At 39.5% G+C, this 72,089-nt stretch overlaps 2 protein-coding genes and 1 pseudogene across 2 annotated transcripts; 1 reads left to right on the plus strand and 2 right to left on the minus strand.

Annotated features, from left to right (window-relative positions):
• Nucleotides 1-17,210: 17,210 nt before the first annotated feature.
• LOC112180321 lies at nucleotides 17,211-21,153 on the minus strand. Its single transcript, XM_040511380.1, has 6 exons — nucleotides 21,063-21,153; nucleotides 19,900-20,224; nucleotides 19,514-19,776; nucleotides 19,158-19,385; nucleotides 18,969-19,067; nucleotides 17,211-17,720 (listed from the first exon to the last, which is right to left on the minus strand). Exons 2-6 carry the CDS (start codon nucleotides 20,222-20,224, stop codon nucleotides 17,340-17,342), a joined length of 1,296 nt encoding a protein of 431 aa, XP_040367314.1. The 5' UTR covers nucleotides 21,063-21,153; the 3' UTR covers nucleotides 17,211-17,339.
• Nucleotides 21,154-28,124: 6,971 nt separating this feature from the next.
• LOC112177631 lies at nucleotides 28,125-36,906 on the minus strand (annotated as a pseudogene).
• Nucleotides 36,907-54,283: 17,377 nt separating this feature from the next.
• Nucleotides 54,284-55,460, plus strand: LOC112177632 (protein ALP1-like). The gene is made up of 4 exons (XM_040511381.1): nucleotides 54,284-54,367; nucleotides 54,414-54,494; nucleotides 54,606-54,831; nucleotides 54,933-55,460. Exons 1-4 carry the CDS (start codon nucleotides 54,284-54,286, stop codon nucleotides 55,439-55,441), a joined length of 900 nt encoding a protein of 299 aa, XP_040367315.1. The 3' UTR covers nucleotides 55,442-55,460.
• The last annotated feature ends 16,629 nt before the right edge of the window (nucleotides 55,461-72,089 follow it).

Here is a 72,089-nt window from a genome sequence, read left to right on the forward strand (position 1 = left end):
GCGAAGAGATCACAACCAAAGCCCTTACCCGTAAGGCAAGAAGTCATTTTCCGGAAGGCAAAGAAAAGAACCTTGTGACGAGGTTGGTACTCTCCTTGTCCACATCGTTTGATCAAGAAGTCAGGTCAAGGGATTCTCCAACGACTGAACCCCACGGTGCTGGCACGCCTGCGCACACGCTCAAAAGAGACGGTTTGCACCCATACTGGTTTTGGAGCCAAACATTTTGGCATGCCCAGTGGGACCTATAACGTTTCTTTGTGATCATAACCATTGGGAAATCAAGCTCAAACCCTTACCAAAAGGTTTACGTTAACTGCCCAAACCACAGGACCTCCAGTTACAGGTCGCACTCTCGTGCCGACTATCGTGGTCTTTCCGACGAATAGGTAACACAAAAGTTCTCACTTAGCCCACCATCACCAGACATGTCAACAAAACAGGGTGGAACTCCACAGCCCGCTACTGAGGGCAACAAAAATCCTCATGTCCAGCCTAACGAGGCTGGCGACACGGCCAACACTACCCAAGTGGCCGTGAGTAAGGGGACAACTGATTCCACTGTGCCCATTATCGCCCCAGCGAATGCGAGCATTGAGGAGCGGCTTGCTATCTTTCAACAGAATAATGCTGCATATAATGAAAGGATGGAGATAGCCCTCGCGGAAGAGTGCCGAAGGCTTTATGAGGTTTCGATCTCACTCCAAATTCTTGAAGTGAGTTCGCGACAAACGTAGGGACATTGGCAAGATAAGTACAAGAAAAGCAAAGAAAACCATAAGGAGCTTGTGGATATGATGACCGGTAAGGTCGCTCAGAGCAAGCGCATCTCTGCTGACATCGCGAACCAAGCCAAGCATACTGCGTCAGAATTGGCAGTGATTCGCAACGAGGGATCCAATCTTGCGACCCAAGTCGCCATGCAGAGAGCTGAGTTGGACCAAGCTAAATAAGTTCTGAATAAAGCTTTAGGGGATCCTAATGCTATTCTTAGCACACTTGGACAACCTTCAGGTACTGGTAAGTACATACCTCTTAATGCTTGAGAGAAGACTAGTGGCAACACCGTTACACCATCGGCAACCGCCTCTGCCTCAGCAACAAAAAGCAAGGACAAAGCTCTGGTGATTGGTGGTAATAAGGCTACTCCAACTCCCTCGCAAAAGAGTAGGACTCTGAAAACCGGTGAAGGCACTCCTGCTGAACCTGTTGCGTTTACTCAATACGACAATGACGGGGCGGAGAATGTCTATGAAGAGCTTCCAGGGAATTATTATGGTATTGACCAGGCTGGCACTCCGATCAAGATAACGGCTTTGGTCAAAGATGTGACCACACCAGCTATGACACTGCAGCCATCCACTATTCCCTGAACAATTCGCCTTCGGGAAGGTACAGTAGATACTGGCCAGGCTATACCTCTGCAGAATGCTCGCCAGAAAGTGGCGACACCTCCTTCTCCTGGTCCGGGCTACATGAGATGCGAAGAGGTTGAGGAGATGATCAGGCTAGTGAACCCTAGGGCCCACCTAGATGGGGTTTATGAGATACGTTTCCCACCTCATATAATGCTCGCGCCTTTTCCCAGAGGCTACAAAAATATCATATTCTCTACTTTTTCAGGAGAAGATACTGAGGACGCGGCAACCCATCTGGCCAGTTTTAAAGTGCAGTGCGGCCAATACCAGAATGATGACATCCTCAAGAGCAGGATCTTTGGCACTTCTATATCTGGCGCAGCTTTTAGATGGTTTTCTAAACTGGGGCCAAGGTCAGTGGTGGATTGGCCAGCAATGGAAAAGTTTTTTCGAGAGACTTTTGGAGCTATTGAGCCTGAGGTTGACTTGGCCTCTCTCACCCAGATGGCCCAACAGCCCACCGAGTCTGCTGTTGCTTATCTTCAACGCTTCTAGATCTAGAAGGCTAAATTAAGCATGATATTGCCTGAGAGAGAGTTGGTTAAATTGGCAATCAAAGGATTGGAGCCACACTAGCGAAAGAAGCAACATGGCAGCATTATCCAGTCAATGGGAGAGCTTATCACAGAGGTAGGAAGCTTTGAGCATCTCCTCAGAGAGACTGATGCTAGAAAAAATGTGTCCAAGGAGACATATGTACCAGGAAAACATCGTAAAGTGGCCGCGTTGCACTTCCAGCCGACTTCCTATGATCCTTACTATCATCATCAAGGGGAAGAAGTTTTCCGAGAAGAAGATGATGAAGAAGAGAATGATGTCTCTGCGTTTGAGCTAACAGGGAGGAAGATCTCAGCCCTCAAGCAATTGAAGATATCTAAGGAACCTGTCAAACTCAAGTCTGTAGCCTTCACCAAACCTGAGTTCGCAACATATACATATGATGCTAATAAGGCACATGAAATTTTAGATGAAATGATCGCCGCGAAGATGGTGAAGATAGACTTCAGACCTTTCCCTCGACCAGATCAGCTGAAAGGAAAGAAGTACTGCAAATTCCACAACTTGTGGAACCATAACACGGCTGACTATGTGAAACTAAAGGAAAGGACCAAATTCAAGTATGGCTCAATAATGGTAGTTTGCAGGTGGAAGCTCTGACGGCTGCAATAGCACTAGTAGACCTGAACCCTTTCCCGGACACCGAGGTCGATATGGTTAATGTGAACTGGACCAAGAAGAACCAGAGAAAACCAACCTTAGATTTGACTACAAGGGGCCGGGAAGAGAGGACAGAAGGGGACGAGACCCCTTCAAAGGAGAGAGCTAAGCCAGTCAGCGAGGCCTCACCAGTAGTCCTTTGCTCGGGAATGAAAAAGTCGAGCAAACATTTCGGCTCCTTCCCGCCAATCAAGTGGCCTCATCGTCGCGAAACTATCAACCGTCGAGCCCAAGAGCAGGAGATAAGATAGGATCACCGTCATCCCCAACGAACTCCAACTTGTTCAAGAAACTGAAAGCGGCTGTAGCCGAACAGAAACAAGATGGAAAGGCTAGGAATGAGCACAAAGATATCCTGACCTAGCTGTACATTCCACCTTCTTCAACGTCCTCCATCAAGGAAGGAAAATGGTATACCAGAGAGAAAGATAAAGCGGTGAAGATTAGCCCTTCCAAGAAAAGGAAGCTATAGCTAAGATTCAGAGAGGCCGAGCGAACACTAGAGGCTCTAGATCAGGGCTTGATTAAGCCTTCGCAATTGGTCAAATCACCTAAGCAATATCAGAAGGAGATGGAGACGCTAGCCGCTAAGCCATTGGTGGCCCCTAGCAATTTTCAGAAACAAGCACGCTTGGAGTCAAGGGCTTCTAAGCCTAGTGTTTTCTGCCGGATCACGAAAGAAAGAACACCTCTGCCAGCCAGGAAGGAAAGCTAGCCTACTAGGCGGCCCTATATTAGGTGCAGGTTGTTTCGCGAGGAGACAAAGACCAAACCCTCAGTTTTTGGGAGACTGGGGGGCAAGGGCAACACCAGAGAGGCTTTACAATAGAGACCTAAAAAAGTTCAAAGTCTCATAGTCGCACCCTCAAAGGAGAACCTAACAGAGGAACAAAGGTCAGATTCACGCAGGTTGCCGCTACACAGGAGCACAAGAAGTGCTAGGTAAAAGGCCTCATAGAAGAGTCGTTAGTAGCTTCGTTGGCTAAAAAATTCAACACTGACATACCAGTTGATAAGCCCAAGCTTGACCTAGACAAGGAGATGGACGAGACAGAAGTGGTAGACACTTCCTGCAACATGGTTTATGCACTTCCCGCGAGGTATGTGCTACCAGTCACCGTGCAGGAGTGTGTGGAAGCTGAAGGAGGCAGCGAACAGCCTTTGCAGATTACCTCAGCAGCCACGGCACTTGTGGAAGAAGCTGTGTTCTTGGAAACAGAGGATGCCAACACTAGAGAGTCCTTCATGAGCTTTACAAAACCAACACCTGCTATGGTCCAACACATGAGACCTCTATATATCACAGCGGAAATTGGCGGCACCAAAGTCAGCAAGATCATGGTCGACACTGGAGTGGCAGTTAATGTCATTACTACAAGGACTATGCACTTGCTTGGAATTAAAAAAGAAAGGATTCAATCTACATCTCTCACGCTTAAGAACTTCGCGGGGACTGTAACAAAGACATTGGGCTTATTATTCCTGCGTATCAAGGTCAGCCCTGCAGAGGGGGTATATGCTTTCTTTGTGACAGACTGCTATGCGACGTATAGCGCCATTCTAGGTAGAGACTGGATCCACCGGAGTTATTGTGTTCCGTCAACTCTTCATCAGGAATTGATTATGTGGAACAAGGCTGAAGTGATTAAGGCTGATCCTCGCCCGTTCTCTGTTTCTGTGAATTATGTAGATGCCAGGTACTACTTGGAGCCAATCACTCCATTACAGATTAGTGGCATCGATGACAAAGGCAGCCCCACAGGGGTGACGGCCTCTAAATTGGCACAGTGGGGGCTCACGCTCGCAAAGGAAGGCCTAGTCACGCTATGCCCAAACCTTTAAATAATTAATGGATTACGACCTTCCAGAGGAAGGGATAAAGGCCTTCCACTCTTTGTACGAGAGATTATCCTCGTATCTGTTAGAAAAAGAGGCCTACGATCGAGTCGCGACCTTGGAAATAGTTAACGTGGAGCTCTCTGACCATGAAGAGGAAGAGGAAGACATTCAGCTCGCCCCAACAGCATTGGATGACACACCTCCTAAGATCAGGGACCCTATTTAAAAGGTCAATCTTGGAACCAATGACGAGCCCATGGAAGTGGCTATCAGTGCGTATTTAGAGCCTAGCGAGAAGGAGAGGCTCATTGACTTATTGCTGGAGTTCAAGGAATGCTTCGAGGAAAAATACGAAGACATGCCAGGCCTGTCACCGGATTTGGTATGCCATCAGTTGCCAACACTCCCTGACAAGAGGCCTGTGAAGCAAGAGCCGCGAAGAATGAATTTGGAGACCCAGGTTCTAGTTAAAGAAGAAGTCGAGAAAATGCATAATTCGGGCATCATCAGGGTGGCCAAGTACAATAAGTGGCTATCTAACATAGTGCTTGTTTGCAAGAAGAATGGCAAGATGCGAGTCAGTGTGGATTACAGAGACCTTAATGTGGCTACACCTAAAGATGTTTACCCCATGCCGGTAGTGGATATGTTGGGTAGATTTTCCACATATCAGAGAACCATGAACCTGATCTTCCACGACATACTTGGGAAGATTTTAGAGGTTTACATTGATGACATGGTCCTGAAGTCTAAGAAGCGAGGGGACCATATCGTAGATCTCATAAAAGTTTTCGAGCGCATGCGACTACACAAGCTCAAGATGAATCCCGCCAAATATATGTTCGGAGTTCAGGCATGTGACTTTCTAGGGTTCATAGTCCATCAGAGAGGAATCAAGGTCCCTGAAGATAAGGCAAATGCGGTCATCAACACATCTCCCCCGCGAACGAAGAAGGAGCTATAGTGACTGTTGGGTAAGATCAACTTTTTGTGACAATTCATCTCTAATTCTGTAGGTAAAATCCAGCCTTTTTTCCCGCTGCGTAAGTTACAGGGGCAGAACGAGTTTGTGTGGGAACTTCAACATCAAGAGGCTTTTGACAAGATCAAGGCCTACCTGGAAAGTCTGCCAGTGATAGTTCCCCCCAAGGCTGGTTTTCCATTAAAATTATATATTTTAGCAGCGGAGGCTTCCATTGGCAGCCTCCTCGCTCAGGATGACGAAGCTAGCGTCGAACATGCTATCTTTTACCTCAGTAGGACGCTCACAGATTGCGAAACAAGGTATACTGCAATGGAAAAGCTGTGCCTTACTCTATACTTCTCCGCATGCAAGTTGTGACATTACATGTTATCCTTTACTACTTGCATCATCGCTCAGACCGATCTGGTTAAATATATGCTGTCGCGACCTATCCTAAGGGGTCGCATCGGCAAATGGGTGCTTGCCTTGTCAGAATTTTCGCTACAATATGTGCCTTAGAAAGCAGTGAAAGGACAAGCCATCGCCGACTTTCTTACACATCACCCCATGCTGGACGTTCCCGCGGTAAGAGACTTAGAAGTCGCTGCTGAAACTGTAGATCGCCCGGATTTGGCATGCTTGCCAGAATACGCCATGCTATATCAAGCTACAGTTTTACTCCAACCATGGGTGTTATATTTTGATGGCTCGAGAACAGAGACATTGGCAGGAGCCAGAGTCATCTTGGAAAATCCAACTGGCGATCGTTTCTACTATTCCTTCCAATTAGAGTTCTGGTGCACCAACAATCAGGCCAAATATGAGGCCCTCATTATTGGCTTAAAGGTGTTGCTAAAACTGGGAGTCAGAGACATCCAGGTACTCGGTGATTCTTTACTCGTGATCAATCAGCTTCGCGAGAAGTACAGATGCTCCAGCTACTTGCTTGCACCGTATTTGAGTCGCGCTCTTGAACTTCTGGCCCAATTTGAAGACATGGACTTGGAGTATATTCCTCGCGAGCCCAACTTCGCGGCTAATGAACTCGCTCAATTAGCTATAGGCGTTACATTGAAATATGGTGTTCGCGAGCGAATTCTAAAGGTTGAGCGACACACTCTGCCTTCGTGGCTTGCACGCCCTGACCCGCCAGAACAGTCCACAATGGCGGCTCTTGATCCCATTGATGTGGATTGGCGTATCCTATTAATCGCCTACCTCACGCAGCCAAATCCTACTATAGACATGAAAATCCATTTTCTGGCACTAAATTACTTCCTCAGAGGGGACGAGCTATGTCAATGTGGAGAAGATGGCATCAACTTCAGGTGTGTCTATGGCCGCGAAGAAAAACGATTAATGCGAGAAGAGCATGAAGGCGTGTGTGGGGCCCATCAAGCAGGTCCGAAGATGCGCTGGCTCATCAGGAGACATGGGTACTATTGGCCTAGCATTTTGAAGGACTGTATCGCATTTGCGAAAGGATGTCAAGATTGCTAGGCTTATGGACCAGTCCAGCACATTCCTAATATTCCCATGCAACCCATCATTAAACCTTGGCCTGCGCGAGGCTAGGCTTTAGACTTGATCAGATTGATTCACCCACATTCTTCATTCCAGCACAAGTTCATCATCGTCGCTACTGATTTCTTCACTAAATGGGTGGAAGCTGAGCCCTTGAAGGAGGCCTCCGGTGCCACCATTCGCCAATTCATCTTTCGCAATATTATATGCAAGTTTGGCATCCCAGAGGTTTTGGTCTCTGACAGGGGGGGCAGAATTCATGGATGGTGATGTAGAGAAGCTCGTCAATGACTATGGTATCCAGTTTATCCATAGCACACTTTATTATGCTCAATCCAATGGTCAAACAGAGGCCAGTAACAAGATCATCATTACTCTGTTGAAAAAGATGCTTGTTGAGAACCCTCGCCAGTGGCATGAAACATTATATGAGACACTATGGGCTTATCGCACTTCCAAGCGGAACCCCCTACTGCCACTACCCCTTATCCGATGATATTTGGCCATGATGCAGTTCTCCCTTTGGAAGTGAATGTTCAATCCCTGCGCGTGCAAGATCAGCACCACTTGATCAGTGAAGATTACGTCCAGGCTATGTGGCAGAAACATGAAGACCTTAGCGATAAGCACTTACAAGCTTTGGACAACTTAGTAATGGAAGAACAACGCATCGCTTGTGCCTACGATAAGCAGACGCACGGTAGCAGTTACAAAGAAGGGGAGCTGGTTTGGAAGGCGATTTTGCCATTAGGCGAGAAGTTGACTCACCGCGGTAAGTGGACTCCGCGTTGGGAAGGACCTTTGTCGTTCACAGAATTTTGGAGGGTGGGGCATTTCACCTGAAAGATTTGGACGGCGACCTCCACCGCAACCCCATTAACGGCAGGTTCTTGAAGAAATATTACCCCCGTGTTTGGGAATTCGAAGATCCACCAATTCCGCCTGTTTCTGGGGGGCAAGGGGGCAACCATAGTCTTCCTTGGTTTGCGTCCTCCCTTCCATTTTGGCCTTTTCTGTGGCCTCATTCTCCTGTTTTCGCTTCACCTACTAAGACTAGGGGGCAATACTCTACGCATTAAGGCTTGTTTTAGCGGCCTTACATATCCCTATGTATCCCTTTTGTTTGTGGTAATTTTTTACAATGATTTCATTTTTACAAGTATTTCTTTTGACAATAAGTGTCAGAAGCATGTAACAGGGCCTATACCAGAGGCCATATTATATAGACAGATTGAAAATATAGGAAGAAATATGCTTGGATTCATAAAGTGGCTTTGCGGCCAAAAGCAATACAAACACGTGTGCAAATTACAAAGCCATCAGTGGCTGAAAATCATAAAAAATTTTGGATTCTAAGTCTTTGTCTCCAGAGGGGTCAGTGAAATGATCGCTCTTCCTCTTTCTCTCTTCACCCTCCTCTGATCAGAGTCGCCGCTACTACCATGGGTACTGGAAGAGGAGGGAAGGAAATAATCCATCGCAACCCTTCCAGTTAGTTATCCTCCGGGATGGATATGGTCATCAGAGCAGAGTGTGGCCCAGCTGCCTCAACTCCCTCAAGGGGAAAAACAGAAGTCTGTCCTTCAAACCCTTGAGGTAGGGCGCCGAAGAAGAGCGCGGGGCCTCAATTGGCCTTCCACCCTTCTTTTGTTTGCTCCACATGAGGGAACCTAAAGAGAGAGACTCCCTAGGATGTGGTACCCCGCGTGTTCTTCAGCCTAACTGGAACCGGTGAGTCCCGTCTAGACTTTCTGAGGCCAAAAACATGCGGCTGGACCTGAGATTAGGCCATAAGGCCTACCCAGGAAGTGAGATTAAGCCATAAAGCCTAGGATATAGAGGCTAAAAGCAGGAAGTGGAGATGATTTCAAGAATAGGAGGAAGAGAAGTAGGGATTGCAAGACATTTTCTGGTTCCAACATGGTTGCATGTATTTGCACTCCTACGATATAGGTATTTATAGGGGCCAACTTAAGTGGCCTCAGCCCTTTGGTCTTGGCAGTTGAAGTAGATTCAACGCCATCAATGGGGTCATTAAGGGAATTCAATGTTATGATCTCAGAAATGAACAAAATTGAATACGCGTGGACAACAGAGCAGTCTCCAAGGAGGTAACTGCCCCATTTCGAGTTTATCCCTTTGAAAATAGCTTTAAACAGTTAAGGCGAAATTGATATCACTTTGTTATCTACGAAGATAAAACAAAAATTTGGGCCAGCAAAGTGGGCTAAATAGATAATATTAATATTGTTCATACAAAATAATGGGCCTAATACTAGAGGCCCAAAGTTTCCACTTGCATAAGTTAGGCAGAGAAAATGTTCGTCCAGGCAAAAACTCTCATCAGCAGCAGCTTGGGCGGCCTGTTGGGCTGCCACACGGGCTATGGGTTGTTCCAGTTGAGATTCCTCAAGGGCAAGCCTGGCCATCACAGTAGTTAATTGGGTCTGAAGATCCTGAATCTGGAACCGGAGGTGGTTTCTCGCAAGCGTCAATTCCCTGACGAGATTGGCCCGGTCACCCAAAGAGTCGCGTGAATTGTCCATCTGATAAGCAAGGGCCTGATAGTGTGCCTGGGTCTGCCTGGCTTGCGTGGTCACAGCCGCCTTCTTATTGAGCCATTGGGGGCGATCCTGCAGCAGCTGGTCAATATCAATGAACTGAGCTTCAGTGATGGCTCCCTCGCAGAGAAGTACCCTCAGGTACTCCAATACTCTCATGGGCGCGCCGGGGGTCAGAATGTTAGGGCCTAAGAGGTGACAGAGGCCTTCTCTAGCATCGTCTACAACCCCAGGTGGGACCACCTCAAGCACGCGAGCCAGCATCTCTAGTCTTGAAGGAGGCACAGGCGGTAGGTTGGGATCCACAGCGACAGGAGCCTCAAGAGGCTCCGCGACAAGAACTACCTCTGGCACTGGTTCATGAAGTACCTCTTTCTCTGCTTCAAACACTTGGAGGGCATATGGGGCAGGTTCCTGGTCAGCCGGGTTTCCACCATCCGGCTCAGCGGGGTTCTCAATAACAATTTCCTCGACAGCCACTGCCACTTCCTCATTAGGAGCGACATTCTGATCCTGGAAGGAAGTGTTAGAATGTGAAAAAGAGTAAGGCGGGAACCAGGGTGGAAATATTTACAAGGAAACATACCTCTTCAACAGGTGACTCGTGGGGAGCATCGGTTATCATTTGTTCTTGGGCAATCTCGAGAGGGTTGGCCAAAACAGGCATTATCTGCTCTAGGATGAGCTTTGCAGGTGGCTGCTTGCGAGAGGATTCTGTTGGTGGCGCTCTTTCTTCAGCCTCAGGCGAGCTGTCATCCAGAATCTGCACTGGCACCAGGGGCAGCTGCGAGTCACTCGCGGTATTAATTGGAGGTGGAGGATTGGTCGAATTAGGCCGTGCTTGGGTTTGAGATGAGGGAGCTCCGTCGCCAGCGGTAGATGATCCTTCACCAGTTGGTCTTAAGGGCCTACGACGGACCTGTAAGCAAGGAGCGTTATAGGCTCAGACATAACGATGGAATGAAAATTTCGGTGCTCGCGTTAAGTATGAATTACCAGTCGAGATGCGAGTGGTTCATCTTCTGCCTACTGGTCGGTCCGGGGGTCAGCGTGATTGCGTTTGTGGGCCAAAGTGGCGGCAAGTTGTCGGGGTCAAAAGAGAATTAAGTTAGACTGTCGAGAAAATGTCAGAATATTAGATTCTAAGAGGAAGTCCTTACAGTTTGTGGGTCGTCGTCGTCGGAAGAAGAAGAGTCTTCAACTTCAGGCTCTATGGCGACAGCTTTTTGTTTAGCAACTTGACCAGTGGCCGGAGGAGCATCCACTACGCGGCTGCCGGAAGGTGGAACACGTCCCTGCTGCATTAAAATTTAAACATTTTAGGGCAGGTTAAAAGCGTGGAGTTAAAAGCGAAAGAAGAAAATGGAGACATTCTAGGGCAGGTTACCTCTTGTAAGGGCTCGCAGATAACAATGCCGACTTGAGCAGGACATGGGGCTCATGCGGGTCTCCGAGCCGGCTCGGGTAGTGGAGATCGCACCTCATCTTCAGGGAAGCGACCAAGCAGTTCGGTATCAACATCATAGGAATACCGTAGATCTTGGAAGATGGTCGCAAAGAGTTCATCATCCCTTTCTCTCCAACAGTTGACGGAGACTTCTTTCCACCATTGATCATAATCTTCGAAGGTCCCATCAACAGGAGGGAGTTCGTTGGCCCAGTTGGGGAGATCGACCAATGCAAGCATGCATTGGGCTAGTAGAGGCCCAGTTGACCAATTCTGCTCCAGGAGGTGTTATAGTTCCAGGCATCGAAGAGGGGGAATGGTACTAACTGAATCAGCCCGATTTAGCGAGCAAAGTGGTTGGGCGCGTAAAGCTCATAACTGAGTTCTTATGCGGTGAGTCTAATGTCTGAGCAGGAGATCGCGTGGCGAAAAGCCAAGCGCGTGCGATCACTATAATTAACATCCCCAGGAAGGAACCCATGTTCAAGTAGAGGCGGGAATCTCCTATTGATCACTAAGTCGAGGTGCGACATTTCGTGCAGGAGGTACAAATATGAAAAACACTCGGAATAGGGCGGGGATGTGTACCTTACCTCGCTGCAGAGCCATCGTCCAAGAAGAGTGTCAGCTGGTGGTAGCGGCGGAATGTCGTCGCGGTTGAAGAATGGAAAGTAAATTTGAATCCAGAAGGGGCTTGAGATGTTAGTTTTGAAAGGATGCATGGTGGCCTGATATAAAGTGTGGTAGAGGGCGCCTAGAACCGGTTGTCCGAGCCCTACGCGGTGGCCGTTATAGAGGACCTTCACGAGAGAAGTCCAAGGACTAGTGAGTTTGTTGGCGGAGATGCAGAAGATGAACTTGCACAGCCAGTACTCTAGGAAGCCAATTCCTCCGGTCGTGTTGTGTTCTCTGTGGTAATGGGACAACCACCGCGGGTAGGAACCGTTATGAGAGCTGCGGCCGGTTTGAGCCATTGTCAAAGTGAAAGTGACAGAGTCAATTAAATTGGCCATGTACATAGGCCTCGCCGTCAATGGGTAACCTAGTAATAGTGAGGATGTCTAGTAGAGTGATGCTCATTTGGCTGAATCGAAAGTCAAAAGTGTTGGTAGCGGTGTTCCAAAAACAAAGAAAGGCAGCCAGGGGTGAACGATTGCCACTGTGCGGAAGGCAAAAGCAGAGATCAATAGTCTGAGTAATACCTGCCGTGTCCTAGCGAGTTAGATCTCGCGTTCGAACTTCGTGATACCATGAGAGCTTCACCGTGTTGATGGTGGTGGGCCAATGCCCTATTTTGGCTTTGTGCAGATGTGCACCCTAGCTAGTGAAATCTCCAGGTGTTCTTTTGAGGACCGGAATGGGTCGTCGGATGGGCAGACCGTAAAGGACGAGCACGTCGTCCGGGATGGAATCTCGCGGTGAAGGGCCCAATCTGGCATGTTACTTTGGGAGTCTGAGAAGCAGAGGTCTTTGGACGATGGTATGGATGAAACAACGGGCACCTACGCTGGTTCCCCAAGTGTGGACTGCTTTCTCGTTAAGTTCCTCTTCCTGATCGATGATCATTTTCTTTGGGGGAGCCATTTCTAGGTTTCTGTAGGGAGGTGTATGGAGCAAGGAGTTTTCTGGGTTCAGGAGACTGGAAGGGTTTCTGATGTGACAGGTCTGAAGTGGCTGCGAGATTTAAATAAGAGATTTTGTGAGGGAAACGATACGGCGAAAAGACAGTTTGCAAAGCGAATGGACGCAACCCTCATTAATGGCCTCGTTTCGATCGTCAGGTGTGTCGTTTAAGTCCCCTTCAATCAATTACTTCTCACGAGCCTGATTTCAGGGCCTGGGGGGCAATGTTTGAGCCCAAAAGTATTTTTGGCGAGACCCCTTAGGGGATTTAGCACAGCAGGCCGATACCTGCAGCCCAAAAATAAGCCTAGTTGGGTTTGGGTTATAACTTCACCCATTCCGTGATCCATAAGGAAAACGAGTCCTTATTGGAGTTAGGTAGCGGAGATTGAATAGGAAACTTCAATCAATAATCCTTCTATTGCAAGGAACAGTCGAAACTCTAGGTATAAATACCAGGTTTCAAGGAGGAATTAACAACAACTCTTCAATCAACTAATCATACAGATTATCAAAGCCTCTCCGGAGTAAACCTACTTGCAACCTAGGCGCAACCCATCGAAGCAAGGGTAACGCCCTCGCAACCCAGCGAAGCTAAAGATACGCTTTAGCAAACCCGTGCTTTCTCCAAACTTCTCAGTGATTGCTCTGCTCAACCTACAACATTAAGTATCGATTCGGTGACGCGAAGAGATCACAACCAAAGCCCTTACCCGTAAGGCAAGAAGTCCTTTTCCGGAAGGCAGAGAAAAGAACCTTGTGACGAGGTTGGTGCTCTCCTCGTCCACATCGTTTGATCAAGAAGTCAGGTCAAGGGATTCTCTGACGATTGCACCCCATTGTGCTGGCACGCCTGCGCACACGTTCAAAAGAGACTGTTTACACCCATACTGGTTTTGGAGCCAAACAAACCCTAGATTCTTTTGTTGGCCTAGGAAAACAAACTCTAGTACTTCTTCTCAATGGGAGAATGGATTGGTGGTTGAGATTCCCTCAATCCACTCAGACGTACTTAACCCCATTCTATGTGCATTTACCTATAATGGATTTTCCTTTCCTTGCCTTTATCTTATTAGTCATTTAGAATTGTTGTTCTTTGTTATTATTATTAGTTGTGTAATTATATATTTGCCAACTTCTTTTCATTTCGTCATGTTATATCTTTATCTTGTCCTATTGGGTGATTTGTGTATTGACATGTCGAGACTCGTGTAAGTGCACCATATATATAAGGATTAAAGTTGGGAACTCTTTGACACTCAAATGTTATAAAAAAGAAGTGTGTATTTTTTTAAAACATTGTAATATAAATGATACTTTTATTGTCACACCATCATTGAGATGTTAACAGAACTCACAAAAGAGGTAGTTCAGTACCTTTTGGTCTAGCGACATAATCTCTCATTCGTAAGTGGGAGGTTGTGAGTTGACTCATGAAAAACTAATTGTAGCATTTGAGTTGTTTATTTGATAAAAAAAAACTCCAAAAGTGTTTGAAAAAAATGTTATTGCCAAACTTGTGCAAGATAGTTTAGTATTTTACTTGCTAATTGTGTAATCTTTGTTGTAATGTTGAAGAAATAATGCATATTTGATCATAACTTAGGTTGGTGTTATAGTTTTTTGGGCTTTCTAGTAAGAATTTTTAAAATAAGGACTTGGTAAGGATTCACAAATTAAAAGAGACATTTATCCAACGTCATATTGTAAAATATCCTGACCTAGCAGGACGTTCTGCTAGGGTTTGTGGAGCGATGTCCCTTTTGGTTCGTCGTGACCTATACCTGCTCCATTCATGGAGAAAATTTCAGGCTTTTGCCTCTTCATCTTCATCTTCGTTGTCTTTGAAGGCAGTGCGTCTGTTGAGCGGAGTTTGGGCGCTGCTGGGGCTGTGTCGGTGGGCCAATTTATTGTTGGTACACCATCGAAGGTAGGCGGTGATTACTGGGACGAGTGGGATCAGGGAAGCAGACCTAATGATCTCAGGGGTTTGGGGCTAGGTCTCGCTGCAAATGCAGTGGTGATTAGTGCTTGGCCGGATCAATGATTGAAGGATAAGGCTGGTGGGAACCCGATTTCTTCTTCTGCCAGTGGGATTGGCTCTTCATCTACTTTGGAGGGGATCGGTGGTATCTCTCTACAATTCTGGGACTACGACGCTATCGAGACGGGGTTGAAGAATGTCGCATCCTGGTGCGAGGTAAGGGGATTAGGTTCTTATGGCGATGGCCAAGAGGTGATGTCGCTTGTTGGGACTTCGAGGGCGGTGATTTGTTGGTCGGCGATGGCTATCTCAGTTTGGCAGTCTCCTCTATTACAGGTCATAGCTAGGGATGCGTCCGACGGCGCTGCTGTCCAGATCGTTGGCGTCAGGATCTGGATCTGGGATCCAGGTGGGCTTGGCAAATGGAGCCGGATTTGGGATCCGGGTGGGATTTGGTTTTGGCCTGCTGCCCACAATCTTTGTTGGGCTTTTTATGATTCGCTAGAATGGATTGGGGCTCCTGTGATTTACTGGTATTGGATCCAGGACTCAATTTTATGGTCTTTGTTAGTGAAAGATCGTCTACCAACATGGCCATGTTCTGACACCCTGAAGCCTGCTTCGATATTTAGGTGTGAGAGTGCCTTTATTTCGACGCCAAGTTGATTTTTGTCAATTTGTGTGTTGGAGTTCGATGGATAGTCAAACCACCGACTACTCATTCACTACACGGCTGCAATCCGTAGTGTAAAATCAGCGTTGCGTCTCGACGTTGCTGCTCTTGCGTTATTAAGTTATTATATTTCATATGTACTTTTCTTTCTGTACTGTTTATTCCCTTCTTGATATCTTTTGGCATCGTATCATTATAATATTTCAATTTCAATAAATGGTTGACCTCTTTTGATTAAAAAAAAAAAAAAGGATTTGCAAATTAACAGTTGGATGACTTATATGTTAAAAAGAAAATATTTCAATTAAAATTTAAAACACTCATTCAACCTTGTAATTCAAAAGTTATCCTAAAGTTCTTATTTTAAAAGTCCTCTCTCATTAGAGACTCTCTCATAGTTTTTGGTATTCACTTAAAAAAAAGGATTAAATTCAGTTTACCCCCCTGAACTTTGGGCCTAAAATCAGACTGGTCCCTAAACTTTTTTTTTAATTAGACTGGTCCTTGTACTCTCAAACAACATCATCTGAGTCCAAATTCTCCAAATGTGACGTCATAGGCTAAGTTGGACCCGACAAGGGGGCCCACACTTCAGCTTTTTAAGCCCTGAAGGAGGGCAAAATGGACATTTCCGTTTTAATATAATTTCTAATTTTTATTTTTATTTTTTCTTTACTCTTTCTCTCCCCCCCTCTTCTTCTTCTCCTATATATCGACGACCGCCGCCGTAACACCAAACTGAAATTTCTCACCAACCGTCAGATCATCACACCAAAATCCTTCAAATCATCACAAACCTCATATCCTCACACTCGCGAGATCTTCCACACCCCAATCCAAGCAACTCCGAAAACTCGAACCGGAACCTGCACAGATATCAGATTGGAGCAATTCGGGTTACGCCGGCGATGGAGGAGCCCAGATCCTCATTCTAGCCTAGCCTCTGCTCGCACATCCCACCACCGCCTATCCCTTGCTGCTGTGCTGCCAACCCATACTGGCCTTTTCCCCTACGCACAACCGGCCTGCGCATCGTCCTCCCCTGCAACAGCCCACACCGCCATGATCTCGTCCGGCAATTGAAAATGGTGTCGGAGGTTTTCGGCGTGGAGGTGGATCAGGGAGATCAAGTGGTGGTGGAGGTGGAGGAAGAAGATGAGGGAAAGACTGAGAAAGAGGTTTTCGGTAATATAGATTAGACACTACAAGAAAAATGGCCTTTTGCAAGGAATTTTTTCCTTGTAAAAAACCGAAAATTCGTTGCATTAACCCAAATGCAAGGAATATTCCTTGCATTTGAGTCCTTGCAAAGAGGCCCTTGCATTTGAGCAAATACAACAACTTGAAAATTCCTTGCATTTGGAAAATCATTTGCAAGGAATTTGTCCTTGCATTTTACAATTTAAGGTCCACATTACTGACCATATGTAAGGATAATTCCTTGCATATCAGTCCTTGCATTAAACTATATACAAGGAATTTTCACTATTTTCCCAAATGCAAGGACTAATATACAAGAGGAAATTTCCTTACATTTTTGTAAAAGTATGAGTGTGCAAATATCAAATGCAAGGAAATTTCTTTGCATGTTGGTCTTTGCATTTGCTTTTGCGTAAGCTATTGCAAGGAATTTGAGAACTTCCATTCCTTGAATAATTATTGTTTTTTTTTCTAATTAAATATAAATTGATTTTCCAGCAAATAAAAAAAAACAAAATAAACTGAATATAAAAGAAATTTTCATATTTCACATTAAATAACTGCTACATATATAATGAACTTGTTCATTTGTACATCAAAAGTTAGAAGCTACTCAGCCTACATTAGTTGCACTAATCTAATTAGATGTCCTATATGTGTTGAGACTTTGAGCTGAGTGAGGCACAAGGTCAAAACTCAAGTAAATCCACCACCAAAGTTCTAATATACTAGTTATGTGTCAGCTTACATTACTCAAAAGGGACACATTGGATTTGCTTGAGTATTGCTAGACAGTACCATAATCAAGGTAAAAAGCTATAACTGCACAAAAAGGGACATCAGACCAAAACCCTAGCAAATGCTCACCCAAACTACTCAAGCAAAGTCTTAGAAGTCGGTGCTAGGATGGGGGAAGTCATCCTCACTCATTTGCCCAGGAGATTGCCTCAATAAACATTCCACTTGAGCCTTCAATAGTCCATTTTGTTCCTTCATACTGAGCATGTTAAAGGTAAGTTGGTCAATAAGATCACGCAATTCAGCTACCTCAGAATTGTTGCCACCCCATGCAGATACTCTGCGTATGTTAGAACGTATGTGAGGGACGTTACTAATGCCATGGATCATCCTACCCCTCCTCCCAAGCTCCTTAGCAATTATTGGGTACTCAGCTTCCAAAGTCCGTTTGATAGAATCATGTGCAGTACTCTCGGGTGCCTCTTGGTACAACTTCTCTAAAAGGGAATTCCTCTCAGCCTCCATCTTCTCCTACACAAACAGAATTAACTAGGTAATGCATCCCGCGCGATGCCGCGGGTTTGTTCACTTGCTAAACTTTATACATTCGTTGTACAAATATTTACATAACCAGTAGTGATTTGCAAGCACTGACTTCATTAAAGACTTGAAATAGGAGAAATACACAAAGCAATAGCACACAATTTGCAAGCCCAATTGCATACATTAAATCAAGCACAACATCTATTTCAAAGAAAAGTTCCAGATTTACCAACTATACCTCAAAAGATTAAACTGAGCAGTAGCAAGTTTGAGACTCTGAGCAGGAAACATATTTCTATTTCTTTTCTTACAAAGTTAACAAAGAAAGAGAGAGTTTGCTTTGGCGACAGAAGATAAGAGAGCTGTCGAGGCAGAAAAATGATTCAACCGCCCTTACACCAAGGTAATCGTCACACACTGTGGCTGATGCAGTAAAAGAACACTTTTCCAACCTTTTTCTTGTTCTACATTTTTTTAAAGAGACACTTCCAGGCGATATATCTAATAATAGTCTAATACAAATGCAAACACGAATAAACAGCCACAAACTATCTCCCTACTTCAAACAACCATACAGAACACCGTCACATTAGTACATTAAATGATTCATTTTGTTTCTTTCCCTCTTGATAATTTAGCAAGCAATTAAACATTCTTTCCATAGATGATAATATCATGGTGTCATGTAGAGTCAAAAAGCAATCAATTGCTCTGTAACATGAAAATACATAATGATTAAGCATAGGAACCACATGTTTACAGCTTCAGAGTTTTACTGCTGGAGATTGTGAGTAGCAAAAAGAACAATGTCTTTGCTTCATCAACATCTCTCAGCCTTATTGAGCACGTAAGTTATGAAGGAATCAAAATCCAAATCAAACAAACCCATTTATATCAGTAGGAGTGTAACGAACTAATTTATATCAGTAGCAAAAAGAACAATCTTTCAAAATCCAAATCAAACAAACGCATATATACAAATCCAAACCCTACTGATCTAACACTCCAATTGAAGAAATTAAAATGAATAAATTTCATATTGATGTAACGAACCCCAGTTGTAGAAATCCAAATCAAGCACCGCAATAATTGATGCAACAATCCTAACACAATACAGCCATTAAATGATAATATACCCGCAGTCTAGTAAGAGATTAACGAGCTTAATTTAAAGCCCAAAAGGAGTAACTGAACATTTAAGAGTGGCTTTTGAACTTGAAACTAATTCATGTTTACCTTAGAGGCCACCAAAGCATGTTGCACGTATGGCCGTGCACCCGCTCTGTGAGTATGTTGTTGCATATACCTGTTAGCAGAATTCTTTTCCGCAATCTCCTTCATTATGCAAATAATTATCAATCAAATCTATAAAATTTCAGTTAGAATAATTGAATAATAAAACCAAAGAAATTAATGAATCCATACAATGCAAGACTGGTTGGTGTATTTGTTGACACAAAGCCAATGCCAATGTGAGACAGGTCTCCCATTCCATAAATCTGCACTAGGCAAGTTTGCTCTTCCTAGCTCAGGTGAGCCAAATGCTTTCCATTCCTTCTTTAGTCGAGTCTTGAATTGGGAGTAGGCAGTAGACATTTTGGAATCCACATACGCAACAACAGCTGGATCAATTAAGTCCACCGTAAAGAACACCTGATTAAGAATTGTTAGGTACATCAAATTTACATTTACTTAGGTACACATATACCTATTAGAATTGTTAGTAAATAATTATTTATTTAAAACAAAGAACAAATCCACCTCATTTAGGATAAACTCACCCGCAATTCCTCTCTTAGCAACCTCTTATCATCTTCTTCATCAATATCAGACCAGCCATATTTGCATACTGGTGCCCCACCCAGAACAGTAATTCCTATCTCAGAAGTAAACATTTTAGAAATTGTGTCATCAGAAGGGACATGAATGGTCGGATGAAAGTCAACACGCAGAGGTCCACCATTAGCCTTTATAAGCTCCTGAAGAGCTTTACCACATGATTTACCACGCTTCCTTTTCATGCCAATGCCCACAAAAGGGATTTCTGCAAACAAAAGCCAATTGTATATATTTACCTATCCTATATGCCTAACCTAATTTGCTTTGGGGAAAAAAAAACAAAGAAAAATAGGAAGAAATAGAAAAATCCAAGACAAATACGATCTACCTTGTTGGGTAGGCAGTTGATGAATTGATGGAGCCACGTTAGCTGGTAGTGGCACGTTGGTTTGTGGTGGCAAATTAGCTCTTGGTGGCGTGTTAGCTCTTGCTCGTACATGACTAACATGAGCATGAACAGTAGTTGTTGCTGGCACATTTTTACGCACAGTAGGGGTAGCAAACACATTATCTGTCATAGTTGGCGTTGCTGGCACATTCTCACGCACAGTAGGTCTAGCTGACACATTATTAGCCATAGTTGTTGTAGCTGGCTGTTGAGGTGGAGGCACTTTTTGAACCTTCCTTATCTGCTTCCCTCTCCCTTGAGCCATCTGCAATATGTCAATTACCTTTAGCTCAATTACAAATAAAACAGTTTTCTTAGCTCAAAGAAAAATAAGTACAAGCAGTGCACTAATCATACATAGAATACATTATAAAAAATAACATGTATATTTCATTGAACTTCAACATGAGATATTACCTAGACTAATTGACCACTACCATTATTCTAAATCACTATCTGCCTCACTACCAACTATATCTTCATTTTCATTTGATGATAGTTCATCATCCTCCATAACGTCAACATCATCATTTATGAAATCATTGTCATTCTCTGTGTCAATTAGCAATGACCTATTGGAATCGTCTAAGATTATAGTTTCAGGCTCACCATCATCTCTAACTAACGATGTTTCAATTTCATCATCCTCCATCTGGACTTCCCATTCCATGTTAGTGTCACTATCATCATCATTATTCTCATCACCATTGTTGTCAATGTTATTGTCATCTTCATTATCTTCTTTCTCTGGCACATCCCACACATGTCTAGGTGAATCCTTTGAACAACTTTCCATGGATGACCCAACTTTGGGTCATCGAGATAAAAGACTTGATCTGCTTCAATTGCTAGCACATACGGATCATTCTTGCACCATCGACTATTTATATTAACTATTTATATTATGTATATAATGGGCCACTAATCTTCAAAATTAAGTAATTGAAGGAAATCAAACAAAGTACTTAAAAATATATACCAAGCTCATAATGAACTAAAGACATGTTGAAACTTTTGAACATGTATAAATATTGATAGATAAATAATTCATATCATGACATATTGAGATTGATACTTGAAAAAAGTAGGTAGTGAAATCAAACCTTTTCCTTAGTTTCTTTGAGGACTGCACAAGCTCAATTTAACGACTTCACACAAATGGTTTCAGGAGGATTCTAATGACCTTAATGTTTCCTTGTACTGAAATAATATGTGCAAGATCAAACAGTTAAATTTTGACACAATAAGTATAAGTGACACAATTAAAAAAAAGAAGCAGAGTAATAATCCTTTGGTCTTTCCTAGGAAGTGTCAGTCAATAATCCTTATCATAAACTAAGACATGTCGAAATTGGCTGAGATACATGTAATTAAAGTCTAAGCAATCAAAATTATCTTTATTGAAATACCTGAGCTCTACCCAAAGCAAATGAAGGAATTAGCACTTTTCCCCCACTAGCAACACATGAATGAACCTGCATATAGATCAACAACACAACCACCTTCATAGAGAAATCAATATCTGAAACCAAGACAAAGCTATAACCAAGAAGTTTTACTAGTGTAGAAAACTAATTAAATGAGAAAATGATTTTAGAGGAGTGTCAATTTAACAGCTATTATAATTAAGATGCAAACTCGAAGGCTAGCTCTTCGGCGAGGAGCTGAAAGCAAGCATTAAACATGACCCGTTTTGGTCGCTATACTATGTCCAACCATACATGTGCATTTTTCTCCATTACTACTCACATCCTCTTTGATCCACTGGTCAATTATATCAATCATGCATCAATTTTCCTATTATGAGTAATAACTAAATAAGGACTCAAAGTGTGAAATAGAAAGTCAATGCCCCCAACTCTATCTAATTAAATGTTTAAAGTAACCTCTTGCTTAAGGAACTCATCTGTAACATGCAAGGCAGTTTATAAATCAATTGAAGGTCGGTGTATGAAATTCATCAACTATGACCCAGAATGGTTCAATTATAAATTCTGGGAGCCAGGAAAGAATTCCATACATTTATAGTGGCAAAACTCCATCATAATTTTACATTGATCATACTTCCAAAATATCATAAATAGATACTGATATACTGGTATTCATTATTCAAACACATAGCTCGATAAAAAAAGTGCACAATTTGTCCAAGAGCAGAATGACTGTAAGCCAACCTCAACCTTTATTGTGTGTTTTTCTTTTCTGGTCTATTCATTTCCTCAGTAATTACAACATCTATCATACTTTGGTCAAAAATATCAAATTTTGATTTGAGTACATACTAATTGGATTACTGATCATCCAGACAATAGAGATGAGAGTGCATATGGACCACTACTGCATGCATATCTTTAAAAGTTAAAATGGAAGAGGAAAACAAAAAACTAGGAGCAGGTGGTAATTGATGTCTAATATTGTACTTTTGGCCTATACTCATACATAACTTCAGTTAAAGGAAGCAATCATATAAGCGTAAGTTGTAATTCTGTCATCCCTAAAGCTCAGTTGAAGAAATCGAACACATAGCTCTTCTTGAAGCAAATCCAATGTATTTATCCAAAATAAAAAAATTGAACTTTTGATGGAACCAAGATATCCAATAAACCTACTAGGTTCAAAGATGAGATGTTTAGGATTATCCAGCACAGATGGAAAATACAGGAAGACACTAATTTTAATATCCCTGACACTAAAGAACTAAAATCAACAAGATCCCTCTCACTAAAGTTCATTCTGAAAGTGAGATTCCACATAAAACCTGGAATAATTAGGAGGCTAAGGAAGACTAAGCACGATGATCCAAAGACGTAAAAGCTAGAAAACAGTAACTGAAAGGATGACCCCACAAGGCCACATGACAATTATCTTCCCAAGAGTTAAAATCAGATAGCCCGAAGATATATATATGGGTTTCTACAAACAACCTGGGAATCCCACCTATTAAGATGGCATCCCATACTTGCTATGGGTGACAGTAGCTGCTTATTGAGTTGAAAACATGACCAAAGCTCTTCCTTTGAAGTCCAAAAAATCCAGAGAACATATTCCTATCCCAAAAACAGGGATCAACATCACAGCCAAGCCACAGACTCATGGTTTTGAAACCTTGCCTCTTTGCTTCCCATCAAAATACATTGGCATGTCACTAATACCTAAACTGCGTAATTATAGAATGGTATAAATGGACGATAATAGAAAAACAATTTCAATCCAGCCCGGTCTTTCTTAAAATTCCAAATTCTCTCGATGCTGAATCCTTTATATATGGTTACTTAACCTCACTCTCATTAGTCAATATACACTCCACTCTGTAGGCATTAGACCCTAAAGCACATGTCCTCCTATGACCAACAGCAAATAGTTACAAGACACTAGTGAACAAAATCAACTCAAAAGAGAAAATTATCATGATGACAGTAATTCTGCAATAATTACCTAAAGCTCAGTTGAAGAAATCGAACACATAGACAGAAGCTTTTTATGTCGAGTGGATAGAAGTTCATAGTATGAAGTTTATTTTGTCTTAGCTTGTTTCTTTCACCTAAATATCTTGAACAATTCATCAATCTCAGAATCCCCAAGAACACTTCTCATAAATGAAACCATTTTCGTCTTATAAAAAAAAATGAAACCATTTTCATTCTGCAACTCCCTATTCTGGTAAAGCCAGCAGACCATGAAAGCCCAACACTTTACCTTAATCCTCCTCTCCAACCAAACTAAGCTCATCTAATTTTTCTTACTTTCCCTCATTTTCTCACTTGATTTTCACATAGTTCTTTGTTATAGAGCTTTGAGTTTGCAAAAAGGTATGAACTATATCAAGATCTTTAGCAATTTTCATTCTTTAGATTGTCAAATGATCAATTTTGTATATTTGCAATTGAAAGCTAAATTAACATCGTCAGGCTAATGTTTAGCCAAACTAAAACCCTTTCTTGTTGCTTTTATACAAAGCAAATTCAAAACATTTTCATCACCACCAATCAACAGAGATCATAAAAATCCCAAATTGACTTGTTAAAAGAGAACCCAGAGCACAAAAATAGAAAGCCCATACATCAATTTGCAAGAACATAATTATCAAAGATTAAATCTTCAAGTAGAGAGAGCACAAGAACCTGAATACAACTTTCACCATGTCAATGACATCAAGGACGAGAGAGATGAAGAAATGTCTTCTTCTAATGCCAAAGATGAATAGGAAAATTGATAGGAACAAGAAGCATCGGCGGTACTCGTAAGAGTTCGTCGTCAAATTCTGAGAGAATATCGAGAGCTTTCAGAATTGGTCTTTGGGATATGTGAGAGAAGCTTCCATATGTTTATTTTTCTATTTGATATCGGCAAAGGAAGTAAGGAATTGGGTTCCTTGTTTTTTATTACATACAAGGAATTTTCTCAAATCCTTGCCGTATTAATGTAAACAAAAGAAAGAATTGTACAATTCCTTGTATTAAGTTTTTTTCTTTTTAGCGCCAACTCTCCCGCCCAGATTAATGCAAGGATTGTGAAACATTTACAAGGAATTGTTTGGTTCTAAAATATCTGGAGCCCAAATGCAAGGAAGTTTGCTATTCTTTGTATATTCTCTTAAACAAATACAAGGAACTGTAATATTCTTTGCATACTCACACCAAATACAAGGAACTTTGGCTCTTTGCATATAAACCCCTTGCAAAAGCTCATATTTCTTGTAGTGAGAAGAAGAAGAAGGGGGAGAGAGAGAGAGAGAGAAGAAGAAGAAAAGAAATTATATTAAAATGGAAATGTCCATTATGCCCTCTTTCAGGGATTAAAAAGCTGAAGTGTGGGCCCTCTTGTCGGGTCCAACTCAGCCTATGACGTCACATTTGGAGAATTTGGACTCGGGTGATGTTGTTTGAGAGTACAAGGACCAGTCTGATTAAAAAAAAAGTTTAGGGACCAGTCTAATTTTAGGCCCAAAGTTCAGGAGGGTAAACTGAATTTAATCCTAAAAAAAAATTATGCAAACGAGGGCAGTCCAACCTTGGAATGGACAGTTCAAGATTTGTCGATCATTACTAGAACGTATTATATATAACTTTCAATTCCTTCATGATCTGTCGAACATAACCATAATACTAAGTTTTTAGGAGACAATATGATTGTTACATAAATATATTAGTTAAAATGCATGTGACACGTCAATAAACCCATTAAAATGTACAAACTGGAGATATATGGAGATAACTAAGGTTTTGATCGATGCTATATATGCAATACTAAATATGAGGACACAGACCAAAAAAAAGTAATTATATGAGTACTTGCTGAGGACCGGTCTTGACTTCAATCTAGGGCATGTTCAAGTACTTGCTCTTCAATATTAATAATCACTTCATCAACTTCAAGTATTTGAGGTTGATCTCCATTTCCGTTATATTGGGTGGTTGTGCGAATAAGAATAAAAGTAGGGATGGCTCGAAGAATGTGATAAACAGAGTAGACCATGCGCTTGAACACATTACTGAGCAATGGATACAAAGGATGTAGAATTATAAGTACAGGAAGGGCGACCCAGAAGAACGATGGTGGTAACATGCATGGTAGAGGCCAACAATAAGACACAGAGAGGACCTGAAAAATCTCCAACTCGCAAATGGATCGGTTGGGTTGTGAGAGGAAGTTTCAAAGAGGTAAGAAGAAAGAGCAGAAGAACAATGACGAGAAATAGAAATGCCATTTTCATAAATGGAGATTTATTTTGGGGAAAAATGTCAAGTTCTAAAGCATAATCACCAGGTTTTTTGTCTTGGGAGGTTAGGAAGAGAAGGGTGAGGTTTATGAGTGGTGGAACTACATATCTCATATCTATCAAACAATGCATCTTTTCTATCTCATTATACAGTTTGGAGAGTCTGATCATGTGGAGGACGCATATTTATAGGCATTGAGCGACATAAATTTCCAGAGACCAAATAATTAAGTAAAATTAAAAGACTAAACTTTATCTTATCAAATCAGAATTCTACCTAAAGTTTCTTGACAATTTTTTTATAAAAACAGCAGCTAATAAAATTTTCTCTTGACCCTATAATTCTATAAACTTTATTTCTAACTTTGTCCAGTACTTGTGTCTGACAGTATGCATTAACTTTTTGTTGGGATTATCATAATTTATGGCTAGTGCTCGATGGAGTAAGATTTCAAACTTTCTGATGAGATGGATTATCATAATTTTTGTTAATAATGATAATTTGTAAATTTATCTGATGAGATGGTTGCCTCGACATGTCTATCAGTAGTAGACTCTACTGCCCTTTGTACAAGTGCATCAATTTCCACCAGTAAATCTGATCTGGCAAATGCTTTGGTTCAGGAAATGAGAGATGAGAAAGAGGAAATTCCTTCTAGGGTTTATCAGTTCAATTCTTCCATCAACTTTGATTGATGATGCTCTAAAGACATACAAAAGAATGCAGGAGTTGAAAATTCACCCCACTGAGTAAACTTTTACCTATATGATAAATGTGTATTCTTCTCTAGGAATGTTCCGTAATATCACATTCTTGTGGGGGGACATGAAGAGGAATATGGATAATGGAAATTTGGTGGTAAGCAGGGATCTGTATGAGTACCTGCTACTGAACTTTCTCCGTGGTGGTTACTTTGAGAGAGTCATGGAGGTCATTAACTATATGAAGGAGCACAGCATGTTTGCTGACAAGTGGATGTACAGAAGTGAGTTTTTAAAGCTTCATAAGAATCTTTATAGGAACTTGAAGGCATCAGAAGCCAGAACGGATGCTCAGAGAGGAAAAGAGTTGAATATGTCCAGGCATTTAGGAAATGGGCGGGCATTGATTGAATTTCCAAGAGAAGCTTAAAGTACCTGGGAAATTTACTGCAAGATTTTTGCTGCTGTGCCTTTTGGATTAATATCAAGTGAATAGCGGATAACTGAAAAGTCAACAGGAGATTAAATGAAATCTGCATAATGAGTGAAAACCAAAGAGCCATTTCTGGTGCATTATGAGTCTATTTTCCTTAAACCAATTGCCTTATCTGCCAGTTTCCTTTTTGGAACATTTTGCAACATCGAAGAGTGAAAATCCTCTCACACATGAAATCAAGTCTTCTAATCCGGAATGTCTGGAAGAAGTCTAATGATCATGCAAGCTGGTGCTAATCAATCTATGAAAAGATATGTAGAGACACATCTCGTGTTTTTTACTAGCAACAAATGTTAATTGGCATTATGACGGTATGTATCTACCATCTTGCAAATGCTCCAATCATGAGATATTGTGTTCTCTTTGCTGCTTGACCACTGCTCCGTATTTGTACAGAGTGAGTCAACGACGATGCATGAAGAAGTTGTATAGCGGTATAGCCTTACACAGAAATGCAAGGCTGCAATATATCTGTCTTGGAACATGGTGCAATATATGCCTTCTTACTTTGTCTCCCCTTGTGCCAGAGTCCTTTTGTTCTAGTTTAGTAGGTGGTCCACCGATTCTGTTATAGTTGTTGGTATTTGACCAAGGAGGTTCACGATCGATGGTCACTTGAGTGATGATCACTCTTAATAACTACTTGAAAACAGCTCAACTTCATGTCATTACTTCTGTAGGTTATAATAGTTTCTTCAGGGATCTACTTATGGTGCCATTCGAAATCATAAAACATAGGCATAGGTTTAAGATCTTTTCTATCCCAAAAGAACATAACTTGGATTGATTTTTATTCTTTTTTTTATCAGATATGATCGAATATTGGATACAATTAACCAAACCAGAGAGATTTTCAACTCGATTTTTGTTAAATTGAAAGCAGTCAAAGTAACTGGAAGAAAACAAAGCTTGCTGGCATGAAATCAAAGGCAAGTATTGGCTAAAATGAAAAAACATGAGAGCAGGCCCAAAAGAAATATTATTGTTTGTTCAAAACAGATCCCGCCAGTAGAAGGCTCCATATTAGATTTGTTAATTTATTCAGCAAATGGGAGACTTTTGTAATTGGAATTGTAATTTATTGAATTTAATAATTAATTTACAAGAACAAACATTTCGTCCTTGAAACCATATAGGCATATACAAAGTACAACTCGCTTAGAAAGTAACAGGAGGAAGCACAACGCCTCTTCTTAAATTAACCTAAGGAACGACTCCATCGGAGAAACGCATGGATGATCGATCATCTTACCATATTAGCTTTGCTGGGAAGTACTTGTTAATAAGGGATAAATAGTAAGGCTTGACCTTGTCTACATCAACTTGAACTTTGCTCTTGCTATACGCAGAGGTCATATTTCTTAAAAATATGAAGCCACTTCATATTCTCTCTGTCTTCCTTGTTCATTAGGTGTGTATATGCCCCTGCCTTGTGTAGAGGATTAAATGAGTGGTACCGTATAACAAACAATCCAGCCTCCGGCAAAGTTGTCCCATTTTCCTTGGCAACCATGTACATGTAGTCATGATGACCCCATGAGATCATCACATTTTCTAGTCCACATCCTTCTTTGTAAATTCCATTCTTGGTGTTGTACGCAGGATTTTTGGAATCCGGATTGTCCTTGAAGTACTGCAAAAGCAAATTAATTTGATGCAACGTAATTGATCATTAATGTAATTACACATTTCCAAATTCATGTCGACTCCTATTTTTCGTGAGTAATGTTATTTCCAGATGTTCATTCTTAACCCTCATGCATGCATTTTAAGTCACACTTTACGTTTACATTATGATTGGATTAAGGGTTAAGGCTATTTATGTTCTGTCGATATGAGTTTATCATCTTTTTCTTATCATTAACATTCCTCAATGTACTTCAAAAGGGGAAAAAGTTCTGCAAACTAAATATTAGAGGAATACCTTGTGGTGAACGATGGACTCATCAAAAGCACACCCAAGAGGATGTGTGTCTCCAACAACAGCCCATATTGAGGAAGTGCTCCAAACTTAGGAAGAAGAAGCACTTTCCTGAGATCATGAATGAGAGCAGTAAGGTGCAGCCAATCTTGACTCGGGTAGTCTTTTCTACTTGCCTCAGCTGTTTGCAACAAATGCTGAATTTGGGGTTCATCCAATTCCGGGTCACTCTCATCCACAACCTCATTCAGGAGCTCACAACATTCCCATATGCTCATTTCCACTCTATCTAATTTTTTGTACTCCTCTCTCGTCTTTTTTACAAAATCATACGTTTGGTTAATGTGGTTCTGTAGGTACAAGTTTTCATCAACTTGGTGTGTTGGCATTCCCATAAAAAACGGGAAAGTATCTTTGCAGTTTAATGGGTTTAATATCTTTTATTTATTTGAAGATATTTTTCTGTGTGTAAAAGGGTGTAATTGATTTCCCAAATATTCTAGGTTTGGTGTCTTTAATTGGCCATCTTTAAAACAAAAGTTTGTTTCCTTGTAGAAATGTTATTACGGTAAAAATCTGTTTGTTTGTGGGTTGGGACGGCACCTATTCATATATATTGAAAAAGAAGGACGGTGATAGGCGATAAGCAAAGCAAGAATCAGTTTGGAGCTCTTGTATGCTTGAGATTGATTTTGTCATAAGAGTCAAATGGACTTGTTCCATGCTTAAGTGTCTTGGTCGTGTTTTTCATATGTATAAATTCTCTTGAGATCAGTAGAGAGGTTGTGAAGAAAGAAGAGCGATATCTGGCAATCGTTCAAGTGAAGAAGGTCGTCAAGATTCAAGACAAGCACCACTCTAGTGAGTCTAGAGATTGTAGCTGCGTAAAGAGTTATATGTGTTTGTAAAGAACATATCTTTCATCATAAGTTAATTCTTATTTTGGGTTCTCAAGAGTAAGAGCCCCGTAGTGTTTTTAATCTCATGTTTGAAGTTTTCACTGCATGACCAAAAATCTGGTATTCTGTTTATTATTTTTGGTTTCTACCCAGTAAGGATTGATACGTGCCTTGCAATCCCCATTTTCCAGAAAAATGTTTCATCCTTGTATCATCAATTGGCATCAGAGTAGGTTCTAAAGCTTTTTTTGTAGATCCGAGGACATGATGGAACATGAATATAACAGAGCCTCCAGTTCGATAAACTGCCCCCCTTTGTTTGATGGTGAAGATTACTCACAATGGAAGATCATGATGAGGGCATTCCTCTACTCTCAGAATGAAAATATGTGGAATATAGTTGAGACTGGATGGGAACACTCAACCAAGGCTGAAGACTCAAAGAAAGTAGAAGGGACATCTGCAAGAGTTCTTAAGCCTAGGAAGGAACTGATAGAAAAGGAAGTTCGGAATAGAATTTGTGATTTCAAGGCACAAAATTCCTTATACACAGCTTTATCCAAGAAGGAGAGGGTGAGAATCAGCCATTGTGACACCTCTAAACAAGCAGGGGATCTTCTTCAGGTCACTTATGAAGGAAAATAAAAAGGTTAGAGGTCAGAAGCTTCAGAGACTTGTCTTGGAGTTTGAGAACATGCAAATGGGGGAGGATGAATCAATAGATGAATTTCCTGCTCGTCTTATGAACGTGAAAAGTCAGTGTCACAATTTTGGTGATCCTTTTGAAGAGCATCGGACTGCATGTGAAGAAAATTATTAGGTCTCTTTCATCAAAATTTCAATCCAAACAAACAGCTATAGAGGAGACTCAAGACCTGGACACCTATTCTCTTGACGAACTGATAGTGTTAGCATTAAAGCCACCCTCAAGTGCAAGAGGTACAAGTTATAGAATAGGAGATTAAGTAAGGATGTCAAACCCACGAGGATTGGTAAATCCTTTCCAGCCTAGGGAAAACCTAAGGAAAAAGTAGAAGAATATGCAAATGTACAATCACAAACAAAGGCTCACAAGTGAACCAAAGTTCATGGTGAGTATGTGCAAGATGGTGTGTAGAGATTTGATTTTGATTTTGAGATTGGTTTCTATTCAAATTGAAACAATGAAAGCAACTAATATAAACTAAGCTAATTATCAAATTAAACAAGTTGTTATCAAATGGATGGGAGTTAGGGCATCGGGTTTCACATTTTGCCTCCCTTGCAAGCATTAAAGCAATTGAATATGAATGATACAAAACTAATCGTCCAACTACCCTCTTAGCATCCGGATAGGACTACTAAGGCTTAAACCCCTTTCATTTTATTAACTCTAACCGGATAAGTCTAGAGCTAACTACCTAGAAACAAATTCAATTACCGGATAGGTCTCAATCCTTTGCCCCTAAATGCATAAAGCTTAGAGTTTAGGTAACCAAGCAAGCAAACCAATCCTATCTCTAGGTGATTTTAGCTCACTACCCTCACATGCACACATGGTGTGCTTTCATGCTCCCTTTTTGCCTAAAGGTAATCAATCTCTAGGAAAAACTTCATGTCATGGCAAACACATAACTCAAATTGATTAGGTCTAAGTAATGCATTCAACTATTGACTTAGCATGTGAGAATGACAACATGAATTTGCATCAATTTATAAACAAAAGCATCAATCCAAGCAAGTTTGGCTAGGGCTTTCAACCCTGGCCCTAACTAGTTCACTACTCACACATAGCTAGATACACAAGCTTCAACATTCTATTAAACATCAAATACATAAAGAGATAGGGAGTAAAGGGTGACTATTGATGATGCCGGAAGAGGTGGTGGAGATGGGTCTCTAAGAACATGATGTGGTGGTAGTCACCTCCTTCTCCTTGCTCCAAGATCTTGATATTGGTAAGAATAATGAAATTTGGGATCTCTAAGATGAGTTGTGGTGTTAAGTGGTGGAGGAATGGAGGTTGTAGTAGAGGACAAAGGAGGTTTTAGAGGTGGAGATGGTGGTTTTAGTGGTGGAAATGGTGGTCTCTTCTCTAGAGAGAAAATAGATCTTGAATAGGATGAAGATGATTGAATAGAGTCAAGACTTCTGAATAATTGGTCTTTGGCATCTCTTTGATTGCTATGTATGTCCTCATTGGTCCCAAAGTGTGCAAGAGATGCTCTTACACCATTGTCCCCCAAATGGTCCCAAATTGGCAAGGTGACAAAAGGTCAAGGTGTAGGGAGATATTTGAATTTCAAGTGATGGGATATTCTCACAACCATAGTCCTCCTTTGCTGGAGGAAAGGCCCCCCATGAGTGGCGGCTCACTAGAAAAGTTTTCCGTAAAAATCGCCGGAAAAGTTTGCCTGAAAAATCACCGGAAAAGTCGATTTGCAGTTTTCTTCCAATCTCCGTGTCTTCTTCCCCTAGCTTCAAATCTCTGCATTTCAAGCCTCAAATAGTCATTTTATTCTCAATGCAAGGTTTCCTACAAATAAAAGGAAATGGATTAAAAAGGGTAAAATAGCATGGAAGACAAATCAATTTTCATAATTATGGGGCACAATTGCATAAGTAATTTGTGACTCAACAGATAGGTAATCTCAAAACCTTTGAGATGAGGATCAAGCCTGAGAAAAAGGTAAAAAATGTTGCTTTCTCTTCTTTTAAAAAGAAAGATTATATTGTTGATGATTCTGTGGATTTAGCTTTGTTTACTAAAGAGTTCAAAAAAAATTTTAAAAACAAAAACTCTTCTGGAAACTCATCGAAAAAATTTCCTAACAAACCTAAATGCTTTGAGTGTGGTGGAATTGGACATCTTGCTGCCGATTGTGGCAACAAGAAATATAATTCACGTGGTAACAAGGCTTTAAAATTCACATGGAGTGATAGTGATGAAGGCTCTCTATCTGACAATGAAGAGGTAAATCTTGCTCTTACTTCCTCTCTTAATATTGATTTTTCTGATGGTTCTGACTTGGAAGATAATACTCTTGATGAAGAAACAAATGAAAAGTGTAAGCAATTGTATAATGCTTCAAAAATTGTTCTTCGAAAAAATAACAAACTTGAAGAAGAAATTGAATCATTGAGAGTGGAAAAAGAAAAGATTGAGCAAAAATTTGAAACTTCTTTAAAAGAATTGGATGAAGAACGTACTGACCTTGTTTGTAAGATTGAAGTTTTGAAGGGTGATGTCAAGTCTAAGGATTGGGACAAGGAACATGGTGATCTAATTAACAAAATTAAAGTTTTGCAGGTTGAAGTCAAGGCTCAGTCCACTCTAAATGTTTCACTAACCCTTGAAAATGAGAAATTGTAGGATGAGCTATTAATGAAAGTCAAGGAAAGCTTCAACAAGTTTTCTATAGGGTCTGAAAAGGTCTCTAAGATGATTGGATTTGGTAAATCTCATTGCAACAAAGAAGGTTTAGGTTATGAAGGTGAGTCTTGCAAGCCTTTAACCGTTGTGAAAGGTGTGGAATGTGAAAGATCATTGGATCAGTCACAAGCTTCAAATAAAAATGATTCTAGTCCCAAGTTTCCCACAAGATCATAGGCAAATTTAGCCCTTCAAACCCATCAAAAATGTGCTCAGGTAAGTTCTGGCAGTCACAAGTCTGTGCGTCAACCCAGGTACGTTCATAACTCTAAAAGCTCTACTCCACTTGTCATTATTGTGGAAAATTGGGACACATACGTCCTAGGTGTAGCATATTTTGCACGGTCACTAAAAATCAGAGAAAAGCATAAAAAATTAGCCCAACTGCATCGCTACAAGTTGAGCTGAAAGAGAATCTGAAGTTGATTAACAGGATTGCAGAGCGTATTGCAATCCCCAAAGAGCAGAAGTTGAAGCAAAAGCAAATGTGGATTAAAAAATGTTCAAATAATCATTTTTCTGCTCATACGGATAATCTTGATAATATGTTTGAGCTTGCTTTCGTTCCTACTGAACACAAATTGGCTAATTCATTTACTAGTTAGGCCTTTAGACAGAACTCAATTTGAATCACTTGGAAGCACCATTGTTGGATGCTCTAAGTATTGATACTCTCATTTCGCTTGATCCATTTTGCATGCATTTATATTGTATGTTTTCATCGTAATATAGGTGCATTATTATCTTTATCATAATATAGGTGCATTATTAGTTTTGTCTCTGCAATGTTTAGTTCAGTTTCTGGAAATTCAGGATTGAAATGGTGGTTTGTATCTCCGAGTGTGTGACATATTATTTTGAACTTAGATTGACAAGGGCTGCACTCTTTTCCTTAAATCTGTGTGTAATGAGGTGCCTATCACGTTTTTATTTTGCTCTTGCATCACTCTGTAAGTGTGAGCTTGAACAACATATTCTCTATCACCTTGAATCCTCACATGCACAAATACTCTAAGTGGTGGTAAGTCATATTTGTTGGTTGGCCTGTTCTCAATACTCTTGTACGAATTATTTCCTTACTTTTGCTGCTCCTTAAAAAGAAAAAAAGAAAAAAAGAAAAAAAGAAAAAAAGAAAAAAAAAAGGAGAATGATTTATGGAGCATGGCCAGGCTATTCCCAAAGTAAACGAGCCTCGGTCGTGACGAACGATATGAGGATTGGGAAGAAACAGGAATGATATGGTCACCCCGGTGGATTGTGAAGCTATTAACTCGAGTAGATGTGCTCTTTGGGATGTCCTTGTTACATCTAGTACCCTAAAGTCATCTGACTTGGGAGCTGCTAGCATAATACTCATTACATGGGTTGTAATCTTCTTGAGCAAAAATGCTACTTTGTGTGAAAGGCCAAAAGAAAAATTCAAAATCATGCCCACACGGTGTTATAAGGGGGGAATAAAGTTTATGTGCTTAAATGTGTTTCGTATGTGAGCGTTGCTTTTCAGGTTTCCACAAATATTACACACCCCATCTTGAGATATGTTCACTCTTCACAACAAGAGGTATAGAATACTCGATAACCCTCTATCTTACCTTGTGATTGTCGGAATCAATTCACTCTTGTGAACTTATTTTATTGCACTCTTGTTTATGGTTATGTGGTATTGCTATTGTTGGAAAAGCTATGCGAATTAAATCTGTTCTTAGCATTTGGATACAAACCCACTCATTGTGTATTTGCATTTCCTTCTTGCATCTTTCATAACATGATCACACTTAGGGGGAGTATTATTACTTAGACTATCTTCCTCTAATTGATTCGACTTGGGCTAGTGTCTACAGTGCTTCATCTATTTGTGATCCTCCTTCTACATTGCTTCTGCTACGTAAGTTACTTTTATCATTCCTATTCAAAAAAGGGGAGAAAGTAGATTCATAACTGTGATAACGTTATTCTATTTATGCATTTTAACCAATGTGTGAGAAATGTTTTAGGAATGAATGCATGAAGAGTTGTGATGTTCCTCCTGTACTTATTGAGAGGGAGAGTTTGTCCTAATTTATGTTTTGTATAGGAATGCCAAAGGGGGAGATTGTAGGTACAAGTTTTCATCAACTTGGTGTGTTGGCATTCCTATACAAAATGGGAAAGTATCTTTGCAGTTTAATGGGTTTAATATCTTTTATTTATTTGAAGATATTTTTTTGTGTGTAAAAGGGTGTAATTGATTTCCTAAATATTCTAGGTTTGGTGTCTTTAATTGGCCATCTTTAAAACAAAAGTTTGTTTCCTTGTAGAAGTGGTATTAGGGTAGAAATTTGTTTGTTTGTGGGTTGGGACAGCACCTATTCATATATATATATATTGAAAAAGAAGGACGGTGATAGGTGATAGGCAAAGCAAGAATCAGTTTGGAGGTCTTCTATGCTTGAGATTGATTTTGTCATAAGAGTCAAAGACACTTGTTCCATGCTTAAGTGTCTTGGTCGTGTTTTTCATATGCATAAATTCTCTTGAGATCAGTAGAGAGGCTATGAAGAAAGAAGAGCGATATTTGGCGATCGTTCAAGTGAAGAAGAAGGTCAAGATTCAAGACAAGCACTACCACTCTAGTGAGTCTAGAGATTGTAGCTGCGTAGAGAGCTATATGTGTTTGTAAAGAACATATCCTTCATCATAAGTTAATTCTTATTTTGGGTTCTTAAGGGTAAGAGCCCCGCAGTGTTTTTAATCTCATGTTTGAGGTTTTCACTGCGTGACCAAAAATCTGGTGTTCTGTTTATTATTTTTGGTTTCTGCCTAGTAAGGATTGATACGTGCCTTGCAATCCCCATTTTCCAGAAAAACGTTTCTTCCTTGTATCATCAAGTTCAAACAATAAAATTCCTCCACACCTTTCTGCGTCTCACTTTCTGCATTATAATCCCTGCAGTGTAGCAATTTATTATACATAGTCAGACATTATATTAATAACATGTCAAACTTTAGTTTTTTTTTATACAACATGTCAAGCTTTAGTTCATCATGGAATATCGAACCCGTTGTAAACATAAAACCATGATGCTAGGTTTATCATATGAATTAATAGTACATGTACCTGAATGACTGGCCAAATGCATTGATTTTAGGAGCAACAAATGCATCACTTGATTTCACGACTTCATTGTTTCGTTTAGGCTATGTTTAGTATGGCTGGGCTTTTCAGAAAAGCTGGCTTCTGCTTATTTCTGAGAATAAGTGGCTGAAAAGCAAAGCAGCTGAGTGTTTGGTAAACTGGCTTTTTATAAGTGCTGTCAGTGGCAAAAGCAGTGGCAAAGTGTTTGGTAAACTCAAACTGGCTTGTGCTTTTTATTGTAGAATGACCAATTTAGACATGAAAGATTATTTTGCCTTGATAAATGTTGTTCAAATGCTCTTATTATCATTATTTTAATCTTTATTATGTCCTTATAAATTTTATAAATCATGATGACCATATGATTAATATTGGACGATTTTAAAGCAAGAGTGAGAAATCAATTGTTTTGAATATCGTGATCTTCTTTTCTCACAAAACATCAATGTGAAAATACAATTTCCAATTTTCACTACTCATTTCCATAATGGTGAGACACGAAGAATCGTTTTGGTTCCTAAAGCAAGTAAAAAGCATTCAGAACGTGCATATATAGAGAAGAGATCAATTTATCGAGATGAACAACATGCACTCTATATGAGACATGTTGCATGAAGTTCACCTGATTCATAAGGAGGGTCTGACATTTGTTCAAATCCAACATAAACAACTTGAGCAATCATGGAGCTTGAAACCTTCTATAGGTAGTTTATTCATTGACTTAATTAGCTACTGTAAAACCTATAAGATTAAGCAAAAAGAAATACAGCTAAACGGGGAGGCCAATTGAACATAGTAAATTTATTTCTCTTTGGATCTCAAAAGTTAGACACAATAAATACGAAGAAGAAAAAAAAAATTGTAAATCTCAACAGCCTCTACAACTTAAATGGCTTATGACAAAAGGTACAAAATAGTTGTGAAAGAACTTATCCACTACAGTTTGAAATCACTTCCTACACAACCTTATCAAGATAAGGAGCACAAAATTCTTCCCCTCTTGGATGTACTACTAGCCCCACCAAATGCAGCAACTCTTGCTGTGTTGATCCAACCCAAGTATGCTCAAGTACCTACAACACACCCACAGGACCAGTAAGTTGATATGTAACATTCAATACTCAAATAAGTGAATGTTAAAGGATGGATAGCCCAACACTAGAAATCATACATCATAATTGAATGGACAGTTCTAATCATAGCAGTCACCATTCTTTCAACGACTTATACATATGACTTTCATAGACCACCACCACAGTCCATAAGGATGATCAGAAACAATATATAAAGCAAGAGGGAGAAATCAATTGTTTTGAATGTGGTGATCTACTATGAGAGTCAAACTTTCAGTAAAATATAACACAAGCAAAAGAAAGATGCAAATAGTGCAAAAGAACCAATGCTATGAGAGTCAAACCTACAATCAAATGTTATACACCACTGAACCAATGCTTTTATCAAACCAGTAACCTAATTCATACCTACATTAACACATCACCAGGACATCAGAAAACATTCCAATTTATCACAATTGCTTTTATATCGATCCTTGTATAGTTTCAACATTGAGATGCTTTGATGGAGAAAATATATTTAAATTATGACCTCATTCATGGAAGTATTAATACCTGAAAAGCTAAATATGTACCTTTATGCCTTCAGAATCAGCCCATGCTTTCAACACATCTGGCTCAGTACTGATTCTCCAGGAATGAGATCATAATCTCCTAGTATATGTTCAAATTGGTAGTGTAGTGATCATCTCGGAAGAATGAATGGTACACAACTCAACTAATACCAAATGGCATATCAACCAATTAAAACATCAAACTCAACTAATACAGGATAATTTCGGTTATGAGCTTTAATGCTGGTGTATATAAATTTCTCACCTTCCGCGGCACCATTCCAAGAAGCTCCATCATCAATGTCAGAGGGTTAAAGATTACTATGGTCAGCTCCCCTGACTGGAGGTCATACTAATATTATTGCATAGAGATGCAAATGAAGCACTTTCTTAATCAGAGTAGAAACTCCAATCCATCTGAACCAAAATTGATTTCCATAGATTGAGAAATATTTACACTATTAATCAGAAACGAGGAGAGCTGAGTCCTATATAAAATACTTGAGATTTACCACTGGTCCAAAAGCATCAACTTTTTCCAACTCCTTCCAGATATGATGGTCATATATCTCTAAGAGTCTTTCGACTGGAGAATGACCTTCCATATAACAAAGAGCTACATGCCACCAATTGTGTGTGAGCCTGATAGTTGTAACACTCTTTAGCATCTAAATCGCACTTGAAGAAATAAAATTTTAAATTGATTCATCCCAATACACATACATAAATGACACACAAGAATCCCATGATGATGAGCATGATTCCATGAACTCTACTGCTTCTTTAAAACGACACTCCATCTGAACCAAAATTGCATCATATTAAGGAACCAACCTTCGTGAATAGATACAAATCACAACACCCAGTATATATATGCTACAAATCACAATCCCTACCACTCATATCCCTAAAACCCAGAACAAATTGATCTCAAATATTCATCAAAATTAAAGAAATTTGAAACTGAAATAGATAAAGAACTAACCTGAATCAAATTGCCAAGCAACTTGCTTGATTGAGGCTTCGATTTCCAACCCGGAATCGTGATGAGAAGCTAGGTGATGCGGCATCAGAGGGAGAAGAGATTGATGCGGCGTCTCTGATGAGAGGTGAGGTGATGCGTCTACGTCTAGATAACAATCGAAGAGATGGGTTTCATGGCAACGAGTAATTGCATCAACCAATGAAGGGTATGTTAACGTTAGTGATCCATGGGATCTCTAGTTAGCTTTTATAGAGAGAGAGAGAGAGAGAGAGAGAGTGACACGAGATGTATAGTGGTTCTTCTCCCGCCTTAGTGGGAAACTACATCCACTTGAATGTTACACTAGTGTGTTGAGCCTTGCAGCCCAAGGGGATTACAAAAGATGTCATGGGGTCATGAGTAAGTGGGAAGGAGTCTCCTTTTATAGGGGAAGGAGGCTCCCTCATTTACATTTTCTTAGATGTGGGACTCAAAGTTACTATTCTAGTCTAGAGAAGCATATTATGGAGGCAACTTGGCAAGGCCGGGAAGGTGGCTTCCCGGCGACGGATTTGCGACTTCCGGATACCGTAGCGTAGCTTGAACATAGGGCTACAAGATGCAAGTAGCGGTTGGGCCTCACCATGGCTTGTGGGTGTCCCAAAGAGCGTGTTACTTATGCTTGGTGAGATAGCAAACTAGTCTTGCTAGTAGAGGTATCTACAAGTCCCCGAAGTCCCCAAGTAAGAGGAGCTTCTTGGTTGGGGAGTTATAATCATGAAGTCATCAAGCATAAGTAACCGGGCAGTACGGAGCCCCTACAATTCCCCGAACTCCGTAAGCAAGAAGGGACTCGTTAACCTGCAAAACAAAGACAAAAAAAACAGGCATATGTAGGATGCTCGTTGCATTGGGCAACAAATGTGAGTTGCACCGATATGCGTTGGCATATATATATATATATGAACGTACGGGATGCGTGATACATGTTGATGTATACACGGGAATGGCACCGAGTACGATCGATTATGGTGTACAAACTCGAGAGCGCGTATGGTCGTGTGAGCATATGGATTGCATATGATAAATGTAAGTTGTACGAGCGCTGTGAAGGTAAGCGTTTGCAATTTGTGAATGATGAATACGTGAACGCTTGTCTGTTTGGTTGTCGCTCGTATTAATGGAACGCGAAAAGAATTCAATTTGTCGCAAGCGACAAATGGTAGAAGAATTCAATGTTCCATTAACGTGTGGTGTGTCGAGTAGACATGTGTAAAGCTCGAGGATTGCCGGGAAGGCATGAGCGGCAATCTCTAGGGTGCCGGGAAGGCATGAGCGGGAGCTCGTGAGCAAAAGCTCGAGGGTTGCCGGGAAGGCATGAGCGGAAGCTCGAGGTTGCCTGGAAGGCATGAGCGGTAAGCTCTGGGGTGCCGGGAAGGCATGAGCGGAAGCTCGGGGGTGCCAGGAAGGCATGAGCGGAAGCTCGGGGTTGCCAGGAAGGCATGAGCGGAAGCTCGGGGTTGCCAGGAAGGCATGAGCGGAAGCTCGGGGTTGCCAGGAAGGCATGAACGGTAAGCTCGGGGGTGCCGGGAAGGCATGAGCGGAAGCTCGGGGTTGCCAGGAAGGCATGAGCGGTAAGCTCGGGGGTGCCGGGAAGGCATGAGAGGAAGCTCGGGGGTGTCGGGAAGGCATGAGCGGAAGCTCAGGGTTGCCAGGAAGGCATGAGCGGAAGCTCGGGGGTGCCGGGAAGGTGTGAGCGAAAGCTCGTGGGTTGCCGGGAAGGCATGAGCGGAAGCTCGGGGGTGCCGGGAAAGCGTGAACTAAAGCTCGGGGGTGCCGGGAAGGCGTGAGCGGAAGCTCGGGGGTGCCGTGAAGGCGTGAGCGGAAGCTCAAGGGTGCCGCGAAGGCGTGAGTGGAAAGCTCGTGAGCGGAAGCTCGTGGGTGCCGCGAAGGCGTGAGCGGAAAGCTCGTAAGCGGAAGCTCGTGGGTGCAGCGAAGGCGTGAGCGGTAAGCTCGTAAGCAGAAAGCTCGTGAGCGGAAGCTCGGGGGTGCCGTGAAGGCGTGAGCGGTAAGCTCGTGAGCGGAAGCTCAAGGGTGCAGCGAAGGTGTGAGCGGAAAGCTCGTGAGCGGAAGCTCGTGGGTGCCGTGAAGGCGTGAGCGGTAAGCTCGTGAGCGGAAGCTCGGGGGTGCCGTGAAGGCGTGAGCGGAAAGCTCGTGGGTGCCGCGAAGGCGTGAGCGGAAAGCTCGTGGGTGCCGCGAAGGCGTGAGTGGAAAGCTCGTGGGTGCCGCGAAGGCGTGAGTGGAAGGCTCGTGGGTGCCGCGAAGGGGTGAGAGGTAAGCTCGTGAGCTGAAGCTCAAGGGTGTCGCGAAGGCGTGAGCGGAAAGCTCGTGAGCGAAAGCTCGTGGGTGCCGCGAAGGGGTGAGCGGTAAGCTCGTGAGCGGAAAGCTCGTGAGCTGAAGCTCAAGGGTGCCGCGAAGGCGTGAGCGGAAGCTCGTGGGTGCCGTGAAGGGGTGAGCGGTAGCTCGGGGGTGCGGCTAAGGCGTGAGCGGTAAGCCCGTGAGCGGAAAGCTCGTGAGCGGAAGCTCGTGGATGCCACTGAGCCGAGAGCATAACAGCTCGGTGGTACCGCTGCGGCGAGAGCGTGAGAGCTCGAGGATGCGGCTGAGGCTTTAACGGGTAGCTCGAAGGTGATGCCCTGGGGCATGAGCGTGACCGTTGCTAATTATGCTGGGTTGTATGTACAAGTCCCCGAAGTCCCCAGTTAAGGAGGGTGGTCTTACGGGTTGATACCAAAGCGTAGCTTTGTGCCGTATATCAAGCATAATTAGTGCGAGTGCGTCGTCCATCTAGAATTGGTTGGAGCGAACGCTTTTGCCCTTTCGGGTGGGCCTCTGCTAGGCCCGCCAGGGAGTCCCCCACTCCCCAGCCACGACGGACCTCCAGATGGTCGGTAAATTGTTTGTTGAGGGGGAGCTGCGTTGCAGCAGTGGGTGTTAGGTAGCGAACCTAATCTTTGGTACCCAAGCGTCGGGGTTAACTGCCTGATCAATGGTTGTCGTGGGCTGTGTTAACTAGTCCCTTTACTATTTCTCGGAGGAGAAACTTGACTGCAATGCCGCGTAGCGGTCATTGTCATTATGAGGCGTTGCCTTACCGCCTGGCGGTGGCCACATACTCGTAAAGTTTGTATTTGTAATGAAACATGACAAACAAATAGAGCAAGTAATAAAATTTTGTTTGAGTGACCCATATTTATTTAATTTTGCAATTAAATAGAAGCATGGCATATGTGTAGCATGTACTTGTAATGTGGATGCTAATATCGTTTTTGCATTTTTGTAGACTTGCTTAGAGATCGTTTGAGATCGGTATACGAAGCATGGCATATCTAGCATGTGAGGTCTAGAAAGTGTTGCCAAATCTACGAAATGTTGTAGGCATGCTTAAAGGTTTATGGAAGCATGGTATTGGCATGGTAGTAGCTCTACTTGTAATAGCGCAAGAGATAAGATATAGTGACTTATCTTATGCCGATTTGGAGGCTAGCGGAGTTTGGCCGAGCATGACAGTCCATTGCTTGTGGTGGATAAAGTACTCCGATAATGTCCGTCAACTCCTAGTTGCGGTTGAATGCTCAATAGAAATAGTTGAATTTCCTTTGAAACAAAATAGATGATTAATATGTAGATTTGTAAAGTCAACATAAATAATTTGCATTTGTACTTTGATAAAATTCTAAGCGAAGTGTATAAGCAAATGCGGTAGTTTGACAACAAATGTATATGTGCATCTATTTTGAATGTGAAATTGATAGATATAACAAGACCATTTAGGCATGTGAGGTTCATTGTGGGAGATCTATCAGTTGTTCTTGCTGGGAGAATAGGAAATACATTGGAATTCAATTGTAAAAATTGAAGGCATGGATGTATAGCTCAAATGCATATATATGATAACTTAAGCATGGATCATGAGCTAGTCTTTGTCATACACAGCAGCTAGTTTGCAGAAGAGGACAAAAAAAGTGGCCTTGGTGGTTTGTATTTGATTAACCAAAAAGTTATATGATAAGCAATGTGGCAGGCACGTGAATGTGCGGCAAATTGTAGGCCATGCAATTAAGCCATGCAATTTTAATAAGCAAGCTGGTGTAATTTAATAGATCATAGAGGGATCTATGTGTCATGTAGCCTTGGTTGTTTAATAAGCATGCTTTTGACTTGTCTAAAGGAGTTGCACATGCATTGAAATATCTAGAGCCTAGGGGTCTCTATCAGTTAGCTACACGTGATGGTGTAAGAGGCTAAATAGAGGTAGTCCATGCATAGCAACAAACGCATATAATACTATTCATGGAGGTGAGTGCGACGTGTATGCTTTTTATAGGACGAAGTGGCATTGATGTTATGCAAAGTGCAGGCACGTGGTGTGTATTGATGTCAAGCTATGCTTTGGACACAGAGTATGAATGTGCAGCAATGTGCGACCCCAGCATATATACACGCAGCTTTACTTACTCGTTTCAGACTCACTGCTAGCCAACCATTTTCTGCGTACCAGTTGGTAACTAGATATGAGCCTGACATTTCATACTTTCGCATATTTGGTTACGCAGTATATGTGCCTATTGCGTCCCCACAGCGCACCAAAATGGGTCCTCAGAGACGATTAAGTATTTATGTTGGATACGAATCCCTAACAATTATTCTCTATTTGGAAACCCTTGACAGGCGATCTCTTTACCGCTAGATTTGCGGATTGTTACTTTGATAAGACAGTCTTCCCATCGTTAGGGAGAGATAGGAAAAATGATTTTCCAAGGGAACGACAGAAATTGTCGTGGTTTGTCCCCACTCTGTCTCATTTTGATCCCCGCACTTCACAAAGTGAAAGTGAAGTAAAAAGAATAATTGATTTTCAGAACGTAACAGATTCGATGCCTGATGGGTTTACTGATATCGCAAAAGTGACGAGATCACATATACCAGCTGCAAATGTGCCTGCAAGGTTAGAAGTCCCCAACAAGGGGCACGGTGCCGCAGATAGAGGCACTGCAACCGCACTTAGTGGAGGTGTGGTTGAGGCCGTGGCTCCCCAAGGAAGAGGGGGAGGCCACTTGGTTCGATTGACACTCACCCAAGGAAGAAGAGGGTGAGTAAGGCACAAACCAATCATCAATGTATAGAATCCCTCTCATGAGATTGTCTCTGATTATAGTTATGTCCATGAATCAATACTGGAGGACGCTCCGATGTTAAAAATGATTCCAGAGAACAAAGAAATCTCAGAGGATTATGAGAGTGTGTATGAGTTGATAGAAAGATCTTCCATACACATTGATGATATATACTGTTGCTCAAGGAATCATAGAGCACAATGATATCGAACCACGCTCTGTTGCAAAATGTGAACAAAGAGCAGATTGGCCTAAATAGAATGACACAATCCAGGCAGAATTAAATTCTCTCACAAAGAGACAGGTATTTGGTCCAGTAGTGCTAACCCCACCAAGTGTAAAGCCTGTAGGACATAAATGGGTCTTTGTCAGAAAGCGTAATGAGAAGAATGAAGTCTTAAGGTACAAGGCTCACCTTGTGGCGCAAGGTTTCTCACAACGCTCCGGAATCGACTACGAGGAGACATACTCTCCCGTAATGGACGTTATAACATTCTGCTACTTAGTTAGCTTGGTAATTTCCAAAGGACTAGAAATGCAGCTCATAGATGTGGTTACTACATATCTCTATGGGGATCTAGATTCAAAGATATATATGAAAGTGTCTGATGGCCTTACATTACCCAAGTCAAGTGACTCTAAACCAACGAGTGTGTTTGCAATTAGGTTGAAACGCTCACGTTACGGATTGAAACAATCCAGGTGGATGTGGTATACCCGTCTAAGTGACTACTTGATTGGGAAGGGATATAAGAACAATGAATTATGCCCCTGCGTATTCATAAAGAAAACAAGTTCCGGATTTACAATTGTAGCAGTATATGTCAATGATATGAACATAATAGGTACTCTTGATGAAATAAGAGAAACCGCGAGCTACTTGAAATCCGAATTTGAGATGAAGGATCTTGGGAAAACTCGATTCTATCTAGGCCTTGAACTAGAACACCGAGTTTGTGGAATACTAATCCACCAGTCTTCATATGTCCAAAAGTCAGGCAATTTAACATGGATAAAGCGCATCCTGCTAGCACTCCCATGATCGGTCGAAGTTTGGATGTAAGGAAAGATCCATTTCGTCCAAAGGAAGATGACGAAGAGGTGTTGGGAGCTGAAATTCCCTATATAAGTGCAATATGCACATTATTATACTTAGCCCAATGTACTTGACCAGACATTGGATTCTCAGTGAACTTGTTAGCTAGATTTAGCTTAGCGCCAACGCAGCGTCACTGGAATGGTATCAAGAACATTTTCCGATACCTAAAAGGAACCATTGACTTGGGACTGTTCTTTCCCTACAGAGAGATAAGAGGGACCACATATGGAATTGCAATCCCTAAAGGAAATGATGATGGCGAAAGGCGCCACTCACTACACCAAAAAGCCAAATGACATTTTGGTCAGTTTTGCTGATGTTGGATACGTCTCTGACCCACACAAAGATCGTTCCCAAACTGGTTACGTATTTACCAATGGGAACACGGCGATATCTTGGAGAGCAACCAAGCAAACCTTTGTGGCTACCTCCTCGAACCACTCAGAGTTCATTGCTCTACATGAGGCGGTTTATGAGTGTGTATGGTTAAGAGATATCACCACACATATTCGAGGGACTAGTGGTTTGAGTTTTACCACTGAAGAGCCTACTTGCATTTATGAAGATAATGTAGCTTGCATCGAACAGATGAAGTTAGGGCATATCAAGGGTGATAATACAAAACACATATCCCAAAGTTTTTCTACAATCAACAACAACAGACCCTCCTCAAGATTCAAGTGAATCAAGGAAGGTCTGAGGAGAATGTGGCATATTTGTTCACCAAATCACTGCCTAAGACCACATTTGAGAAACATGTGAAAAGCATAGGAATGCGAAGACTTTCCAAGCTCCCTTGATTAATGTAAAGATCAGGGGGAGGTATAGACGTCAGGGGGAGTCTAACACACACATGTCGTCCTCAAATGTAAAAGGTGTGTTGTGCTCTTTTCCTTCGACCAAGGTGTATTTTTTGTCCCACAGAGTTTTTATTGTTACTTGACAAGGTTTTTAGTGAGGCAACAACTCATGCACCATTTCGTCTTTAACTTGACACAAGGGGGAGTATTAAAGGAAAAACATATTGTGTGCCTTCGTCAAAGCAACTGACGGAGAGGGAATCAAGGAATTAGTGATTACCATCAATCAGCGCAATTACGGATCAATCAACATTTAGTATCATTAATGTAATCGATATTTCCGTTGTAATTTTATCCCTATATAAAAGGACTATGAAATGAAATAAGTAGACCAATTCCAATTTTACTTTTACAATAAATTATTTCTATAAGAGGATAAGATAGTCAATTGATTATATCATATTTCAAAAAATTGCAATAATTCTCATGAAAAAAGGATAAATTTTCCCAACATCAGAAGAGAAATTATTGTAACTTTTTAAATTTTAAAAAATAAAAATAAAAGCCAATTGACAAGACAAATAGTGCTTAAGGTTAAATTTTTAAAAACCCGGAAATTGCCCCTCCTAATATATAACTCTATGGCAAATGGGTTAAATAAAAGAAGGGCAAAATTGTACCTATGCAGCAAAAGAAGAGGATAAACATGGTTACTCCCACGTTTGGTTGAACACCGGAGAAACCCAAACTGATTGTAGTTACTATCAGCCTCATCTTCCTCCTACAAAACCTAATTATCAGTATCAATTGTTTGGGGCACAGAGAATATCAAAATCGACTCAAAGATTGCAGATTCACCTAATTGTCATTGGATAATTTTGAGATTTTGTTTTTCAGTGATTTGGGTGTTTCATGAGGTCTCCTTGATTTATGTAGGTCTTTGTAAAGATATAAGATGGTTGTCATTTGGATGGTCTTTGAACCGGGTCAGTGAAGAAGGAAAACATAGACACAGGTGTGCTTATTGCTTTGAGTCTTAAATGTGTTCAATATTGCATGTAATTGTGTTTGGGTTGCTTTTCGGGTGAAGGTATTGTATTGTTCTCTTCTTATGTTTATTTCCTTTCATTGAAGTGCAGATGTAGCACTTTGGCACATTTTGGTGTTTTTTTTCCTGAAACTCCTCGCGCGATCATTTAGACCTTTTTTTCATTAGTTGTCCTTCTTATAGTAGTTTGTTGGTACAATAAACTTAATTTACTAATCTTTCTCTACGCTAAATACGTGGGAACCTTGAACATGCAGTATTATGTTAAATTTCGTTTTATAAATGGATTGCAGTGATGGTATTTGTACTGCTTGGTCTCTAATCAATTGATAATAGTCCTACTATCTTTTCTATGGTTGGTTTTCTTTAATTGAATTCTTTTCTCCTCTTTTTCTTTGTAGTTTCTTTTCTATGGTATTTCCTATATCACAAATCGGAGAACTGGGGAAGAAAGAAGTATACAGCTGGTATGTTTATCATTTTGCATGTTGTTTGTTTGAAATCTTTCTTGCTTCGTACTATGGCTGCACTCGAACAATTCACTTTAAAAAATAGTCAGATGTCTAGGTTTTGGCTTATTATTAATATGATCATTACAATATTATGCTTCAGGTTAGGATGATGTTGAGGTTAATTAGTTCAAGCATCCAAGGTTCATTAAACCTTTTGCAACATGTCAGATATATCTGCATCATTCTAGGTGTAGAAATGAATCCATCTAAAGCATTCTATGTTCTATTCACTATTTACTTATTTAGTAAGTGAGGGTTTGTCTCTTGGTTCTTGGCTTCTAAAGAGTCTTTGGTTATTTCTATGCAGAGGAGTTGAAGACCAAAAAGGAGTATAAACTACTTGGGACATAAAGTTTGCTCCCTTTCATTAATTTTTTTTTCGTTTTTTTTTTTCATTCTTTTCTTTGGCTTACCGTTTTTCAGCTTCATGTCCCAGATTAAGCGTGGGTTTAGGCATGAACAGTTAGTAGTGGCTAATAGCAATGTACTGTAGTCTGTATGGCTTCTTTTTTCTGTTTTAGTGTGTTCTTTTGTCTTTCATGTTGCTCATGTCTAAGTGGCTATCAAAGTTGGTGTGTAATTTTCATTGATCAATGTAATATCTTTCTCAAAATAGTTTCATTCCTTCAGTTTCATGATGGGAATATTGTTGTGATCACTGGTGGAAGACACAAGACACGGGGGGACGTATTTAAGTCATTGATAGGGAGAAGCATATATTCAGGGCTGTGATTATTTGCGTCTTCCATGGCTTAGTAATGTGTTCAGCATTTGTAAGAGTACAAAGCCTTGAGTGGTCCTTCTCGAGTAAAAGGTATTGAGCTATCCTTTGTAAATGGGAACAAGAGAAGACTGGGTTGCTTAGAGGGCTACCAATAAGTAAAATGTTCAAAGAAATATGTGGTCGATGTGCGATTTGTAATTTAGATGCTATTTGGGTGAACCAATTGAGCAATTGAACCTTTTTAATTAGCTTTTCTGAGAAAGATTTTCATGTTCTTTTATAGTCCTAATTTGTGAAAGATTTTTCCTTTTATCCCTACTGACTTACATGACTGGAAACAATTTGTATTAGTTTACTAAATTGTGTGTAATTTTTTATTTTGGTGTAATGACCGGCGCCAAAAGAACAAAATGGCATAATAATAATCATAAACAGAACTTAGAAGACATTTATACAGGAGAGAGGGAGACTAAAAAAACAATTACATAATTTAGAGCGGAATGATTGTCTCTAATAAGTTCAAAAATTCTGTTAAGTACTAAACTCAATTTAAGACTTATGATCATCTTTAGCTAAAGAAAACTCTTTGACCATAGCTTCGTGGGTGCAAGTAGCATTCCACTCTGAGAGTAGCCTTCCTCAACAACACGAAATTTATTATATGGGTCGATGCAGTAAAAGAAAAAAAAGAGCTAAGAGATAATTATTGTTTTTTTTCCCCCTAATCGCATCAATTGTACAGGCTTTAATCAAAAAACATTTGTCACTTACTGTCTTAACACCATGCGAAAATAATTTTAGTAAATGTGTAAAAGCAAAAGAATTCTCACGCGCAATTCACAAACATTGTTTGTTTGATTTCCAGTAAAAAAAAAAAACCAAATCGCACGCACGAGCGCAACCCTTTCGTGGAATTTTTGTAGGAATGGTAGATACACTGTTAAGAGTGGCTGTTGATTGGCTAGAAGAGAAGCAAGAGTGGAGGCTGCTCATATTTTGCATGCACCTACACATTCCTGGAAGCATTTGTGGAAGCTGAAATTGCCACTAAACTTACTCCATTTTCTATGGAGGTTTCATTTTGCTGGTTTTTTCCACTATGAGTAAACAGATAATTAAGTTTAGATAATAAAGTAAAAACCAAAGACACTATCTTATGTTTTGTTCTTCTTTTTTTGCTTAATAATGTTTGTTCTTTTTTGTACTTTTAATTTGTAGTTTGGGTAACGACCGTTGACAAATGGATGGCTGAGATGGAGTTGATTGGAGCATGTGGACTTTATTAAACAAATATATATGTAGGAGTTTCTTTTTAAAAGTATGTTTCTGTTGTAATTTGCATATATTGGTGCATATTTTTGTCTGAAGTTTAATGTTTTTTACTAATGAATTGCTAAAAATACCACTATAGTATAATGTTTGCATTTGAGAGAGTTAGGTAATGTGCAACATGCACGAAAATTATATTGCGCTCCCAAGCGAAATCTGACACACGCATAGTAAGAGAGGAATGACAATGTGCATAAGCGAAATGTATTGTCCAAAAACAAAACTCACACATGCGAGCGCAGCCTTTCCGCACAAGCGTAGCGCTTGCAGGAAGGCTAGTATAAGGAAAGGATAAGAGATTTGCCCATAATGGCAAGTTTTTGCCGATATTTTTTTTTAATTGGATAACGTTAATTTTAACAACTCTGCAAATTATAGAAAACTGGTAACTATTTTATCCAACATAGGATTGAATTGGATAAAATAGAACATTACCAGTAATGTTAAGAGTATGTTCAATTTTGTGAACTATTTTTAGTGGCAAATTGTTAACCAGTTAGTTATATTAATTGAACCTCTTAACTGAATACCCTCATACTGATAAAACCATCAGAACGACATCGCGCTGATTCTTATTGCATGCCAACCTACATTTCTTCTATTCTGTTAGCACGATATCCATTCTGTTTGTTATTCATGTAGTGTGTTATGTTATTTTGTGTCAAAAAATGGTCTGTTCGTGTAGTAAAGAAAATGATACATAAAATTATAATTGACCACAAAATGTTAGCCCCTTTGATTCCTAATTTTGGGAATGAGGTTTATTAGGTCTGTTTTTTTTTTTTCCTTGTAGGCTCGTTTGCTTATATTTTTGACATTTTCTTTTCCAGACCTTGATCAGAAATGGCATAGCTACTTTTCAGTATTCATTGGTCCATGAAAATCTTGCTCCACACCCAGCTACTTTACTCAACTACAAAGGGTGACTATAGAGTTCTTTTTGGAGCCCAAGAAGGAATTCCAACAGTTGAGAATTGAACCTAATTAATTTGATCTCATATTAAACAAAAAAATTAGGGACATACCTTTTGCAACAATGACCGTTAACTTGTTCTTTAATTATTACGAGGGGTGTATTGTATATGGAATTACTGGCACTTTTAAAGAAATCTATGGAATTTAAAAGTCTGGGTGTATTCAATAGAGACTTTTAACAGTCCATAAAAATCTGGGTGTATTCAATTAGGATTTTAAAAAATCTTTATGAATTCCACCAAAGTCTAGGGGTATTCAATTAGGACTTTTAAAAATGAATAGAAGTTTAGGGGTATTCAAAATATCATTCATACATACGGAATTAGAAAATCATGGAAAACCATGGACTTTGTAGTGTTAAGTATAAATACCAAATTCCAATATTTTTCCAGCCACCAGAGCAAAGATTTTGAGCGTGGAAAAGTCTGTCAAAGTTCTTCTCTCTGCGCGTTCAAGGTTGGTCCTCCATCATCTCTCTTTCATGATTTCTTTTTTCTTTTCTCTATTATTTTGTGATATCAACCTCTAATACCTAACATGTTCATTGTTGTTGTTGAATTTGATTTTTTTTTTTTTTCAATTGTGATGCTTGGAACCCTAATATTATCATCAACTCCTAAAACAAAGCCAAATAATGTATATGCCTAATGCTTTTACGGTTCGATCATAGTCCTGCATACTATTGCGGTTATTGCTATTGTCGTCGCTTGTTTGCTGCGTATGTTTCTTCTTCTTTGTTTTTCTCGCTAGGTTTTCTGTTTCTTTTGTATTTGTTGTTGTCCTATATGGCATGGTTCTCTTTTTTTTGCTACTGCTTTGCCCTTGTGGCTCTTAAGTTCGGGTAGATTAGCCAAACGGTGGGTGGTTTTTTTTTTTTTTCCTTCATCTCAGAACTTCTTTTCTATACCTAATAGTGTGTGTGATTTTACCCTGCATTGAGATGGGACTTATGTTGACAATCTCATGTCAACTTTCTTAAAATGATAGTAATGTCAGAGGTGCAATTTGGTTCAAGCTTTGGGTGAATCTATACAGAGTTATTAATTTTCATTCAAATTTTGCTTTAACCCTTCAATTTGAAGCCAATGTTGGCCACCACTAAAGTCGGCAATGGCTGATAAAATTATGTCAGGTTATTTATTTTCTTTTTCTAAAATTTTAGTGTTCTTTTTATGCTTTGAGAATATTATGTGTATGTTGAGCAGAGCTTTAATGTTAGAAATTTTACTTTGGGATTACAGAGTAGTAGGTTGAGTAAATAGGATCACTGAATCTTCAAAGAGTTAATTCAGCTAAGTTTGTAGTCAGCTGAGAGATAGGAATATTGTTCTGGAGTTTTGATTCATGTTGGTTGGGCAAATTGCCATGATGACAGTTGTCTGGTACCTTGATTCAGTTTTGTCATCTTTATGGACCTCAATTTCTTTAGGATTCAGATTCTTTTTATTTTCTCCTTCAAATTCCCATGGAAACAGATCGTGATCAAGTTTTGGGGTTATGAGAGTCTGATTTGTGCAATTTATGAGTACTGTTTATAATCATATTGTATGGCATGCTATAAAAAACAAACAAGTGTGGATCAAAATGTAATTGAATGAATTATGAAACAAAGAAAAATTAATCAAAGAGAAGTTGGCTAGGTAATAATCAATATGAACAATGTATCAAAATTTGCTATTTTTGTCTCTGCACCCAATTGTCTGAGTTGGTTCCTTTTGTATGCTTAATGCATGTTTAAAGAAAAGAAGAAAAAAAAAAAAAACCTTGCATACGTTTTGAAGTAATGCTTCTTACCAGAATGATTCCTTATCCCTAGTAGCCAAAATCATTGCTCTTAATAGGAATAGATTCAAGCTGATGAAGGATACCAGCAACTCTTCTTTACTTTATTATTTTGTTGTGTCAGAAAGCAATTTAGGAGAGTATGAAAACAGGATATTGGTGCATGTTTATATTGATATACACACCTGATAGTTGTGCGTCTTGATAACAGAAGGGTTGTCATTTGGGGTCTAATATCTTTCTTGTTTCTTTGTGGAGCCATGTACCTTGGACTTCTAATTTTTTTTTTCCAGTCTATACTTCCCTTATGTTTATATTGTTCTGAATTATAATGTTTTGATTGATAAAAGTTGCATGTATGATTACTTTTATGCAATCGTATAGATGGGAGATTCACAAGGGAATGGTAAAAGAAAAGATTACAAAACTTGGAATGCTGAAGAGAGCAATGTTTTGCTTCAACTTATGGTTGAAGGCGCCAAACTTGGATTGCGTGATATTAATGGTGTGATAAGCAAACAAACAGTAGAGGCGAAGCTACTTCCTAAACTGAAGGAAAAACTTGGTTGTGAAATAAGTTTTAGTCATTACCAAAGTAGAGTGAAATGGTTTAAGAAACAATACACCAATTACTCTCAACTTATGCGTCATAGTTCTGGATTTGGGTGGGATCCGATCACAAAGAGATTCACTGCTGATGATCAAGTATGGGCAGATTATTTGAAGGTGAGCTTATTGCTTTTTCATTTTATTCTAATTTAGATTTATAGTTATTTCAAATGGTTATCATCATATTGACACGTGTATTTTTTTTTCCCTACTAGTCACATCCAACGCATGGGCACTTTCGGTCAGAAACTTTTCCAGACGATGAGGACTTGAAAATTGCAGTTGGAAATGGAACTGCAACTGGAATGGGCTCAATCAGTTTAGGTGATGATACAGATGCCTCTACATTTGGAGCGGAAGAAAACGGACCTTGGGGAATTGATGGATTAGTTTTTGATCGAAATACTAACATGTTCGTGCAAAGTGAAAATGAGTCATCACACCAAGAAAACTCGCCATCTCTTTCACAACAACCCTTCCAAGGTACCAATGTAGATGCTCCACCACATAGCAGGACTCAAGGAAAACGGAGTAGGACTGACTATGAAAATAATAGCGGCTCAAAGGGGGCAACTAGTCAGGCTGAGGTTTTAGAAAACTTATCAAGTGGCATTGGTAAAATTGTCACAAGTTTTGATAAAATTTGTGGCTTAATGGAGAAGAGAGAATCAAGAGAGAGTGATCTTTTGGATGCTATGAACGAGACCCCAGGATTAACTGATGAGGCTTGCTTTATGGCTCTTGATTTGCTTAATACTAAAGCAAAGCAAGATTTCTTCTTGAAGATGACTCCTGAACAACGACATAATTGGATCACCTATAAACAAATGCAATAGGTGTGGGTCAATCTCCACTAGCGACACCTAATAAGCAATAGGCTATGTTCTATTATTAATTTTAAGTTATGGAGTTTGATTTTATTTTGTTTGAATTGCAGCTTGTTTTGAATGATTTTAAACTGGTATGTTATGAATTACAATTTGATTTTTTGTTTGAATATTTATGATTTTTGATTTGCTTTTGAATGAATGTTAATATGAATAGTGATATTTTTTTTTATAAATATGTTTAGGTGCTTTCTCTATTAGCAATGTCTGAAATGGACATGTATGGAGCTGATGAAGAGGAAGAGCAGTTTTACGAGGCTGTTAAGATATTATTAATGGCAATACAAGCAGTGATTTATGTGTTATACGAACTTGTGTTCAGCATACGTGGTGAACATATTAGACGTCCGCTGACTCGTCGACCAGTGACATCAAGTGGATACATATATATGCACAACATATTGGACAGAGACCCTCAAATCTTTAGAGATGTGTATAGAATGTATCCTGACGTGTTTCGAAAATTATGTAGCATCCTAAAAGCGAAAACACCTTTACGGGATACAAGACACATTTGTGTTGAAGAAATGCTTGCAACCTTTTTACTAGTTGTCGGCCAAAATAATCGATACAGTGAAGCTCGGCTGATATTTGAGCGATCTCATTTTGCTGTTAGCAGAAGTTTCAACAAAGTCTTGAAGGCCTTGAATACAATAGCACCACAGTTTATGGCTAAACCTGAATCCATATATACCACCTAACATAAGAGAAAGTACAAGGTTCTATCCTTACTTTAAGGTAAGCAATGCAACTTTTATGGATGGTTAATTATTTATTTCATTGTACAGTAATGAAGATATTATTTCATTTTTTCTTTTCAGCTATTGATATCTTTTTTCATTATTTTAGGATTGTGTCGGAGCTATAGATGGCACGCATATTCCTGCAACGGTAGTTGGACGTGAGGTAAGCAGATATCGAAATCGCCATGGGAAGATATCACAAAATGTATTAGCAGCTTGTAACTTTGATTTACAGTTCATATATGTGATTAGTGGATGGGAGGGTTCCGCTCATGATTCAAAAGTGTTGAATGATGCGATTTCTAGACGAAATGGACTCAAAGTGCCACCAGGTATAGTTTTACGTGCATAAAAAAAATTCAGAGTACTTATTACAATTTATGTCATATAACATATATATAACATACTAATTGCACATGTTTTTTATTATTAGGTAAATATTACTTAGGGGACTGCGGATTCCCAAATCGACGTCGGTTCCTAGCTCCATTTCGAGGTACTCGATATCACCTCAAAGATTTTGGTGGTGAAGGAAATCATCCTGTCAATGCAATTGAGTTATTCAATCTTCGCCATGCTTCCTTGAGGAACGTAATTGAGAGAATATTTGGAATATTTAAGTCGCGTTTCACAATCTTCAAATCAGCACCACCATTTTTATATAAGACACAAGCAGAACTAGTTTTGGCTTGTGCAGGACTGCACAATTTTCTTCGACAGGAATGTCGTTCAGATGAATTTCCTCCTGAACCAGAAGAAGATCCGATAGACAATCACGAAGATAATTTTGAATGGGATGATTTTCAAACCCAAGATCAGCAAAGAGAGAATGCTAATGAATGGAGAATGAGTATTGCTACTCATATGTGGACAGATGCCCAACCAAATGCCAACAATGAAAACAATGACAATCAAGAAAGTGAAAATGAGGGAGAAGAATAAATCATATCATTATTTCAAAGACGTCTGCTTATTTGGCATGAAACTTCATCAATGTGTTTTTTTTTTCCTTCTCTTTTTTGGATATCTTTTGGTTTGGTTGATTATATTTGGAGGCTTTTCCTTTATTTTCTTATATGTTTGTTTCATGACATTATTTGAGCTTCTCTGATTCCTACGCTAATGGTCATTAGTTAACATAGCTATGGCATCGTATTTTATTCTCTGACTAATAAACTAGCTTGGTTTTTCTTTTTTATAAGTATTGTGAAATCTACATAAGTCATTCATATAAAGTCTAATCTGTGCTAAAAATCAATAAAAGTCAATGGTTTTTAAAAAATCAATAAAAGTCTATGAACTTTTTATAGAATCCATGGACTTTTGAAAAAGTCTATCATTTAAAAAAACTCTACACAAATCCAAATACAATACACCCCCCTACATCAACAACTCAATAACTATAACTAGTCTTGAGAGTTAAACTCATGACTTCTCACTTATAAAAATAAAACATATGTCAATAGACTAAATGGTACTGGGCGTTCCATTAATATTTTAATTTCATTTTTTGTAAGAAATTAAAATATATCGATCGCATTCGAGTTAATCATATGAATGACACCATTAATTAGGGGAGAGGAGATCACATGTCCTAAATTTCCTATCACAACCCTATTTGACTAATAATTATTTGACATGTGTCATCCCCCCTGTTGAATTCATCTTACCAAACCAAAAACTCATCATCTTCCCTTCTTTTTGTAAAACCAAGCTTAACATTTCTACATATTCAAAGATTAATTTAAGGTTTCATTTGATTTAGATAAGGAATGTGGGTTTGGATAAGAGAAGACGAAGGATTTAGGGCATAAGCTTATGATTACACTAACAATTGTTTAAGAATCAAAATCTTCTAATTACCCTGAACTCTAAAATGTCTAATTTTACCCACCAAGTAATTAAATCCACTAATGAATAATTCCACCGGGCTTGAAACTTCGAAGATGATCAGAGAAAGTCTAAAAACAGGTGAAAGGAAACTGGAGCACGCAGAACATGTGTATCGAAAGGCTTACAGAATAAGCAAGCAAGCAGTGTAGATAACATATGCTTAATTAGTTTCCAGGAAATTTTCGATCTCTACCGATCGACTTTAGTAGTCTACAGATATACTCTTTTTCAGCAGGTCTCATGAAATGATCTTGCTGCTAGTCTACTACTCTACTAGCTAGTAGCTTCAGATTCTCTATTGGCGTCCAAGTTCAAACTCCTTAAACCCTAATTAATATGCTTTTCTGAACTGGCCTGGAGAAAATGGTCCCGCTCTAAAGCACAATTTGATATTAATTATTCTTGGGCCATCCTTATCGCATTTTGTTCCTCCTGTTTTGAATCTGTAGATCCCATTGGTCGTTTTTGAGATTCAGTCCCGCTTCACCCCAAAAGCTCTTGATTGTGTATGCCACATGTATTAGTTCCGAGTTGCCGACCTTTAGAAAATTCGTTGCTTGACTTTGACCTAGACCTAGACCTATGACCTAGTAAGATCTTCATAATTACCAAACTACCTAATTACAAAGAACCAATCTTCATCTTTCAACATTTGCAATTGGAACATATTATACATCGTGAACAGAAGAACCTCCTAACATATTTAATAAATTAAAAAAAAATCCTCCAAAATTAGCTATAGTTGATACCAAGTGATACTCATTAATAATTTCACTTTATACATCAATTCAATCAATCATAAATTGTCTATTGACGTAGTACATCGTTAGCTAAGGCATGAGCAGTTGGTATATATATATATATATATATATATATATATATATATATATATATCTCATGTTTCTAGAGGTTATTTAGTGAAAATCTTCAAATTTTACTTGTATAGTTTGATTTTTATTAATTATCTTCTCTAACTACCAATATTTATTGATATTGACATTTGAAAAGAAAATTATCAATTATGTAATTTTTTCATGTTGCACTGGAGAAATTTTAAATACACACTTATAATCACTTAATACACATCCCTATTATTTTATATTTCAAATTAGATTTTGAAGGTACGTTAAATGACTAAAACAGACATCTATGCATTAGAAGAAGAAGAAAATAGTCATATTTTCCTTATATTATTCTATTTATGTATAAATAGTTAGATAAACACAACAAATTTATATACATGGCCTCCCAATTTAATACAAGAATAAAGTTAGAAACTATCTAGTTTAATTTTTCCTCAAATAAATTGTAATTAAATGAGCTTAGAAACCATAATATTTAGAATTTCAAAATCAATGGCATTAAATGTTTTTAAAACATATCGCTTTTCTCCCATTTTTTAGTTAATTTTCTTTTTTGTTCTAACAGTTATGATTAATCAATTTATTTTCTAATATAAAACATCACAGGTGAAAAAACTTTGTAATTGTTAATTTGTTTGGCTCCCCTCTAATGACAACTTTTTAGTTCCGCCACTGTGGAAAAACTATTGATATAGTTTTGGTTGAATGTTTAACTCATAATTTTATACTTGATTATATGGTGTTTGGTGGATGCGAGCTCAAATAACACAATACTTATTTATATGCATCTATTTAAAGGGAACAATAATAAATCTTTATGGATTTCTCAGTAACTAACACAAGTAATCAATATGGTCATTTACAAAACTTCAATTTATTATAATATACTAATCATATTAAATAGTAATCTTAATATAGTCAAAAAGTAGGATATTTCATGATTTATGAGATTAAGGATATTTTAGGTATTTTGAGTTGTGTATTTAGTAAAATATTAGAATGAGAAATTAAATTGGTAGTGTATTAAGTATGAAGTGTGTATTAAGTAATTAGAGGTGTGAAAAAATAGTATTGTTGGGATGCTAGTGGAATAAACTTTATTGTTACGGAAAAAAGAAAAACTCTCTGCGCTAGGGTTTCTCTAGGGTTGAGAAGTTTTAGCATAGTCGTCGTACGTACATGATGGTGGAGGAGGTCTCAGCCCGTATGGCTGCTGCGCTCGCAATCAAGGAGAATGGTAGGGTGTCCTTCAGGTCTGCGGGTTCGACTGCGATATCTAGCTAGTCCTATGCAATTGGGGCTTCTATCTCAGAAGAAGAACTTTGATCCACATCCTTTCATGGCTACCATGGCCAATGTGTGGGGGTTGAAACAGTGACTCTCTATCCGGAATCAAGGCCATCGATTCATTTTGCGGTTTAACAAGACGGAGGAATGGGACAAGATCCTGTTCGGGGGGCCGTGGTTCTACGGTCGCTCTATGTTTGCTTTGGTCGTGTATGATGGCTGATGTGAGGAGGAGTCAGTGCCCGTGCCCATCCCAACAATCCGGGTCTGGGTGGAAGTGTTTGGCCTTCCTTCTATATTGATGAACATTGATGCGGTCTCCATGATCGGTACGTCTCTGGGTCAGATCCTTCAGTTGGACAAAGCGAATATCTGTTGTGGCTTGAAGGCTAGGGTTCGCATCTCCCATCTTATCACAACTCCAGTGAAGCAAGCCTACCCTCCCATGCTCTTCGAGTTCGGTACAGGGAAGGACATGGTTTCTGCTAGGGTGACTTTCAGGTATGAGAAGATGGTTGGTTTCTGCGAGCTATGTGGCTTACTGGAACATTTGAAATCTGGTTGCGCAGGGCCGCCGGATATGTCTGGAACCGAAGTTGTGGCTGGGGCACAGCATCAGGCCGAGCGTGTGGAGGTGGGTGGTTCTAACCCTAGGTCGAACCCGCCCCCTGTGTTTGGCTTTGTGGGGTTAGGTTCCACATCGGGGCCAACGCCTCACACTACTGCAGGATCTCTGAGCAGTAGCGTGGCTACTCCTACTGTTATTCGATCCCCTTCTGGTTTGCTTCTTTCTGCACCTGGAAATGCTATAGAGGAGCTAGCTAAGAAAGTGGAGCCTCCTCGTCCCCAAGCGGCGCTTCCAGTGCTCCCTTCCCCAAGTCGGCAACCGGTGGAGAAACCTCTGGTCAATGGGACTAAAAGGCCGGCTGAGGCTAGGGAGTTGGTGACATACAGTAAGAAAGCCCGAGCAGTGGTTCCTGTTCCTATCACTGAACAGGTGAGTATTGGTTTTGTCCCTGAGCTAGCTTTACCTCACCAGGCGGGGATCTTGATTGTCTCTCCCCCAAAGAAGAGTAAGGTGGGTAGGCCTTTAGGTGCAAAGAATAAGCTCCGGGTAGAGGATTTACCCCTGGAAGTTGGGGACTGCTTCAACTAAGAAAGTAAGAAGCGTCAATTTCATACTGCTAAGAAAGCTCTGGTTATGGAGGAAGATAAGGCAATGTGGGAGGTTCCTGCGGGGAAGGATGCTGTGGAGGAGATTGCTCCAATGGCAACAGTTAATTCTGAGAAGACCACGGTGGCGGAGGAGACCGCCATGGGGGAGGCTACTCCTATGAGTGTGGTTACTGTGGATCCTGGGGATGCCTCCTCTGCATAGGGTGGTCCTGGGTTCCGTCAAATAAGTTGGGGTTTTTTTGTTTTCTTTTCCTGCCCTAACATTGTCTAGGTTTGATTCTTGGTCCTATTACCATAGTGATTTCATTTGGTTGCTTTAGGGTAATCTACATGGCTTGATATTGACGTGGCCCTCTCAGGGGTAGGTCATGTTGTGTAATCACTTATATTTGAATATATGAAAGGCTTGACGTCCTATTTCAAAAAAAAAAGTAATTAGAGGTGTGTATTTAAAATTTCTCGTTGCATTGCAATATTTTAACATCCGTAAATTATTTTCCATAGCAGGGACTAATAATACAATTATAAAGATGATCTCTCTAGCTTGCTTTTCATACTTTTTGTATAGTTGCTTTATTTGGAGTAACTTCTCGTTTCATTAATTGTGTGCAATAATTAATCTTTGGTTTTGGATTACCTAGCTACCACTGTACATTCTAAACTGCAAACTTAACCAACTCAACCCTAACCTGAATATATTCATGTTTAACTAGTCGTGTGATACTAGCGTTCATGTTATATTATGAGTTCTTGGATTGTGATGGAGGATATGAATAGCCTGTCATCATTTCCTATTTAATTCCCAAATTAATAAAGGTGTGGCTATTGGTAGTAATACATAAAAGGAGTGAGAAAACCCATTTATGCTTCATCGACTTAATTATAATATATGGTGTTAATTATATATACAACTTCACCTCAAAACTTAACATACTAATTATTATAGAAAGAGATTTAGTTCTCTGGGCATACTCAACCTCGATCATGCACGTTCAGCAGACTCTTTTTCCGTTACATCGGTGCACTTTATTCTTTTCTTTTTTCGCACTTTTCTTTTTTCGCAGCTCCTTCATGGATTTTCTTGAGGCTTTTACATGTACTGTCGATAGATGAGAAATTGATACAAGTTTAGAGCTGTGAGTGTCCATCCGATCGATCTCTTCATCACCTCGATTGTGATCATTCTCCAAGTAGCACAACAGTTGTTGGTGAAAATACACGGAATAAGTCCTTATGCACAGAGAAAAAACTAAAAAAGGACTAAATTTTCCTGGATCACCGTCTAAAAGGATTTAGGATATCGGACTGTGCAGGTTCACATGCAATCTGATCAACTGAGATGAGAGAGGGGAGGGGATGGGAGGGGAGGGGGGATACTTTACTAGCTTGAATGCTTCATGATCGACGGAGGAGAAAAAGTAGAGAGAGTTTGGTGCTGAAGAGAAGATGAAGGGAAATGAGGGAAAGTGATAACATGTTGAAGCTATACGAGCTACGTTTTGAGGAATACTGGAATAGTAATCAACTTAGGTAGCTGAGGATCCATAAACAGGCCGGAGATCATAAATATATTAAGCAATTCAAAGTTTTGGATGCTATATATACACTAAACCATATATCATTGAGATAGGATATTACTCCACCGAAGCTTTGTTGATCATCAAGCTGCTTGGACTCTAAACTAGGGCATGTTGATCATCGACTACTTGCTGTTCAATATCTATCAACTGATCTCCATATTCTTGATTTTGGGTGGTTATGCAGGTGACGATAAAAGTAGGGATAGCTCGAAGGGTGTAGTAAATACAGTGTAAGGTGCGCTTGAACACATTTCTAAGCAATGGGTACCAAGGAGTTAGAATTACAAGTACAGGAAAGACGATCCAGAAGAACGAAGGGGTTAACAAGATCGAGGCCAACAATAAGATACAAAAAGGACCTGAGAAATCCCCAACTCGCAAATGGATTGGTTGGGCCATGATCAGACGAAGTTTGAAAGAGGTAAAAAGGAAGAACAGCAAAACAAAGAAAAAAAACAGATATGCCATTTTCATAATGGGATGATGATTGTTTGGGAAAATGTAAATTTCTAATGCAAAGTCGCTGGGATCTTTGTCTCGGGAGGTGAGGAACTGAAGGGTAAGGTTTATGAGTGGTAGAATTCCATATCTCAAGTCTATCAAACAATGCATCTTTCTGTATACACCAGGTGAGTCTCCCTGGCTATAATTTATAAGCAGGGTGAGATTATTTTATGTGTTTTCCTGAGCAAGCTTAAAAAGAAAAAGAAAAAAGAGCATTCTAAATTGAGTTCCCATAAATTAAACCCTACATAAATAAGAAGCAGTACTGTGATAGTGACGCGTCTCGGCCACTCAGACGCCAATTAAATATTAAAACACCATGTTAGAATCCCTAGTTTTCTTATCCTCCAAGGCACAGTTTTAAAGTTTTTCAAGGAAAACGGAATCATGTTTAATAGAAGCTGAAGAACATTACAATCGTTAGTTGGAAAAATCATCTGGAACAAATCCGAGATTAGAATTCAAATTTATTCTAACTTAGCTCCTCTACAAGACCACTCCAACTAGACGGCTCCTGAATTCAATAATAATTAATAAGCCGATGATGATGACTTTGTTTTTCTCTATTGCTGCATGGCTTTAAAGCAAAAATTAGAGATGAAAAAGATATATGAACATGCGTATTACAGTTTTTAAATAATTTTTACAGATCTACCACTCAGCATGGGGAATGTTACAGGAAACTCCACAAGAAGATCCTAAACCACGATAAAAAAAAGTCTTCTAAAGCAATGTATCTCTCTCTCTCTCTCTCTCTCTGAGAATATAGATCAGGTGCTGATTCAGCATTCCAGCTCAAACTCATCCACCTAAAAGTTCAATCGTCTTTTATCAGAAATTGCTATCAAAGTCTGAAAGCCGTTCGGCCTTCACATATAAACAAATTAAAGAGCGATTGAAGTATTAGTGATTTCTATTGGTGATAAGCAAATTATAACTCGATTGAAAGTTTTTTGACAAGTACTTAGTTCTTAGTAAGGATATCAAAAGACGAATCAAACTATCAGTTAGGATCAACGTGTTGAGAATATATACATCCCACATGGGAAAAATGGGACCTTGCCTATGGGTTTATAAGGGTTTGGGCCACTCCATCCATTGCCAATTGGTTTTGGATGTGAACCCCAAATTACTTTATCATGAATATATACATCCCACATGGGAAAAATAGGATCTTGCCTATGGGTTTATAAGGGTTTGGGCCACTCCATCCATTGCCAATTGGTTTTGGATGTGAACCCCAAATTACTTTATCATGGTATCAGAGCCAGGTTACCCACGTGTGCATGCCTCATGGCCACACAGGCTCCACGTCACCCAAAGTTGTCCACGTGAATGACTTGAAAATTCGCCACATGTGCGGGGACGTGTTGAGAATATATACATCCCACATGGGAAAAATGGGACCTTACATACAAAGCTTTTGAGTCATTCCTTCAATCCTTCATCGACAATATATAATTTGATAGTTTCCTACATCTATACTTGGCGTTAATATTACATTAATTAATTTCTAGACTGAATATTTTATACTTTTGGTGAATCGTGAGTAGTGACTCTTCCAACAGAGCTGTAAACAGCTATGTGAAAGAGGGGAAATTATTTTAGCCCGCAGGGTTTGGATATGATTGAAATGTAGGGATGTGTTTAATAATGTCAAATGTGCCAAATTAAACATAATAAGGAGAAGGAAGAGGGGTAAAAGGAGACCCCATGCCAGATCATATTTGTTTCCTTTTCATCCTTCTTGCTTATGTAAGGACCGATTCTATTTGCATAGTTTAGTATAAAATTCAGTGAAACTAGTATCTGGACATGACCTGCAATGAATTTTGAGTCGAAGATATCCTTATAGGATATCAGTAATAATGGCTTAATGCCTATAGAGTTCATGCTGGGGACTTCTAAGCTTGGAAACAGTCTAACACAAAACTGGATGCAAACGACAAGCAAAGTAGGGATTGCTGGGAGGGTCTGATAAGCACAGAAGATGATCCGTTCGCTCATTTAACAAAAAATGGCTGGGAACACATACCTCGTAAGAGGGAGTTAATAATAGATTATTGATCAGTATCTGAAAGATGACAGCAAATATAAAAAAGGGAGCTGAGAAATCTCCATGTCTGAAATGGATTAATTAAGCAGCTAGCCAAAGGAAGCTGAAACAGGTTAAAAGGAAGAGGAGCTAGCTAGCACGCAGAACAAGAAAACGGATTCATGTCCATGGTTGTTTACATCAAAACCCTAAAAAAGAATAAAAACAGTATGCTTAATTTCCGCGTCCAGATGTTGATGACTTTACTAGTCTAGCGAGTCCTTTTCCTGTTTTGACGATGCTAGGCTACTACTAGCTATCCAATTCTATATTGGTGTAGGCATGTGTTGACCTACCAGTCCAAGTTCAAATTCTCATTAACCCCTAATATCTATGCTTTTCTGTACTGTGGCCTGGGGAAGGCTCTCTGCACATGGTGGAGTGGTGGACCCAAAACAGTTCTGTTCACATAAAGAAAGCAATTAAGTACAATTCATCACTAATTATTAATTCTTCCATTAGTTAGGAAACAAGAATGTCGTCCTGACCATCTTGTCACGTTTTATTCTTATCGAAAGATCCATTGGTGGTTGTTGAGATTCACACTCTGACTTCCCCCCCAAGTTCTTGATTGTTTATGCACCATGACCTGAATATTCTCTCATTTTAAAATTTCCATAAGATCATACGCGTGGACAAGTTATATTGAGTGACGGTGAGCACGTGTGACAATCGCTGAAACCAAGCACGTGGGTAACCCGCTCTAATACCATGATGAAGTAATCTAGGATTCACATCCAAAACCAATTGGCAATGGATGGAGTGACCCAAACCTTTATAATCCCATAAGCAAAGTTATATTTTTTCAATGTGAGAGTTATATTTATACACATTCTCAACAGAAAAATCATACCACCCTTTCAAAAAAAAAAAAAAAATCATACCAATGAACCAGCTAAGGTGTGTGCTTATCATTAGTATGCGAAGAGGGAAGGCCGAAAAGGGAACTTAATTCGCCTGGAAACTAATTAAGCAAAGGGAAACCCATACATGCATGCATGAAGCCTCATATACCAGTGTGGGAGACTCAATCATATAATACATATGTTAATTGTAATTATGCACAACTTCATATCAAAACTTAACAAATTAATTATTCGAGAATTCTGGGTCTCTGCTTCGCTAGGCTTGCTTCCATGACCCAATATTGTTGAAAGAAGGCCCCACTAATGGGGATATGGTATCGAACACAGACCTCCAATAATCACTCAACAGACACCAGAAATAAGGAGTAGCAAACTCGTAGAGTATGGCAAATCCATGCCGCAAATAAACTGATATTATTCATAAACTATAAACTGTCTTACAACGATTACAATACCCATATTTATAGGGTTCACAATTCTTGGATAATAAGTAGATTTAAACTAAATTGTAAAGAGAATTAAAAGTAAATCCCAAATTAGATGCAAAAAAGATGCCCTAAAATTTTCTAGACAATAATTATTGACGATTACATATCCATAATTAAATATCAAACGCATCATTTGATATGGCCACATATGCTCCTGCATCAGACTCCCCTGGTTGGAAAGAATTCGCCCTCGAATTCGAGTCATTGATTGAAGAAATCCTGACAAAGTCTTCCATTGCTTCATATCTTTTGTTGAACCTTTAACTTGTAATTGAATCCTTCCTTTCCAAACAAATAGATATTTGGAATAAATTATTAACCTTGACCCTATAAGTTTTCTCTCCGACATTAACTTCGCAATCCCAAAATTTTTCTCACCATCTTTTATCTGAGTGACAAGATTCACTAATTCTTTGGGAATATGCATAATGAATGCATTAATTCCAACAAAATCAACAAATTTATGCTCAATATCTTTCCACAATATTGACTTGATTGCGGCTTTATTGTCGTCTTGATCATCACAATTTCTAGGAACAAATTCATTTTTCCTTTGGTCCTCCACACCACCATCACAAACTTCAGAATCTTCATAACAATCATACTTCGGTGGTATATCAAAACTCATGAAATTATTTTTTTCTTTTTCTAAAAATACTTCCTCAACAAATGGAAAATTAAAAATAGTGGACTTACAACCAGAATAGTTGAAAGTACTATGTCCCTCTTCATTTGACTCACATAGCGGAGCACAATTATGAATTGGGCCAACGCATATCTCCCCGTCGGAACCGTCACCATCTTGGTAGAAAGTTTCGATGCGATCAACACGTTGATGATAGGTGGTAACTTCTCTCTCCCCGTCGGAAATCTTACAACGCCGTCGTTGAGCTTCGATGCGATCAGTACGTACCGCAAGTTGCTGAAGTATCCTTTTGATTTCAGCTATGTCGTTGTTGATGTTACGATCCTCCTTTCGAAAACCTCCCCTTCTTCGCCCGACCTGAGACATGGAATCCACCAAGCTCTTGCCAAAGCTCTGATACCAATTGATGGGGAAATGGTATCGAACACAGACCTCCAATAATCACTCAACAGACACCAGAAATAAGGAGTAGCAAACTCGTAGAGTATGGCAAATCCATGCCGCAAATAAACTGATATTATTCATAAACTATAAACTGTCTTACAACAATTACAATACCCATATTTATAGGGTTCACAATTCTTGGATAATAAGTAGATTTAAACTAAATTGTAAAGAGAATTAAAAGTAAATCCCAATTAGATGCAAAAAAGATGCCCTAAAATTTTCTAGACAATAATTATTGACGATTACATATCCATAATTAAATATCAAACGCATCATTTGATATGGCCACATATGCTCCTGCATCACCCACCCAATTATTTTACCTCCCACGACAAAATATCCATCTCCATGTTACTCCGTGTTCCAATTTATTTCTTTTATATATTCTCATCACTCATGCAGTCATGCACCAGCAGCCGGCTCTTTTTTCCGTTAATTATATCGCATATCGACACTTTATTGTTTTCTCCAGCTCCTTCTTCCGTGATTTTCTTATAGCTCTTAGATTCATGTCGATAGGTGAGAAATTAATCCCAGTTTAGAGCAGTGAGTTACTACCGGATCGACCTCTCATCATCCTCCATAGTCCAAAAGTAACACAAAGTTGTTGGTGGAAGCAATAAGTGAAGACTGAAAAACATATATGACATCTTTATGCAACAGGTTGTTTTTACAAGTATATGATAAGGTCCAATACATTCTTTCAATAAGAACACGGAGTAATTCCAGAGGCCCTGAGGAAGACTTCATATAAAGGATTTAGGATAGGGTGGACGTCCACATTTGATCCTAGATATAATAAAGATAAAGGGAGCTCGAGGGGGGAGGGATATTATATTGTTATTATAGGTTGACGACTGAGAGAGTAGAAAAGATGCGTGCTATCTTGGTAAAACCTTAAAATCGTACTGGAGAGAAGATGAATGGGAATAAGGGAACTTTTGAGGGATACCAATTACCAAACAACTTAATTAGCTCTGCTAACTTAAGGACGTACAGGGCCAGTATAAAAACTTAATTAATTATTTAGATAGCTAACGATAAAGAGGAGAGAAATTAAGCCAAGTCTTGGATATTATACTATCAATATATCAATGAGATAGGACTCTATTCCTCGATCCAAACTTTGTTGATCAAGACTCAGTTGATCGACCTTGACTTTACACGAGGGCATGCTGATCTCCAAGTACTTGTCAGTATCTATAAATGGTTGGTCTCCATATTCTTAATATTGGGTGGTTATGCAGATGATATTAAACATAGGAATGGCTCGAAGGGTCTGGTATATACAGTATAAGGTGCTCTTGAACACTTTCATAAGCAATGGATACCAAGGATTTAGGATTATGAGTACAGAAAAGGCGATCCAGAAGACAGAAGAGGGTGACAAGATTGAGGCCAACAAAAAGATACAGAAAGAACCTGAGAAATCCCCAACTCGCAGATGGAGTGCTTGGGCCGTGAAACGAAGTTTGACAGAGGTAAGAAGGAAAAGCAGCAAAACTATGGGAAGAAACAGATATGCCATTTTCATAATGGTGTGATTATTTTTTGGGAATATGTCAATCTGTAATGCATAATCACCGGGCTCTTTGTCTTGGGAGGTGAGGAACAGAAGACTGAGGTTTATGGGTACGGTGGAATTCCATATCTTGTATATCTTAAACAATGCATCATTCAACACACACGGCTGATTCTTTTCAAGAAAGGCTACTTATAACAAGAGTAGTGACATTAGCTTTTCTATTAAAAAAAAAAAAGTGGATTACAAATTAATAGGAGCAGAGAAAACCCCTAAAAAGTAATGAAACCTTATATAGTTAGTGACCCATGTCGGCGGCACTCTGGCGCCAATAAAATACAAAAACAAAGCCATATACTATTGTTCACGGAACATTCATGCGTTTTTGTTATGAACCAGATAATCCCCCAGCATTTTGTTGTTAGAAACTAAAATCCTAGGTTCATCAAAAAACAAAACAACTTAAACTCCTCAGGTTGTTTCAAAAGAAACAAGGCACTGATTTTTTCTTTTCTTATGTCAAAGGAAAATTGTATTGTTGAATTAATGAAGAGAACAATCATCTTAAACAAATTTGAGATTAAAAAGATAACAAACTAAACTTGCATGAGAAATCATTACTCGCGCACCCAAAAAGAGCAAAATTATGAGACACCCCATTAACCTACCCACTAACAGGATAAACCATGACTTAGACCGGAGAGCTCAAACTTAATCCAACCTAGATCCTCTGCAAGATCAATTGATAATGATGGAAACTTGACTGATCCATGGCAAAAAATAATGGAAATCTCGATCGAATAGGCGCTTAGTTTTGATAATATGCTGATCAGGCACATAATTAACTTTGTTTTTCATTTGTTAGTACATGCATGGCTTAATTAATTGGTTACACGTACCACTCAGCACGAGCATGGTTGAGGGAACTCCCAAAGGAGATCCGAAACATTAAATAACAACATTTAATCTAGCCATCTAGGTGTGAGGTGGTGACCCAAATTTAATCTAGACATTTTTTTAATACAGATGCCTAAGAGCATGTTATGGGTATTAGAATTTGTAGAAGGTATGATTGGTTGGCCTTCCTCTGAATTTGGAATAAACAAATTAATATCTGTACATATATTATATATAAAAATTCGTACAGCAACTAGATTGCATTACTTTAGAAATTTCTAACTCAAAATTTAGGTTATGATCGAGCACTACAGCTAAAGTCGAAAGCCAAAAGTTCATTGTCTTTCCCAGAAATTGCTTAATTGCAAAGCCGTCTAGCCTCTACATGTAATCATACTAAATTAAGCACGATCAAAGGGGGCACTAATTAAAAGGGTGATTCTCTTGCTGACTGATTTTCCTTGATTACGTGATTCCTTTGACTGCCAAGTGATAGGAGCATAATTATGTGATGATAATGTAATTAATTCTCATACTCACTTTGTTAGTTTATCTTATTTTCTGGTTAATTTAGTTGTTTTTATGTTTATTTAGTTTTCGGCAGCAAAGAAAGAAATAAAAACAAAAGGAAGGAGATAGGTGCAATTTATGGAGAATCATGGGCTCTTGATGAATCAAGGAAGGTTAAGGCAACATGAAGAAAAAGATAGAGATTTTGTCCACTTACCCTAATTCTAGGGATTTTTTTTTTCCACTTATCTCATTAAGTTTTTTTTTTTTTAATTCCGCTTTACCCAAAAAGACTCTAATAAGGTCTTCCCTAATATCAAATTAAGTTTTTTTTTTCTTCTAAGACTATTTTACTGTCACCCCTTTGTTAGAGAGAGAAGCCATAGGAGACTTCGCCGGAGTCTCATCACCAGCTACAAGATTCCAACCAATGGTCGCCGGATTCCTGTCATGGACCAGATTCTCTGAAAACCTCGACAGAGGTCCCTAAAGAGATCATCGGAGATCTCATAAGTCGCCGGAAAAGTTTATTTCCCCAAATAGACCTCTATTGCCCGCAATAAAGAGGCAATAAACCTCTATTGTCCCTCAATAGAGAGGCAATAAACCTTTATTGGCCCCCAATAGACCTTTATTGGGGGGCAATAGAGGTTTATGAAATCTTGCTGGAAGTCTCGAAAGAGGTTGTCGGAGATCTCATTTGGGGCCAAAGAGGTGTATTGCCCCCCAATAGACGTCTATTGCCCCTAAATAAAACTTTCGGTTACCGGAATGGGAACTAATTTTTCTAACATTAGACAAATACAACTTTGATTAAGTAAAAAAAATAAAAGATTACATTAATTCAAAACATGTATTGCTCCCCAATTGTCATTTTCTGCCCCCCAATAGACATTTAACAGACCTCTATTGCCCCTAAATAGACCTTTATTACGAGATAATAAAATGTTTTTTTTTTTCCTTTTTTCTTTCCTTCTCGAACTTCTGCCCACAGTTTACACACACACACACACACTAGTACCTAAAAACTGAACGGTCGAGATGTGGATATGCGACCGAAAAGTGACTAAAAACTCGAACTTCACAAGTTAATTTCAAAGTGGAGCTCCGCTCTGGATAATATATATATATATATATATATATATATATATATATATATTGCTCAGGTGCGGATATCCGCACCTAAGAAAAAAGGTATGGATTTCCAGTTTTGATCTACTTTTCAATCATATTTTCACATCTTAACCGTTCAGTTTTTAGTTCTTAAAGTATAGATCACCTCTACAAAATTTCAGCCAAATTGGTGATCATTAAGGCATCCAAAACTGCAATTTACATGAACGAACCGAATCTGCCGAACCGGAACAGTTCGTGTACATTGTTGTAAATCGCAGTTTTGGATGGCTTAACGATCACCAATTTGGCTGAAATTTTGCAGAGATGATCTATACATTAGGACCTAAAAACTGAACGATTAAGATGTGAAAATATGATGGAAAAGCTCAAATCCGTACCTAAGAAAAGCTGCGGACGTCCGCAGTGGAGAAGAGCTGTATGTGTGTGTGTGTGTGTGTGTGTGTGTGTGTGTGTGTGTGTGTGTGTGTATATACCCACATCTTCATCTATCTTCGCCAGTTGTAGATCTGGGACCAAAGAAAGACCATAAAGTTGCTGTTTAGGGGCGAGATGTATGATGAGGTTTTGTTTACAGTTTTCTCATTGATGAGTTCTATGTGTGTGTGCTTTGGAGGCCTACTTAGTATGCATGCTAGGTTTCTAATATTTTGATTGTTTGATGCTTGGATTAATAGTTGGATTCCTCAAGTTATCTAGAGAAATAATTGGTAGTTTTCACTAGCAAGTAAATGAAACCCTAGGTTTAGCAAGGCACTAAGTTATTTGTGATTCCTACTGATTGCTCAAACTCTTTTCAAACTTAATGATCTCTGCATGTTTAATCTAATAAACGTACCTTTAGGTTGCATTGCTTGGAAATAGTTTAAGTGTAGAGCACTTACCGCCTAACATACAAAGTAAGAAAGAGTAATAGGCTGTGTTCAAGCGTACCGAGCCAACCTGAGTATCTTCAACTAAGTTAATTAGTGATAAATTGGACAAAATGTGTTGTGTGTGATTGTTGGAGGTGGATACTTCCTTCCTAGCTAGTTTCATCATCTTGATATCAACCATTCTAAACTCTTGATATCAACTATTCTAAAATATGTTTCAGTTTCATTTTACCTTCTGTTCTCCGTATTTATTTATTTAATATAGTAAACGACATCCAAAAAATCCCAAATTTTGTGTGCTGGACTCCTTGTGTGTCCAATACATCCTTGTGATTTTTAATTTTTCTGAGTTGTTTTGTTTAGATTTTTAGTTTGTTTTTTTACTACTGTTCAGTAGGAGTTGCAGTCACGTTTTTGTGACTTTTGTTGAAGCAGTTAGTTTAATTTAATCCTCTCCGGGAGACCCTTATTTCCCTACTCTACAATGTACATATTTGCAGGAGAATAAAGAAAATCAATAATTTTTAATTCAGCTATCACCAACTACATAGTTAGAGGATATCTTGGATATATCAAAGACAAAATATAAAATATAAATATCATCAAGTGAATGCATGAAAACAATATGAGATTGTTCTTCTAGCTACATGAGAATTTGTATAACAGGCAAATGATTTTCAGTCATTCTTTGACCAAACATCATTAAGTAACAGTTTTTTTTCCCTCACATTGGTGTGGCTCCTGTAAGTTGAAATTGAACAATTACAAGCTTATATTTAGCACAACAATTACTGTTATCAATAGCTT

The sequence above is a fragment of the Rosa chinensis genome, chromosome 7 (assembly GCF_002994745.2).
Source record: "Rosa chinensis cultivar Old Blush chromosome 7, RchiOBHm-V2, whole genome shotgun sequence".
Classification (NCBI taxonomy): Eukaryota; Viridiplantae; Streptophyta; class Magnoliopsida; order Rosales; family Rosaceae; genus Rosa; species Rosa chinensis.

What these genes read in the sequence shown, in the direction of transcription:
- LOC112180321 (XM_040511380.1), bottom strand. Translation starts at nt 20,224, where the DNA reads ATGGCTCAAGGGAGAGGGAAGCAGATAAGGAAGGTTCAAAAAGTGCCT. An exon ending in TCAACTGCCTACCCAACAAG is followed by an intron (nt 19,777 to 19,899) that starts GTAGATCGTATT and finishes TTTTGTTTGCAG; the next exon opens with AAATCCCTTTTGTGGGCATT. An exon ending in ACACCAACCAGTCTTGCATT is followed by an intron (nt 19,068 to 19,157) that starts GTATGGATTCAT and finishes TGCATAATGAAG; the next exon opens with GAGATTGCGGAAAAGAATTC.
- LOC112177632 (XM_040511381.1), top strand. Translation starts at nt 54,284, where the DNA reads ATGCTTGCAACCTTTTTACTAGTTGTCGGCCAAAATAATCGATACAGT. An exon ending in TTGAGCGATCTCATTTTGCT is followed by an intron (nt 54,368 to 54,413) that starts GTTAGCAGAAGT and finishes TGAATACAATAG; the next exon opens with CACCACAGTTTATGGCTAAA. An exon ending in GGTTCTATCCTTACTTTAAG is followed by an intron (nt 54,495 to 54,605) that starts GTAAGCAATGCA and finishes TCATTATTTTAG; the next exon opens with GATTGTGTCGGAGCTATAGA.